The 62429-nt window shown below is 39.6% G+C and overlaps 5 protein-coding genes across 7 annotated transcripts; all 5 read right to left on the bottom strand.

Moving 5' to 3' along the window:
* Positions 1-1710: 1710 nt before the first annotated feature.
* Positions 1711-5588, bottom strand: LOC117305888. Its single transcript, XM_033790772.1, has 3 exons — positions 3510-5588; positions 2610-2802; positions 1711-1864 (listed from the first exon to the last, which is right to left on the bottom strand). Exons 1-3 carry the CDS (start codon positions 3643-3645, stop codon positions 1711-1713), a joined length of 483 nt encoding a protein of 160 aa, XP_033646663.1. The 5' UTR covers positions 3646-5588.
* A 2331-nt stretch (positions 5589-7919) lies between these two features.
* On the bottom strand, positions 7920-14290 carry LOC117305895. Of its 2 annotated transcripts, none has more exons than XM_033790783.1 (4): positions 13651-14290; positions 11400-11510; positions 9347-9512; positions 7920-8518 (listed from the first exon to the last, which is right to left on the bottom strand). In XM_033790783.1, exons 1-4 carry the CDS (start codon positions 13784-13786, stop codon positions 8110-8112), a joined length of 822 nt encoding a protein of 273 aa, XP_033646674.1. In that variant the 5' UTR covers positions 13787-14290; the 3' UTR covers positions 7920-8109. The 2 variants fall into 2 exon arrangements, with proteins under 2 accessions (XP_033646674.1, XP_033646675.1); XM_033790784.1 differs by having other exon boundaries at positions 9347-9456; positions 11455-11510.
* A 1685-nt stretch (positions 14291-15975) lies between these two features.
* Positions 15976-22883, bottom strand: LOC117305891 (retinol dehydrogenase 8-like). The gene is made up of 5 exons (XM_033790777.1): positions 22731-22883; positions 20544-20712; positions 19777-19956; positions 17009-17105; positions 15976-16482 (listed from the first exon to the last, which is right to left on the bottom strand). The coding sequence occupies exons 1-5, from the start codon at positions 22824-22826 to the stop codon at positions 16158-16160; spliced, it is 867 nt and encodes a 288-aa protein (XP_033646668.1). The 5' UTR covers positions 22827-22883; the 3' UTR covers positions 15976-16157.
* Positions 22884-36450: 13567 nt separating this feature from the next.
* LOC117305896 lies at positions 36451-40507 on the bottom strand. The gene is made up of 3 exons (XM_033790785.1): positions 40241-40507; positions 37671-37899; positions 36451-37269 (listed from the first exon to the last, which is right to left on the bottom strand). Exons 1-3 carry the CDS (start codon positions 40356-40358, stop codon positions 37032-37034), a joined length of 585 nt encoding a protein of 194 aa, XP_033646676.1. The 5' UTR covers positions 40359-40507; the 3' UTR covers positions 36451-37031.
* A 4505-nt stretch (positions 40508-45012) lies between these two features.
* On the bottom strand, positions 45013-54199 carry LOC117305897. Of its 2 annotated transcripts, none has more exons than XM_033790786.1 (4): positions 54047-54199; positions 50701-51062; positions 49593-49659; positions 45013-45257 (listed from the first exon to the last, which is right to left on the bottom strand). In XM_033790786.1, the coding sequence occupies exons 2-4, from the start codon at positions 50846-50848 to the stop codon at positions 45083-45085; spliced, it is 390 nt and encodes a 129-aa protein (XP_033646677.1). In that variant the 5' UTR covers positions 50849-51062; positions 54047-54199; the 3' UTR covers positions 45013-45082. The 2 variants fall into 2 exon arrangements, with proteins under 2 accessions (XP_033646677.1, XP_033646678.1); XM_033790787.1 differs by lacking the exon at positions 45013-45257 and adding an exon at positions 47247-47952.
* Positions 54200-62429: the final 8230 nt, after the last annotated feature.

Genomic DNA, 62429 nt, shown 5'->3' with positions numbered 1-62429 from the left:
CACTGGCTCCCCATTCCCCGTCGCACCCAGTTCAAAGTTCTTCCTCCTCACCTACAAGATATTGCGTAACCATGAACCATCATACTAGCTGAACTTTTGTCTTCCAGAACACGCCCCTCAATCAACCTTAGATCTTCATCATCATCCCAGTTTGCACCAGGTCCCCGTACCAACACACGATACGGCGATAGAGCCTTCTCAGTATGTGCCCCCACATTATGGAACAGTCTCCCCTCCTACATCCAGAATGCTCAGACAATTGGCAGTTTCAAAACACAATTAAAAACCCATCTTTTCAATGGTTTCCATCAGTGCCAATGAGATTACAATAATTTTTCACATAGTCTAATGATATTTGTCTCTTCTAAATAGCCTGTTATATATTGTATATTTCGTGTACCTTTTGTATTATTATTGTATATTTCTAGCTTTAATTTTCCCGTTAGCTTACTTAATCGTTTATATTTACTTTGTGAAGCGCTTAGAAACTTATTTTTAGTATGAAGCGCTATATAAATGTAATCATTATTATTATTATTATTATTAGACTAACTATAGTTGTTACTATTGAGAAATCCAAACCATTGAAACTGTTAGTCAATGGTGGAAATAGTTTAAGTCAGAGAATAGACTCTAAAGTGTAGATTCGTGACTACAATGTACTCACCTTCGGCTGGTACATTCTATTCACGAATCTACACTTTCTCGTCCATTCTCCCTAATAACATATTGCCCTGCGGCGCGTCAGGTTATTGTTTGCGTCCCGTGTATATGAACCGGGCTAATTATAAAAGAATTTCAACCTCGGATTTAAACTTGGGGATTATCCGATGGGTAGACCCACACCCCCTCACTAAAAACGATCCACACAAAGTGAATTCAATGCAGAAAACAGTATACATTTCTATACACGACGCTCGTCATTATTAGTTTATATAAGTAGAAGCATTTAAGTGCCGTACGTAGCTCTTTGCGCAGTTTAGTTTATGGCGTTACTGATGCTGCTCTACTTGTGCTGCATTTATATAGTGATCCCCCTCGACTCATAACCATTGTTCAACGTCAGGGTCAACATACAACGTCAGGATCAGCATGTAGGCCTACAGCAGGGGGTTGCCCTATACACGTTACCAGAACTTGACTCATAGCAATTTAGATTATGGCTCTACTGCATTACTGAATCACTCGTAAACATTTGGGGTCGTTTCCACGTCAGTTGAACGTGCATGGTATAGTTGAACATCAGGGTCAACATGTAGTTCAACGTCTTGAGAGTCAACATGTAGTCCAACACGAGGTTGCCCTAAACGTTACCAAAACTTGACTCGTATAGCGGCTTAGATTCTGGCTCTACTGTATTACCGATTCCCTCGTTGGCAACAAGTTGTGTGTCGATCCAACGTCAGTTGAACGTGCATATAATTCAACGTTGAGTCAAAATATTGTTCAACGTCAGGGTCAGCGTGAGGCCTACAGCACGGGGTTGCCCTACACGTTACCAAAACTTGATTCGTAGAGCAGCTTAGATTCTGGCTCTCTGGTGCTGCATTACTGATTCCCTCGTAAACGTTGGGGTTAATTGTGTCCACGTCAGTTGAACGTGCATGTATAGTTCAACGTCGGGGTCAACATGTAGTTCAACGTCATGAGAGTAGTTCACACGAGGTTGCCCTAAACGTTACCAAAGACTTCGCTCGTAGAACAGTTTAGTTATTGGACTGCTGGATTTCCGATCTCCTGTGACATTGTTGCGTCGTTTTCAACGTCAGTTGCATGCAACTCAACGTCAGCATCAGGTGGACCATCGGTACCAGACCTTGACTCGTTGTCATGAGAATTGATCCAGAAAATGTCTTTGAAATACCTGCAAAACAAAAAGTTGCGATAATTTGGGGTTAAATGATGAAGAACATGCAGTAACGAAAAAGGAGAAGACTTTGACTTTTACGATGACATCTTTATTTCAAAATGATTGAAGTCACAAATTTACAGGGTAATTACGTTGAGAACACAGTACATTGTGGGAGCAGTAAGACAAAATAAATTGCAGGGTAAACAAATATTATGGCACATATATTTTGGTAATACTTGGGAAGATATTTCTATCATTACTTTTATTAAATTTATTATTTTTGAAAAAAAAAGAAATGATTATACAGGTGTCATACTCGCCACTCTCTGATATGGCTCGAAATCTTTACTTTCAATTGGATAAATTAGTAAAATAAAATTCAATTATTAAGACTGCTCTTTCTCGTTTTATTTTGTGTTTTTCAGCTATGCAATGGTAACACAGTACCGTAATTAAAAAAACAAACAAACAAGGGTCAGAACTGACAGGATGATTCCGTGTCCCAGGACTGACCCGGAATCGAGAACAAAATAAGCTGTTGACTCGGATTCTACGTCAGTGTGATCTGACCCGGGTCATTGTGACACACATTTTGGGTCATATTGACCCATAATGGGTCATACCCCAACGGGGACCCGGAATGTGGGTCAATCACTGACCCGTTTTTTTTTAAAGTGAGTTCACAACGGCACGAATTATGTATAACGTGCGAGTTAAACTATTTGATCACACCATTATAAGGCTCTCGGCGTCTTACCTTTTTTTCCAGAAATAAACTAGAGCCGAAGCTGCTGCAAATGAACTAATAATGGCAATTATTGCCAGAATAATCCAGCAGATTGTATTGCATGTATCTGCAGGTGGCATTGGAGTGGTACCGCAACCAGGTGGCATTGGAGCGATGGTACCGCAACCGGGCCAAGGTGTCGGGCATGTTGGTGATGGGTCGACTGTTATAGTACAACAGAAAATTTCAATTCAATTTCAGTTTCAATTCATTTTATTATTTACGATGGGAAATTCTTTCGGCCTGTATACATCAAATTTGCAAAACAATAACATAACATTATATTATTTTGTTACCATAAAACAGTACACAAAACACTACAAGCCACAAGCAGGATATTTTAATGAATTTAGAACTAATAACAGTGCCTGTATTTGGGTTTCATCCCTCAATAACCATTAGGTTTGACCCCAACATGCTGCGATGTCAAAATCACCATAGATGACCAGCTTGATTTTTGATGGTTTGTAGTTACACAGTCCTTATTATGCAATGAACTGATAAGTGAATGCTTAAAACTATGACTTAAAATGCTATTGCTATAATATTAAAATAAAAAATAAAAAAATGGGTAGAGCACATCAATTGCTATGGGATAGTAAGATGTTTGATGGTTTTATTGTGTCATTGAGTTAAAAGCACATTCTGCTGCATATTGGACATTGTAATCAATGAACTGAACGAATCGGTGCCTATTACCAGTTGGTATGATAATAAAAGGCAATGTATTTACAAAAATGAGCACTGGTAAAATTTAAAGGAAAACATTATACCATGGCATTTGCAATTTGAACATAATTTAAACAACTTTACATTAATTTTTGTTAATTTTGTTTAAATAAATGCACAATAAATACAATTGAAATTTACCGTTACAGTCAATTGGTATTGGCGGAAGTAATGGCAGCTCACGTATCATTCTGCTGAAGGAAACGTTGTGACAAACTGTCTCACTGGTCCCCAGAGGTTGGCAAAAGCTGACGACGTTGGCAATTTCACTAGCCATGATTGGTCTTGTTGCACTCCTCAGTGGTCGATAAACAAAACAATAACAACAACAAACTAGAACAATGTGTACAGGACGATGATGTAGATGCGTTATATACACTGTAATCCTGTCATGCAACACTGTTGCTGGCAATCATCTGATGTGAGCAGCAAATGATATTTCCTGGTGAACCACAACAACAACTATTCTTACATAAACAATTATGCCTTTCTTAAGCCTATGACTTATGGCATTCAGGCAGTGTTCTGCACCAGTTATCTGGATAACAAAAAGAACACCCCGTGTACGTGACATGGCTGTGCACAGCCATGTCATGCACTCGGGGTTTTTGTGGGGTCCCTCGAAATGCTAATAATGTAAGGTTACCAAGCGGATATCTTTACGAAAGTGGGCAGAGGTATGAGTTCTATACTTAAGTTCCAGTTTGGGCGTCACTTTAGCCTAAACGCAAAGGTCGAGTTATAGAAATGAAAACTGTACATTTATTTGTTTTGATTGACCCCTTGGCTTTATAAAAATGTCATCTTAATAAAAAGGGAATAAAAAAGACAGTTGTTTCGATTCTTTTCAAATTAATACCAGCAAACACAAACCACTTAAAATTACAACATTTTCAAGCAAGTTGTTTACACAAAGACATGTTCGTCTCGTCAAAAATGTTCAACGTGACTTCTCCGCGGCTACATTGGATGATGAGAAAGTACTTGGCCTACTAGATAAACAATGAGTGTTTGAATCGTGTCTTTTTAATTTTGAGTTGATAAATGAAACTTAAAAAATGAACACTCTTGTAATCTGCTGATTAATAGACAAAAGACGATCAGCATGTAATTTTACATCTGGGCTTAGGGAATTCCCCTCTGCAATCCCGTCACATGGGGAGCCCTTTGATAGTCTTTCTCCCCGTCTGGGGCCTGTTGTAGCCTTAAGTCAATGCGCTCGCGGCTTCCCGTACGACCCGAGTACAACACAAACCGCGCGAGCACCCATAGACATAAAGAACCTATAGACGGACAGCACATATGGAAATCAACGTCTGGATACCGTTATTTTGACAGCAACCGACTATACCCCAAACCGTGGGCAAATTCCGCAAATCGCAAGCAAAACAACGCGTAAAGCAATGGGCGAATGAGGAGGTGATGATAACAAGTTTGTGTTTTAAGGGTGAAAAATTCACCAACAATTTTTAAAATAAGGTTCTTTATGTCTGTGCGAGCACCAGTGTTGGCGTTGTTCGTGGTTTTTTTTTTAATCCAGGAAGCCGCGAGCGCCTCGAAAACAAAGATAGAGATATACCGCTATTAATAAGGTCATGAGTCGACTCGTTTAATACAAAGAAACAGGGTCAAGAAAAAAGTCTCACCTCTTGTAGCCAGCCTTGCTATGAAAGGAATGTTAAAGTGTATACATTTTATGCGCCAACCCACTCAATGTTTACCATATGAATCTGGTTAATTTCTGGCAGAGTAAGTTTATGCAGTTTTTCTACGTACTTTTACAGAAGAGAAAAGAAAAGGAATAACACATTGTTCAAGTCATATTAAAAAAAAAAAAATTATTGACAAATTTACTTTACTTCCACATAATAACGACAAACTAGTTTCAAAACAATATGACTATAGCAAATAAACTACGTGAGACCAAAGAAATAGAATAAAATTGTAGAAAATGATCGAATCGCGCACACCTGAAACTTTGTCGGTTGCGTAGTGTTTGAAGGGAATGTATCGTTTGGAATTCGCTTAAACTAAGGCACACACAAAAATATGTTATGTTGGCGTAACGGGCCCCCAAAAATAGGATAGGTAAGTAGGGATGTTTTTTTTTTCTCCCTCCCAGTAACGAAAATGACATGTTTTCCTATTGTTTAAGCCGGTCGTATACACGATAAAAAAAAAAAAAAAAAAAAAAAAAAAAAAAACAAGGCTACACACAACAGATAGTAAATATTTTTAAACTCTTGATGACCTGTCTTTAAAGCCATTATACACTTTCGGTACTCAGTATTGTCCAAGTCCCACACTTAGTGTATCACAACTTATATATAAAATAACAAACTTAAATCTTTTTTTTTAGGCTCAGACGGTCATCGGAGTCAGGAGAAAATAACGGGAAAACCCACTCTTGTTTCCGTGCGTTTCGCCATGCCATGACATGTGTTATAAATAAATCCGTAATTCTCGCTATCAAGAATTGATATTGTTTAAATGTTTTCTCAAAAGGTAAAGCATTTCATGGAACAAAATTTCAAGAGAAGTCTTTCGCCATTACCTTCTGTAAACCCTGTAAATTATTTGTAAATCTGTGAACTTTTTTTTTCTGTACTGAAAGTGTATAATGGCTTTAATAGATTTTAATCTTTGAATTTCTTTCCTAAAAAAAAAAATTAAAATCCCGAAAGATCGTATTTTTAGGGTAGGTCGGGTTACGCCAACATAACATTTTTATGCCTAATAGCAACACATACTTTTGGAACTATTCCTTTAGATTTCGATAGCATATAAAGCATTTCAAGAAACATTTCACTTCGAAGTATGTAAACAGATATCAGTTGTTAAGCCTCCAAAAAGCTTGATTTAGAAATGAAGTCACAGTTGAAATAGAACCAACTTTGATACCGGAAGTTCCTATTTATATACGTGCAAAACTTGCACACTCTCGGTCACACTTCAGCAGACGCGACGGTGTATGCAGTGTCGTTTTAGAGGTGATCTGACAGGGTCGTTTTCTTTTTTTCGAAATTAAATGCCATTTTCTTTCCAAACTTCGAAGCGATTTCAGGCGGAATTTTTTCTTCTGAAAAGGGTTACTAGTAGGAATGTCTACACGATCCTTACAAAATTCTGTTGGCGCAAATGCCTCGTATAAATGGAACCATCCAGATTTCACCTCGTGATTATATTATGCGAAAGTGCATTCCCACAGTGCATCAACTATTGGTATTACTACACAAATGTTAAAAAAAAATCAAAGTCTTCATCGACTGTTTTTATAAAGTGAGCTCATTGTTAAATAATGCAACCACCAATAACTCCACAAAACCATGTTGATTGAGTTTTTTCGGTGATGTAGATAATTCATTGCTTAGGGAAACTTGACCATATGTTTTGTTAATTTGGCCATCGAGCCTTTTGTGATGTCCGAACTATCGTGTGGATTTGTAGCACACCCCCTCATCTACCACAAACTTCCTCAATGATGATTAAGAAAATGTTTCATTCTGTAGGACTTCAATGATATATAGACTTGACTCTATGTGTTTTGTTGATTTGGCCATCGAGCCTTTTGTGGTGTCCAAACTATCTTTGTGGGATTCATAGCACACCTCTTCTACCACAAACTTTTTGGATGGGTTTACGGCGTCTTTTTCGAAGTGAATAGGGCGACTGCCTTGAGCAAGGCTAAAGGCCCGGCCTACGGAAGCTTAAATTGCCATCATGTTACTTGAATTCCGTGTTTCCAAGATCCCTTATCATTGAACTCCGTGTTTCCAAGATACCTTATCATTGAATTCCGAGTTTCCAAGATAACATATCATTGAATTCGGTGTTTCCAAGAAAATATTCCGTGTTTCTGAGATAAATTATCTCGGTAACTGAGTAACATGATGGCAATTTAAGCTTCCGTACCCGGCCACACAGGCCTCGATAAACAGAACGACAACGATAATGTTAAAGGCAGTGGACACCATTGGTAATTACTCAAAATAATTATTAGCATAAAACTTTTCTTGGTGACGAGTAATGGGGAGAGGTCGATGGTATAAAACATTGTGATAAACAGTTCCCTCTGAAGTGCCATAGTTTTCAAGAAAGAAGTAATTTTCCACGAGTTTGATTTCGAGACCTCAGATTTAGAACTTGAGATCTTGAAATCAACCATCTAAATGCACACAACTTCGTGTGACAGGGGTGTTTTTTCTTTCATTATTATCTCGCAAGTTCGATGACCGATTGAACTTAAATTTTCACAGGTTTGTTATTTTATGCATATGATGAGATACACCAACTGTGAAGGCTAGTCTTTGACAATTACCAATAGTGTCCACTGCGTTTAACAACGCGTGTTAATTCTGCGTGGATGGTTTTTCATCCGATTTCCAAAACAGTGACTCATAGAGCAGGGCTAAGCATGAAATTTTTGCCTTCATAAAAACAGGATTTCCAACCAAATTTCCATGTGGTTTTCAGGATAAGCCAGCAACAGCTGAATACCAGTAACAGGCAATATCCATCAAATGGAAATTTTGTTGGTAATCCTGTTTGTATCAAGAAAGAAATTTCATGCTAAACAAATTTTAGTGCTTAGCAGCTCAATGAAATTGGGCCCTGCTTAGTTTCTGACTCTGCTTGTGCTGCATTTCCTCGTAACAATGTGGTGTTGTTTCCGCGTCAATTGAACGTGCATTCAACGTCAGGGTCAACATGTCAGGGTGAGCATGTACAGCACGGGGTTGTCCTAAACGTTACCAAAACTTGACTCGTAGAACAGTTTAGCTTCTGGCTCTACTGTTGCTGCATTACTGATTCCCTCGTAAACATTGGGGGTTGTTTCCACGTCAGTTGAACGTTCTTCAACGCGTGCATGGTCAGCATGTAGTTCCACGTCATGGTCAACATGTACACCACGAAGTTGCCCTTCATTACCAAAACTTGTCTCGTAGAGCAGCTCAGATTCTGGCTGTACTGGTGCTGCATTTCCAATCTCCTCGTAACGATGTGGCGGCGGTTCCACGTCAGTTGAACGTGCATGCAACTCAATAACGCCAGGCTCAACAAGCTCGACAGGCTCAACAAAAAGTCCAATGTCAGGTGGAACTTCGTCACGAGGTTTTGAAGAACAGAGGCAGTTAATTCCCCTGAAAGACCTGCATAGCAAAAAGGTGATAATTATTATGAATGTGGAGATGAAGAGGAAGAAGTAAATGAAGACTTTGACTTTTTCGATGACATCTTTATTTCAAAACGATGGAAGTCACAAAATTAAAGGGAATTACGTAGAGAACACAATAAACTGTGGGAGCAGTACGAAAAATTACTTGAATGCACTGGACACGTATGGTAAAGTCCAGTATTTTCACTTGGTGTATCCCAACATAACTGCATAACATAACAAACAAAGGTTTAATGCTAAAAATCATTTTGAGTAATTACCCAGTGCCCAGTGCCTTTACAGGGTAAAAAATATGACTCACTATTTGTGATAGTGAATGTTTCTATACTACCAGTACTTAGTGATATGAATTTACTCTGATAAAAATGACAAGTATACAGGGTTTATATATTCGCCACCCGCCACTTACTCTACTTTCACTCGGAAGTAGAGTAACAACTGCGCTCAGAGGAACGAAGGAATAACAATGTACAGGCTATACGACGAATTGAAACTTGAGATAGTGGTGGCTTATTTGATGTGTAGATGGAGATCGTTCGATAAATGAGGTACAGCAATCCGAAAACATTGAAAAAAGCCAATTGAATTAAAATTTTAATGACTGTGAAATTCTGAGTCGGCTTCTGTGTCAGTGTGATCTAACCCGGGTCTCATTTTGACACACGTTCTTGGGTCATGTTGACACCGCTGGGTCAATCACTGACCCAGGATTGTTGGTCGTGAGTCGTAAAGGCATGTATTAGGCAGTGGTGATTTTAACCCTTTGATGATCTTACAACCATACAAATTATCGGTTTCTCACCTTCGCTTCCAGATCAATAGAATTATTAGCAGTAGGCCTACTGCTGCTATTATAAGAACAATCCACCAACACACTGCATTATCTGATGGTGGAGAAGTCGTGGTGGACACCTCTGTCATACCGCCACTAGGTGTCGTAGTGTCCATAGGCGTCGTAGTCGTCGTCACTGTTAATAAACAATTAATTAAGAGAGAGTTAAATTAGATGAAATTCGATTTATTTAAGCTGTGTTCGCATTGGACTTAAAGTAACTGGACACTATTGGTAGTTTTCAAAGACCAGCCTTCGCACTTGGTATAATTATCTCAACATATGCATAAAGCAACAAACCTGTGCAAATTTGAGCTACGTTTGTCGTCGAAGTTGCAAGATAATAATGAAAGAAAAAAAGCTTTCAGATGCTTGATTTCGAGATCTCAAAATCTAATTCTGAGGTCTTGAAATCAAATTGGTGGAGAATTACTTCTTCTCGAAAACTACGTTACTGCTGCAGAGGGAGCGAGCGAGGGAGCCGTTTCTCACAATGTTGTATACTATCAACAGCTCTCCATTACTCAATACCAAGTACGTTTTTATGCTAACAACGTTTTTGAGTAATACCAAAAGTGTCCAACTTTAAAATGGTAAACTTGACGAGCCGGTAGTTTACCCGACCCAATAGTCCAATGCAAACGCGGCGTTAGTCATGATTATAGAGCTTACACATAAAAAGTGTTTTCCCGGTCATAAAACACTCATCGAAATACAGACAATCGAAACAATAATACAAATGTATCAAGATTAAAACATTCAAAATTCAAAGCAGGTGAAAAGTAACAGATTCAAATTGTTCCTCCCGTCTCGATGACCATTGTTTGACCCCCAAATGCTGCTATGTCAAATCACCATAGGTGACCAGCTTGATCTTGGTATAGTTTGTACTCTGTGGTTTGTAGTATACAGTTCTTATCATGCAATGGACTGATTGAAGTGATAAATTATGTTGCTATTGACCCCTTGCACGCGTATCACACGCGGCGACCAATGCCACGCTCACCATGTTGGTGGGCAGCTAGTACGGTGGCCTACAACTGTCACGGCAAAACAAAAAGCGCCACGGCAAAACAAAAAGCGCCACAGCAAAACAAAAAGCGCTACGGCAAAACAAAAAGCGCCACGGCAAAACGAAAAGCGCCACGGCAAAACGAAAAGCGCCACGGCAAAACAAAAAGCGCCACGGCAAAACAAAAAGCGCCACGGCAAAACGAAAAGCATGCGGGTTAAAGGTCCAAAGGAGTCAAGGTGATTCGGGATAGGTTATAATGTTCAGCACGCGCAGTGTGCAGTTGATCTTTAGGCCCACGTAACGTGTACACACGTTCAGAGGTCCCACATTCACCAGGCATCACGGCACATGTAGCATATGCATAATTATGGGTACCGGTCAACTCGGTCCCAAGCCAACTCGGTCCAAGTCAACTCGGTCCTAAGTCAACTCGGTCCCAGAGGTCAACTCGGTCCCAAGTCAACTCGGTCCCAAGTACAAGTCAACTCGGTCCTTCGACCAACCTTCATGTTTTTTAAATTATTGTATTGTACTGTTTCGTGTAAGTTAACTTGATAATATTATTATGTTCGTGTAAGTTTACTTACTTTTTGTTTTCAACCAACCTTAATGAGTTTTTTATTTTTTATTTTTGTTATTACGTGTAAGTTATTTGGAAAGTTTTGTTTATTATTATTTTTAACAAACATTAATTTTCTCATTTGTTCACTGCATACCGCGCACCATAAAGTTAATATAAAAACGCACAGTGAAATTGCCCACCAGTATGGCGCATTCAAGATTTTTCTGCTGATGACGTCAGATGAAATGGGTCAATAGAGCACATCATTTGCTATTGGATAACACGACGTTTGATGGTTTCATTGTGTCATTGAGTAAAATGCACATTCTGGTTGCACCTTGAACAAATGAATTGAACGAATCGGTACCAGTGATCGGTACCTTGTCAGTTGGTATGATAAATGTACAATATATATTATCTGAAATCATCACAACGTGTTTATTTACCGTTAGGCGGCAGGCATGGTGGGTACGGAATTGTACCAGAAATCGTGGTGGACACCTCTGTCATACCGCCACTAGGTGTCGTAGTGTCCATAGGCGTCGTAGTCGTCGTCACTGTTAATAAACAATTAATTAAGAGAGAGTTAAATTAGATGAAATTCGATTTATTTAAGCCGTGTTCGCATTGGACTTAAAGTAACTGGACACTATTGGTAGTTTTCAAAGACCAGCCTTCGCACTTGGTATAATTATCTCAACATATGCATAAAGCAACAAACCTGTGCAAATTTGAGCTACGTTTGTCGTCGAAGTTGCAAGATAATAATGAAAGAAAAAAAGCTTTCAGATGCTTGATTTCGAGATCTCAACATCTAATTCTGAGGTCTTGAAATCAAATTGGTGGAGAATTACTTCTTCTCGAAAACTACGTTACTGCTGCAGAGGGAGCGAGCGAGGGAGCCGTTTCTCACAATGTTGTATACTATCAACAGCTCTCCATTACTCAATACCAAGTACGTTTTTATGCTAACAACGTTTTTGAGTAATACCAAAAGTGTCCAACTTTAAAATGGTAAACTTGACGAGCCGGTAGTTTACCAGACCCAATCGTCCAATGCAAACGCGGCGTTAGTCATGATTATAGAGCTTACACATAAAAAGGGTTTTCCCGGTCATAAAACACTCATCGAAATACAGACAATCGAAACAATAATACAAATGTATCAAGATTAAAACATTCAAAATTCAAAGCAGGTGAAAAGTAACAGATTCAAATTGTTCCTCCCGTCTCGATGACCATTGTTTGACCCCCAAATGCTGCTATGTCAAATCACCATAGGTGACCAGCTTGATCTTGGTATAGTTTGTAGTATACAGTTCTTATCATGCAATGGACTGATTGAAGTGATAAATTATGTTGCTATTGACCCCTTGCACGCGTATCACACGCGGCGACCAATGCCACGCTCACCATGTTGGTGGGCAGTTAGTACGGTGGCCTACAACTGTCACGGCAAAACAAAAAGCGCCACGGCAAAACAAAAAGCGCCACGGCAAAACAAAAAGCGCTACGGCAAAACAAAAAGCGCCACGGCAAAACGAAAAGCGCCACGGCAAAACGAAAAGCGCCACGGCAAAACGAAAAGCGCCACGGCAAAACGAAAAGCGCCACGGCAAAACGAAAAGCGCCACGGCAAAACGAAAAGCGCCACGGCAAAACGAAAAGCGCCACGGCAAAACGAAAAGCGCCACGGCAAAACGAAAAGTATGCGGGTTAAAGGTCCAAAGGAGTCAAGGTGATTCGGGATAGGTTATAATGTTCAGCACGCGCAGTGTGCAGTTGATCTTTAGGCCCACGTAACGTGTACACACGTTCAGAGGTCCCACATTCACCAGGCATCACGGCACATGTAGCATATGCATAATTATGGGTACCGGTCAACTCGGTCCCAAGCCAACTCGGTCCAAGTCAACTCGGTCCTAAGTCAACTCGGTCCCAGGTCAACTCGGTCCCAAGTCAACTCGGTCCCAAGTACAAGTCAACTCGGTCCTTCGACCAACCTTCATGTTTTTTAAATTATTGTATTGTACTGTTTCGTGTAAGTTAACTTGATAATATTATTATGTTCGTGTAAGTTTACTTACTTTTTGTTTTCAACCAACCTTAATGTGTTTTTTATTTTTTATTTTTGTTATTACGTGTAAGTTAACTGGAAAGTTTTGTTTATTATTATTTTTAACAAACATTAATTTTCTCATTTTTTCACTGCATACCGCGCACCATAAAGTTAATATAAAAACGCACAGTGAAATTGCCCACCAGTATGGCGCATTCAAGATTTTTCTGCTGATGACGTCAGGTGAAATGGGTCAATAGAGCACATCATTTGCTATTGGATAACACGACGTTTGATGGTTTCATTGTGTCATTGAGTAAAATGCACATTCTGGTTGCACCTTGAACAAATGAATTGAACGAATCGGTACCAGTGATCGGTACCTTGTCAGTTGGTATGATAAATGTACAATATATATGATCTGAAATCATCACAACGTGTTAATTTACCGTTAGGCGGCAGGCATGGTGGGTACGGAATTGGTGGCGGCCTTCTGCAGCAGGGATTGTTGTGACAAGGAACAAAATTATACCATGGCATTTGTAATGTGAACATAATTTAAACAACTTTACATTTTGTTAATAATTTTGTTTATGTACAATAAATATAATTGAAATCATCACAACGTGTACATTTACCGTTACAGTCAATTGGTATTGGCGGAAGTAATGGCAGCTCACGTATCATTCTGCTGCAGGGAATGTTGTGACAAACTGTCTCACTGGTCCCCAGAGGTTGGAAAAAGCTGACGACGTTGGCAATTTCACTAGCCATGATTGGTCTTGTTGGACTCCTCAGTGGTCGATAAACAAAACAATAACAATAACAACAACAAACTATATATATATACACTGTATTCCTGTCATGCAATCGGCAACACTATTGCTGGCAATCATCTGATGTGAGCAGCAAATGATATTTCCTGGTGAACCACAACAACAACTATACATCAACAATTATGCCCTTCATACATCACTGCCCTCTGACTTTTGCATCCGGGCAGTATTCTGCACCAGCAGACTTAATATCTGGATGACAAAAAGAACACCCGTGTGTCTGCCATGGCTGTGGGGTCCCTCGAAATGCTAATAATGTAATGTACCAAGCGGATGCACGATGTATAATTATATACTTAAGTTCTAGTTTGGGCGTCACTTTAGCCTAAAGCAAAGGTCGGAGTCTTAGCAAATAAAACTTTACATGTATTTGTTTTGATGGGCCCAGTGGCGATAGGGAATTCCCCTCTGCAATAATACAGCACAATCCGGGCGAGCACCAGTGTTGGTGCTGTTCGTTTTTTTTTTTTGTTTTTTTAATTATCTAGAAAGCCGCGAGCGCCTTGAAACCAAGGCTAGAGATTTACCGCTACAATAAAGGTCATGAGTCGAATCGTTCAATACAAATACCCACTCAATGTGAAAACCCGCTCAATGTTTTACCATGATTCTGATTAATTTCTGGTAGAGTAAGTTTATGCGTTTTTTAATACTTTTACAGAAGAAAGAATGAAAAAGGAATAACACCTTTTTTTCAAGTCATATTGACAAATTTACTTTACTTCGACATAATAACGGCAAACTAGTTTCCCAACAATATGATTACAGCAAATAAACTACGTTAAACCACAAGGGAGTTTAAGAGATAGAATAAAGTAATTGAAGAAACAGAATCGCGCACATGAAACTTTATCAGTTGTGTAATGCAACGTTAGGGGAGGTATCGTTTGGTAATCGCTAAAACTAATGGCAATGCAGACTTTTGGAAGAAGTCTATAACTGAACAGCAGATTTCGATAGTATATTAATTTTTTAGGAAACATTTCACTTCGGAGTATGTAAACAAGATATTAGTTGTTAAGCCCCAAAATGGAACCAACTGGTCCCGGAAATTCGTAAATTTGCGCGAAATTTGGGGAACACTTTAGTCACGTCACACGTCCATGGAGAGGAAACCCGTACAATTTATCTGGTAGAAATTTCATGCTAAGCAATTTTGTTGTGCTTTAAAGCAGCTCTATTGGGCCCAGGGTACAATTTCATAAAGCTGCATTTAAGCACAAAAAGTGGCTAAGCACAAAATTATGCTTACCAGAATATGGGGGTAAAACTATACCGTGTGACGTGCAATTTGTGACCGGTGTAATGGTAATTTCAGCTTTCATAGCAGAAAGCTGTTAAGCAATATTTTCTGCTTAAGCAGCTCTCTGAAATTGGGCCAGTGAATAAATCAACTGCTAAAATTAAAGTCACCTGGAAGTGGTATTTTGTCAAAATAAAGCTTTTGTCACTAAAATATGTGTTTTGATTAGTGGAATATGAATAAACAATAACTAAGGTTTAAAAAAATTAGTGTCCATGTTATTTACAAATTTGAAAAAAAAACCCGACCCGAGAGGGCGCTGTTCGTGACGTCAATCGAGGCGCGATGAATCGCATGCAGTGCCAAAACATGCCCTCAAAGTTGAAACAATACGTGATTTTTTTTCACGTTAGGCAAATGCTCCGTTAGGTATACCTTCTTCGACTTCCCCACTAGCTGGACAAATTATTTGGGTGGCGTCATGTTTTAGAAAAGAACTTTTCTGTTCATGTCAAAATGTGTAGTGTATTCCGGATTCTCGAAGCACGACGGCTCGGATGAAGTGTTTGCTGCACAGCGCTGGAAAAGACGTCGGACCGGACAACAATTACTTGGCAAACTGACACCATCTTTAGTTGTTTTGCTGCATCCAGCAGCAATACACCTGGTCGACATTGCCGGAAAAATCCAAGAAAAAAAACTTTTTCAAAACGTACAAACTAACGGCTAGGACTTGAATGTACTTGCCCGTACGTGTGTTCGATGTTCGATCGAGGCAAAGTATTCCTCGATTGACGTCACAAAAGGGGTAGGCGGAGTCACCCCTCACACAACTTTATTTAACTTTTTAAACTTATAAATCGTTAAAAACAATATTACTCAAAAAATTATTTTATTGTTCAGGAATATATACTCTAATGTTACAAAACAAAAATTATATTTCCAGGTGCCTTTAATTGTTTTCCCCTAGTACGTAGTAGGCCCAACTTGTTCTTCCTTCGGTGGCAAAACACTTTATGTACTAAGCATTATTTTAGATAAAAATAAAGTCTGAATCTGACCTATTTTATTGCTTTGGATCTATTATACCCCGCTTCAATTCATTGAGGACATCATCTGTACTTGTATCCTTGAACTTGGCTGCGGCGATTTCCTTCACGTACTCACTACTCTGGTACCGCATATGCGGATTTTCGCTAAGTATTATCTCTCGATGCAACTGTGCTATTTCCTCAGACGTCTGTAAGACGTGAGACATACTCTTCAGGTACTTGCGGCGAATGAAAAAAACTTTCTCCATGTCGGCTTCGGAGCCATCGAAAGTTGGCTTGTCATTAGCCTGTATCACTGCAAGCGGTGTCGCCACTGGTCCTGGCTCCACGATGGAAACTCTTAAGAAAATAATAAACAAAATTCATAATAAACTTCCACCGCTTCAACCCTGGTTCGAATTTCACTATAGGGGCACCATGTGGACCTGCCTTTTCCAGTCACTACCTGATTGCATGGGTTTTCTTGTGAATAACTCTCTGGAGTTTTCCCGCCCACATCTAAAACTCAAGCTTGGCTATAGTGCGACAAAGTTCGCTTTTCTGCGAAAACCCATAGCCTCCGACCGAATCATAATATAATCGGATTTTTTTTTTAAATAAAGAGTAATCTTGAGGGTACAACCACGTGTAGATCTCTTTATAGAGAGTGATGGCTATGACAAGAACCGGTGTGGGTCTCGACGTTTTGAACTGTCTGCTCGTCTTCGGGAGAATGCTGGACTACTGCTGGTGGTTGAGCTTAAGTTTAAGCTTGAACAAAATGAACAAGGTTTTACCCATAAGTTTGCATTTATTTTATAGTTCCTTTCTATTTATCCACAGCATGCAAAGATTCAAACATTACGATCATAATAGTTGAGTTTACCTGATGTTGTATGCGTCACGCAATACTGAAGCAATGGATTCGGAGAAGCCCTCAACGGCAAACTTTGAAGATGTATAGGTGGCAAAGAAAGGAAAACCTGAAACCAATAAAAAAAAAAAAAAAAAAAAAAAAAAAAAAAAAATGATTTTGTCAAGTCCAGCGATTAAACTGTCTAAGAATTTGTCAAAAAATGTTTATTGAGTATATATTTTCGGAATAGCAATCACAGGTGTTACCAATTGAACGTTATTGTATTGCAAAACCAAAACACTGCATTTTTTTATATTTTTGTTTTGTTTTACGGCGTTTGATGTATATAGGGGGCTCCGTGCACTTTGTCAGGAAAACTTTTAACAGCTTTTTTTGACTCATGCCTTAATGTGGTTGCTAAACAGAAGAAGTTATGTTATATTGGGCCAATGGGAGACTTAAATAATATTAAATTGCTCAACTGTTCTGACCATCAACCCTTGCAGATGACTTTGTGGATTACATTTATTCCTATATGGTTTTCGTTCCCTGATTGACCAATATACACGAATGTCACAGGTAGCATTCGTTCACATGGGTCCGAATGAGCCAAGATACGGGCCCCACATGGGTTAATCCATATGGGCCCCTGCTGATCCTGAACTGATTAATATATAGGGGCACATGGGTAGGTCCCACATGGGCCAAATGCGACAAAATGTGGGTCCCATTATGGGCTAACATGTGGGGTAACCCATAAGGGCACCATTTGATCCCGCATGAAAAGATTGATATGGGCCCAATATGGGTTGGCCCAAATAAACTAAGGGATACATAATGGGCCCATCTGGAAAAAAACAACCTTGGTTATCCCATATGGGCATTTATACATGGGATTCGTATGAGCAATCTGAATATGGGTGGCGCACATCATGGGGATCATATGGGCCAGCCAAGAGAGTGTTATAACTAATTCAAGTAACTATTTAATGTTATTTTAATAGAGGTCTAATGATTCTAACAATTACATTACATTACAGTACACTACATCACCTGTTTACTAAAGAACAAACTAATTAGTCAGTTATAATAATTATACCTCTCCCTAGGCATGTACAATACAGAAACTGAAGACTTATACAGCCGTGGTTTAACAATTTTGTAGTCAATAATAAATATTTAAATTACCAAAACAATTTTACAGAGCTCAATTTTCGCTAAATTATTCTATCTTCTTGTGGCTTTGACCACACCAAGACATAAACACAAGGGACAAGATCAAAGGTGTGGAGAGGGAGACGAAGTACTTAATATTGGTCAATGAGGCCAGGCTACAAAGGAGGATACCTGTGTGGAAATACATTATACACGAATTTCATGTACCGTTGTCAGATGCAAATGTGCCCGCCATGCAATACTGTCCGCTCCGGACACATTTGCATATGCAATCGTGTCCGGGGCTATGCAAAAACCGTCCGGCGGACATGTACATGACTGTACACATGTGCGCGCTTAAAGCGAGCGTGCATGCACTGAACCTACGTATATATGCAGCATAAATATTCACGTATGTTATGATTGCAGCGAAAACCCAACGGTCGAACTTTTCCCATGTCATTCATGACATGCACTTAGCTTGTACAAAATGGCGAACGTGTTCCGTCGTTTAATTTACTGCAAGGACGGCTCAGTCTTGCACGGGCGCGGACACAACTGCATATGCAAATGTGTCCGGGCGGACACAATTGCATTATGCAGTAGTTCAGGGCGGACACAATTGCATATGCAGAACCGTCCGGCGTGCAATAATGTCGTCCGGATAGTATTGCATAGAGGACATTTGCATGCGACACCGGTACCACCAATTGAGTTGAATGGACCGTAGTCGCCTTATCCACAGCTAGCTCTTCTCCCACTCAAAATAAACAGTATATCTGTTAATATCAATAGTAAAAGTACGTTGTCCTTGAAGTACATGTATGTACCGGTACCATCATGTATTCACCACCCGTGTACGATATAAAGTTTAGTGTCCGGGATATTCAAGAATATTTGAAACCACAAGCACGTGTACCAGCATGTCTTAACTATTCGTGTATACGGTATAAAGTTCTATTGTGATATTGATTCCAAGGTAACGTTTTGGTTGAGCAAATATCTGCTAGTTGATGTCATTTAAACAAGCCTTTAAAAAAACGTGACAGCAATGCAAGGTCAAGATAATAGACCGATTTTGCTACCAATGTTCGCATGTGATCACGTGACTTGAGATTGGTATAGAAAAAGACTCGTACCGATGGACCACAATCGGCTGTAATTTTCGACAATACAAAAACACCTTTAACTCAAACAAAGCCCTTTTAATAAAGTTGACTGTTGTGACATTGATTTAAATCACATTTGCTGTTTGATAAATCCAATAAAGGGGGTTTCTTTTGAGAATGTGGTTAGACTATTTTGTTTGACCTCGAAAACTGAGTTCATGCAGGTGACAACATTTGGCATCTCGTCAAAGCCCATATTCGTGCCACTCGTTGACGGTTGATTAATGCAGCCGAGTAGGATTAATTAATCTTATCTCAAATAAGGACGTCGAGTAACTCGTCCTAATTTAGAATGGGCTCAATGCGTCCTTTGGATACGGAACTTAACTTGTCCTAAGTCCTAAGGTTAATCCTACGTTAGAAAGAGTTTCGGTGAAGCCGACAGCATGGCTATTAAATGCTGGGTAGTTGGTCTCATCTTTACTGAAAGGTCTGAAAATCGACAATCCTACTCCTTGCCGATTATAAACATACCTTGGAATCCAGCAAGGCTAGTTACATTGAGAATGCGACCCGACTTCTGTTTCTTCATCGCTGGCAGCACAGCTCTTACAGTTCGAACCACTCCCCAGTAGTTGACATCCATCACAGACTGGCAAATGTCCAACGACTTTCTGTCAATCATATCTATAGTGTAGCAGCCAGCATTATTAACTGGAGACAAAACAAAATAACTAAAAGGTTCAAATAATCATTATTGACCTGTATCACGCTGTCACCATCTTGGAGTATTCCTCGTACAAAAAGGAACCAGACTATTTGTTTTCCTTCTAGCCTCGGATTGGTTATACTTTGTTGAATTGGAGAAAATAAAGACAACTGGAGCATTAATGTATATTACACAAGTGGTACCAGACTATTATTTCGTCCGGTCAAAGTTTGGTTACGATGAGTTGGAAAGGTCTGGAGTAAAATCAAAATGGCTGCACCGTGATAAAGGTCTATTGTAATGATTGGTACGAATACATTTATGTATGGTGGCCCTTAACAGACATCAAACATATTTACGTAAATATTCACGGTTTTTCCCCAAAGTCGGGGTCACGTAAATATGTGTGACTAAAGCACAACTCTTTAATATGCGTTCGATATTCACAATTTGTAACCTTGTCGTGGAATGGTCAAAAACCTAAATCAACCCCAATTTACTCGATGTTCCAACATTTTAGATGGATACCGCTGGATTAGCCTTTCAGTTCACAAACTAGAAAGTTTCTGGCAGAGAAAGAACAACTACCAACCAAGGATGTCCATAGACCCATTGTCTCGCAAAATCTCGTCAACCACTGTCGTGATGGTTGTCTCTTTGGTGACGTCAAGTTCCCGGATATATAGAGTCTTATTCAGAGTGTCCCCTGCAGCATTCTCCAAGTTGGCTTTGGACTTCAGGTTTCGCATCGTTGCGTACACCTGTAACAATCAGCGGGACATTGAATAACTGGTTTGGTAATCACTGGTGTCTGTCAGAACCAATCATGGCTCTTTCAACCATTGGCGTAAAACTTTGCATGTAATTGATGGTTTTAAAGACAGGGTTGACCAAGTCCTGCATTTTCTCCTTTGAGAGGGCAAGGCACTTCCATTGCAAGTTCTTAAACTCTATGGAACTTTTTTGAAGGGGCACCAAGGCCGAGACCGGGGCAACATAAGACATGGCATCTGCGGCCTCCTCGTAAATCCAGGCCTGGTATATTTGTGATAGTTGTCAAAGACTCTCAGTTGGCGATATGCTGAGACTAAGATTGTGCTGTGACTTGTTTTACTCATTTCTCGGGAGCTGTAGCGCCTCAGTGGGTGGTGTTTGGGGGAGGCTTTCTGCTATCATGGTCCTCGGGCCCTGTGGGTTTTGTGTGAATCTGTGCGGTTGCTCTCTGTGCCATTTTTTTTTTTTTTTTTTTGATGGTTTTTAGTCCATTCTTTGGTTATTATTTTTATATTGTTGTCCCTTCCTCTTATTGTTACGGTGTTTTGTTGTGGGTGCAGTTTTGTTTCTCCAATAGTCTGGTTTTGCTTGTGTTTTATTGTTTTCTTTTGTGTGATTTTTAAATGTTTCAGTGCAATCACTTTTTTATATTGTATAATTATACTTTTATCGTTGGCAGGGGTCTGGTTTTACACATCTTTTTGTGAAAGTTTTTATACTTTTGTTTTAACCTTGGCAGCCCATGTACAACTTGTAACTATTGTGTATGTCTCAAGATTTAAATTAAAAATAAAAATAATACGCAGACTGAAAATAACGAATATGTGCATTGGGCTTAATTTGTAATGGTCGCCGAAGCTGCAAGAATATTTGTGTAGGTGAGACGTTCTCAATTCAAATGGGTCGTTTCTAACAATGTTCTAATATCAACAGCTCTCCAAAAAAGTCTTGTTGTCATAATTTGCCTTGAATTGCGAACCAACACATCGCCTGCACGAAATTCATTGGATGTTGATCTACCCGCAAAAACACATTGGACCTATACTGAGTGTGCACAATTTTATCATTAATATTTCAACTGTGGCTGATTCAATATGAGAAGCACTAGCTCATGGGTCATAGCTTTTGCAAAGATACGTTCAAATTAAACAGTAACAAATAACACAAACTGCTTACGACGTTCTACAAGAATGCTTCGTAAAATTATAGCTACATATCAAATCTGAGCAACAACAAATCTGGGTATGTTAACAGAAGTCACATAAAGATGACGGGCCTGCGATGTTTCCCACTGAAAGTGTTTTTTTTTCCCCGCCAAAGGCATAATATTGTTTACACAGTGTACAGTATAGTGAAAGGCACAGGACACCTTTGGTAATTGTCAAAGACAATAACAGTGATTTCTGGGTGGGTAAACTCAAGAGGTTGAAAAAAAGTGTTGGACGGCAAACTAAGTCTTATGGACCCATTATGTTGTTCACAAACAAAATATTATGTGAGCACAAAAACTCAATCTTTTGAATTCAATCAATCAAACTTGTTAGTTTTCCAATTCAACATTATCAAAATCACAACCAAAATCAAAACAAAGGCAATTTAAATTGGATGTTTAGAAAATAAATAGTTGTTTTGATAAGACAACTAAATATATAATACGCATGGACATTCGTGAGACTGTGGAGGGACCCATAAAGAAGCAACGGAAATTGTAGTGCACCTCGAAAGTGATACATTAACCAGTGTGAACATTTTTCGAATGCTTCAACCTTTAGTGTGTGGGCCCAGGGAACATCTGTCTTTCAGACAATAAAACAATAAGAAGTGTCTCTACCTTTCATACATTCGAGTTTCGATACTGGACTTAATTTCCCGTACGTTGTACATCGATATTGGATATGACTTTCTTAATTTTGAATGAGTGTTAGAAAAACAACCCATAGCCCACATCCAAAACGCGGACAGGCACAACATACTTACAAGTGTCCAATTAAATTGAAAAGTTTACCTTAAACTCATGCTGCGACTCCTTTGCTAAGAGTACCGCCGTAGCTAAACCAATTCCAGATGAGCATCCAGTTATTAATACAGTTCTGGGCGCCATTTCTTTTGATGTAAAATTACTGTAAGTTGGTCTACGACTTTCAAAGCTTCGTTCCGCTGGGAAACCTTAACTATGAAGTGACTAAACCAAGTACAGTCTCCCTTTTATATATCGCTTGAGAGAGGTTTAAAGTCACCTGGAAGTGGATTTTTTCAAAATAAAGCTTTTGTCACTAATACATGTGTTTTGATGAGTGGAATGTGAATAAACAGTTAACTAAGGTTTTAAAAAATCAGTTCTTATGTTATTTACAAATTTAAGAGTAGACCCCGACCCGAGAGGGCGCTGTTCGTGACGTCAATCGAGGCAGACTTTGCCTGTAATGCGTAGAGTAAACACAATTGCAAAGTACATGTACGGACCAAGTCGTGAGTTTGTACGATTCAAAAAAAATGTAACAACTCACGACTTGGACGTACATGTACTTTGCACGTGTGTTTACTATACGCATTGCAGGCAAAGTCTGCCTCGATTGACGTCACAAAAGGGGTAGGCGGAGTCAGCCCAAAACAACTTCATATATTTTTTAAACATATAAATCGTGACAAATAATTACTAAAAAAATTGTTTTATTGTTCGTTAGCATATACTCTTATGTTTGAAAGAAAAAATTATATTTCCAGGTGACTTTAATGGTAAATGCTATGATAAGGCCCTACCCGCCAAAAAAAGAAGAATTGCAATAAAACACATTTTTAAACTTTTTTGAATACGTTTTTATGAGCGGATGTGCATCCATCCCTGAAAACTCGAGATTGACTAATAAAAGTTAGTCATGCACACTGTCTTATTTTACTCATTTAAAGATAGCCATGTATGGTTTTGACTAACAATAATCAGTCATGAAAAAATTCTTGTTTGCCTAACTTATAAACTAATTAGTAGCGCACGAAAATTAATTGGTTATGCCAGAAAATTAGTTAGATATAGGCCTATTGCACAAAAATGGTAACAATCAACGGAACATTGAATGAGTATGGGAAGATAAGGTTCAGGTACATGCAGCCTATTTCACGAAACGCTATGGATTAATCCTATTTAGAGTTAGGATGAGTAACTCGTCCTAACTTAGGATGGGTTCAATGCGTCCTAACAACGCTTTGGATATAAAACTCTCACCCTAAGTCCTAAGATTAATCCTAAGTTAAAAAGAGTTTCGGTGAAGTCGACAGCATGGCTATTAAATGCTGGGTAGATAGTCTCATCTTTACTGAAAGGTCTGAAAATCGACAATCCTACTCCTTGCCGATTATAAACATACTTTGGAATCCAGCAAGGCTGGTAACATTGAGAATGCGACCCGACTTCTGTTTCTTCATCACAGACTGGCAAATGTCCAAAGACTTTCTGTCAATCATATCCATAATGCAGCAGCCAGCATTATTAACTGGAGACAAAAAAAAAATAACTAAAAGGTTATAATCATTATTGACCTTTACCACAATGCCGCCATCTTGGTCAGTATTTCTCGTACAAAAAGGAACCAGGCTATTTTGTTTTTTTCCTTCTAGCATCGAATTTGTTACACTTGAGAATGCGTTGAATTGGAGGAATCAAAGCAATAGGAAACTTTAGACTATCTGCCAATCACCAAGAGAGGGCGCTCTTCACCAGGTAATGTCAACAACTTAGGAATAGGAGACGCATGAGTGACGGTCATTGACAGCAAATACCTTGTGTTTTGCGTGTTTTTGATTTTGTATTTTAGATTTAGCCAAACTGTATTTTGTTTTTCATAACACATTGCCAGCATAAACCAAACTGTTCTGGAACAGGACGTACTGGACACGAGTTCCCCAAGGATAACAAGCGGTGTGCTTGAGTTTTTGGGAGTGTTTCTTCTAGGGTAATTAGCAAAAATCCAAAATGCTGACCTACCAAAAATTGAGAAGAAATCTAAAGTTTAGTTGTATGACATGTATCTGATTTAATTTTCAAGAGGCTGAGAGACTTCTAAATATTTTTTGAGTATTTTTAAATTTTTAGCATTTACCATTGTTTGCTATAGGAGTTGTGCACCCTTACCTGGTAGGTCTGCTGCCCTCTAGTGGCAGAGCTTTCAAAAAGTCTCCCATTAGGTCTATTACACTTACAAATAAGTTACAGAAACTTGTTTAAACCGAGTTTAAAAAAATCTGATCATGGGTGACTTTTTAATTGTAAATGATTGGTGAGAATACATTTCTGTATGATGGCCCTTAAGAGATATCAAACATCCAATATGTACGTGAATTATTTACGTAAATATTGACGGGTTTTGCCCCAAATCGAAAATATTCACGTAAATATTTGTGACTGAAGCACAACTCTTGAATATTTACGTAAATTTTCACGATTTGTAACCTTGTCTTGAGGTGGATCAAAATCAACCTATTACGGTTTTCTTGTGTTTTTACACATTTTGGTTTAATAAAACAACAACATCTATATCGTATAATGTTTCTCAAAATGCATTATACAGAAGCATCTGTTATTGTCTTTTCATTCCTTGTTATCGTCCAAAACGAGCCTTTTGTGGAGTCCGATCTATCTATAGATGCGTGGCACACCCCCTGATTAACCACCAACTTCCTCCATGATTGTGAAAATAATATGCTTCATTTTGTATAGAGATTCCAGTGAATAAGAAACTTGATTCTGCGTTTTGTTGCTTACCATCCAGTCTTCTGTCGAAATGGGTTTTTTTTTTGTGTCTTGGTTATGGTTCTAGGTTAATTCGATACTTCCCCATCCTATTCCGGCTAACTTCTTTTATGCTAAATGCATACAATATTATACTTCCTTCCCCAATCCAGTGTATAAACAAGTGTGGGCAATTACTGTGCACAATACGAACATAAATTTTTAATGCATTCATATTTTGCAATGTAGCAAGAAAGAAAGGGGGAATGAGAAGTTCCCCAAATTCTGCCTAAGTGTTCTGGTTTCAAAACTGTGTGGTCGTGGGCATGTCTACTATTGATAACCGAGGACTTAAACAAAAGGGATCCGGGAAAAAGTCACACCGGGGACAGTCCTCGGTAGATTTTGTGTACAAAACCAATGGGGACGTCTGAAAAATAAACGATATCCAAACAATGGGAGAACAAAGAGAAGTCCTCGGTCTGCACCATTAACACAGCTGTGTGTTTTTGTGTGGTGTGTACCTGATTGCCTGTACCCTGAAATAGCACCATCATGTGGATTATCCCTCACCCCCCGCTCAGTGAATCTGAGAGTTTGAGTTAAAGCGCGTGATAGCCAATCTACGCGAGTGGAGGGTGGGGAGGGGCTAGCCCATCTTGTTGAGCTGTTCATGGCTCCGCTTTTAACATCGGTCTCATCACTGTCACCATTACAGCCCACCTTCGATACATGTCTTAAACGCTAAGTTTTCAAAGGTCGCAAAATGCGTGGTAGTTTGATTGCAAATTTCTCCCAGTTAAAAAAGTCCAATACTACTCCAACATACCTCATTTTCTTCCTTACATTTGTGGAATTAACAATCATCACATGGCTTACTAAAATTAATGATGACTTTGTCCAGATGTGATGATTTGAAAATTGGTCCAAAAAAACTTGTACAAAAATTACATTTAACGTGACATGTTATTGGGCGCCGCCATGTTTTAATGATTAAAATACACTGGAATGGTAATTGTAAGGGTTTGGGATCATCTTGACCTCTAAATCCAATATGGCCGCCGGACGCCATCTTGAAAAACATAAATTGTAATAACTCTGGCACCAGATGACCTAGACGGACAAAAGAGATGTCCTTTTCCACTATATCTGGCATGACAAATACACTGGAGTGTCAATTGTAAAGTTTGGGGACCATCTTGACCTTTTAATCCAATATAGCCGCCGTCGCCATCTTGAAAATTATGAGTTGTAACAGCTTTAGGCATCAAAAGAAATATAATGAAATGTAGGATGTCGATTTCCACTTTTCATGGCATTTCAATTCCACTGGAATGGTAATTGTAGAGTTTGGGATCATCTGACCTCCAAATTTAAGATAGCCGTCGTCGCCATCTTGAAATATGAAATGTGAAAGCTCTGGCGCAAGGGAGCTTTAAGAACAAATAGGGTGTCATTTTCCACTAATTCTGGCATTACAAACTAATTTTAAAGTTTTCATAGTTCTGGAACCATCCTTACCTCTTAAACCAAGATTCACATGTCAGTTTCACTATCACCAGCTGAATCACTGTATGAACTGTGGCTTACAGACTCACTTTCAGAACGGAGCACAATGTAGATGGTGAACATGGCCATGTCTGCCTCTGCATGGGCACAATTAAGCTCTGGCATCAGACTGCGTGTAGAAAGATTCTTGGTAGTCCTGCCTACTACAGTAGATGGTCTCAATAATGGTTGATTCTGCTGTTCCCAGGAATGCTTCTTGAAGGAAAACTTGTTCTCAGCTTTGCTCAGGAGAGCATGGAAGTATTTACATGAAGGAGATTTATCTTCTGATTTCATGAAAACATTGCTGATTGGCAGTTTGTTTTGGCGCAATCTGCGCTCGCTGTCTTTGATCGTATGAATCATTGACGCAAATAATTCGCTGAGCATGCTTGTGTCTTGCTAGAACAGAGTGCACCAGCTTTTCTGCATAATCACCCCCAAGTGAACTCTGTCTTCAGTGATAGGAGTGGTCAAGCGCCATATGAGGCCCATATCGACAAAACAAAATGTAGATGTGTATGCATCAGGCTCTGGAATGATAGTCAAAGTAAGATTTTGCTGGAGCTTGCTTTTCTGTGTCTTAAGCATGGTTCCATTGACGTTGAAGATTGCAAGGCACTCAGTAACACGATGATGCAGGGTGTCTTCTAGATTTAGGGCACCACTCGTTTCGACCAGCCAAAGAACATAGTCCAAAGCTTTACACTCCATTTCCTTTATCCTCTCTTCAATTCTTGATTTGAAAAGTTCTGATGCTTGCTATGAGGAATTCGGTCACTTAAAGACTTGTTTTTTGAGTACAATCTCTCATTCAAGAACTTATTCACTCTGCTTTTGCCATCCTCCTCTGCCGATAACAAGCCGGCAACAAGAACTTCAGAGGCTGGGAGATTCTTGACTGCAGGAATCGAAGTGCTCCCACACGATTCGTTATTCACATTCTGAAAGGAGTTGCTTTTCAGTGTTCGGAGTTGCCAGCCATCCAGACTTTAGCTTAGAGCCCTTATTCACTGTTGGCTCTATCAAAATGTCAAGGGCGACACATGATTATGGTTTTCCAATCATTGATTGGGCAAACATACCGCTTTCCTTGATTGCAGCCTGGTCTGAGGAAGGGTATCAAGTATTGCCGTAAAATCGGGAGGATGCCGACCATACGTGTCATTGTCATAGATTCACATCCATGGAAGCATGAGGTTGAGTTAGACTTGAACTCTGTCCAGTTGCTCGTTCTGATGACTTGGGTATTTTGAGTCAGAATCTGCACCATTTCCATGAAGGAAATCCAGTATTCTGCTTGTTAGGAACCCTCAAAGTACTTGAAGAGAGTGTGTCAACTAGGTCATTTAGATCAGCAATGTACTTCGTTCATCATGTGAATCTGAAAGTTCTTTAGCACTGTTTGAAAGTCAGAGCTAAGTCTCATAGAAGAGTCACAGGCATCAAATCCTGCGCTCAAAATGTTTCCAACGAAGGGCCTGATCAACAGAACCATCTGCAATGACACCCGCTGCTACCAAACATCTAAGATGCCAGATCCCTTAAACCTCTAGAATAATATAGTGTAGATGACATCTTGATGTGGAAAGGTCCCATGAAAGGTACAATTTTGTGGAAAGTTTTGCAATCCTACTTTTCAACTCTATGTGAAGCACGTACACAGGATGGACACCATCAATCAATCAATCAATTGACCGCAGAGACAGCAAGGGTCCGTCGTGCCGATCTCCTGTGTCCACGTCCTACAACCTCACGCCACATGTGGTCGATTTTGCTCGGCCGACCAAGTTGTTGGGCCCAGGATGATCGAGGGCGGCCTCTGGGTCTTTCCAGCCAGGAGCTGGTGCTAGGCCTCTCCTGGAGTTGATGGCGATACTAAAGAGCTCTTTTAGCAGGGATGATGTCAGCTAGGAGAGCGACATGACTGACGGGAGAGCGGCGGCGCCGAATTAGTTGTTTGATGGGGGGCAGACATGTTCTTTGGGTGACCTCGTTGTTGTTGACGAAGTGGAACCACTGGATGCCGAGAATTGATCGTTGTTACCGCATGTGGATTGATTCTAGTCGATTGAGGTCGGATTTGAGGAGGGTCCATGTTTTTGAGCCATACAACAAAACAGGAATGACGCAAGTCCTGCATGTGGCCAGTTTAGTAGTAAGTTTTAAGCTCTTCAGGTTCTGCGCAGGTTGTTCATAGCAGATGAGGCAAGTCCAAGTCGTCTGAGGACATCGGGTTCGCAGCGTCGGGAGCTGGAGATTTTACTTCCGAGGTATACGAAGTCCTCCACAACGTCGGCAGACTGCCCGTTTACCATGAAGTGAGAGGGAGTGCCATTGCCAGTGTGGTTCAGAACTTGGATTTTTGTTTTCTGCCAGGAGATATTGAGGCCCAGATTTATAGCCTCGTTTTGAAAGATCTGGAGTACGTTGCTCAGATCCTCGGCATTATTGCTGACCAGGGCGACGTCATCTGGGTAGTCCATGTCTGGGAACCTTGACTTGCCTTTGGTGATCCCTGTGTCTGTGTACGCTCTGTCAAGGATCCAGTCCGTGGCGTAACTTGGCAGAGGTATTGGTGTGAAGATCCTTAAAGCGGGTGAGGAGAGGAGACGGTCGGGAACCCATATATGCCTTGGAGAGCTTTCCAGAGGGCGGTTCTATCTACAGAGTCGAAAGCAGCCTTCAGGTCGACGTAGGCCACGGACACCAACAATTATTGCGAAAGGCATATGTTTCTCTTCGATTGACTTTACAAGTTTGCTCATCACATCAAATAAATCATCTTACTTGGAGGGTTTGAGTATGTCATATTATGATATATTGCTCGACTCTCCTCGTAAGCTTTTGACATGTTGGCGTAAAACCCTGAGCACCCTGGCACAGTCTGTTCTTCTGGGTTTAGTCTCACTTGGTCATCTTTGGCCTGGCCAATGCGTGGATTACACTTCCAGTTCTTTGAGCGTATGTATCGAGACTGCTCGAATCAGTTATAATCAGTTGTAATGCCAGAGATAGTGGAAAATGACACAGCTCTTTTGTGCCTAAGCTATTACAATTCAAAATTTCAAGATGTGACGGCGGCCATCTTGGCTTTTGGGTTTAAAATGATCCCCACACACCATTCCAGTAGATCTGTAATGCCAAATTTATTGAGAAATGATATCTCTTTTGTCTGTCTAGGTCATCTGGTGCCAGAGCTAATGAAAGTTATGTCTTCCAAGATGGTGAAGGTGGCCATATTGGATTTAGAGGTCAAGATGGTCCCCAAACCTTACAATTACCACTCCAGTGTATTTGTCATGCCAGATATAGTGGAAAAGGACATCTCATTTGTCCGTCTAGGTCATCTGGTGCCAGAGCTATTACAATTCATGTTTTTCAAGATGGCGTCCGGCGGCCATATTGGATTTAGAGGTCAAGATGGTCCCCAAACCTTACTATTACCACTCCAGTGCATTTTTTATGCCAGATATAGTGGAAAAGGACATCTCATTTGTCCGTCTAGGTTATCTGGTGCCAGAGCTGTTACAAGTTATGTTTTTCAAGATGGCGTCGGCGGCCATATTGGATTTAGAGGTCAAGATGGTCCCAAAACCTTACAATTACCTCTCCAGTGTATTTGTCATGCCAGATATAGTGGAAAAGGACATCTCATTTGTCCGTCTAGGTCATCTGGTGCCAGAGCTATTACATTTTATGTTTTTCAAGATGGCGTCGGCGGCCATTTTGAATATAGCGCTATAAAAAAAGTTCCTATCAAATTTCAGAGGTTCATAGGAGCTAATTTTTCCTTTAAATGGTTCCTGAAGTCAAATCCATCGAGAAAAAAAGGTAGCAAAAAAATGGTCACGGAATCCAAAGATATGACCCTACTAATAATGTCCACTGGATGATGCTTTCTGAAATTTGAAAAAGTGTCTTTTGTAAAAACATTTTGTTCAGTAGTATAGTTTCTGAAACCATCAGCAATGCCATGGTAACCCGCTTCTTATAGCTGAATGTTATTCTCAAACATGAAGTTCATAAGAATGGTTGTAATTTACATTGCAGGCCTACTTTGAATAGTTCATAGTTATGTATACATCTTAAAGTGGATGGGATGTTGTGCATATAAACGCTCATCACTTATCACTTCTGGTTTTTTTCTTCTAAAATTACACTCGAACCCCATGGCTGCTTTCAGATTTAATTGAATTTAATTGAATTGAGTTGAATTTAAATTGTTTCATGGTTGTTTCATGGTTGGCTGTTTTGTTTTTGTTTTTCACCACAGAACATGTTTTCAACACATGCTGAAACTACGCACACAAATTATTAATAGCAAAGTTTACAGTGTGCGATAACGTACCACGTGCCTAAATGCATAATGTACATGTTTATCTCTAGAGATAATAAACAAATAAGCTATACCACATTTTTATCAAATATTGTTTGCCACACAGGAGGTTGCTGATAATATTAACATGTGAACATCGGGGAAATGACATTTGGACCCTGACGTATGCTTATTAGGACTACGCCTGGGTTTCCGTGCATACGATGTATTGTAACCGTCTGGCAAAAATGTATAGGGGCCAAATAGGGGGCGGGTGTATGTATGGGGGGGGGGTTGGTAAATGTGCATGATACCAGCATGGAATTTAACACAGTCAGAATGTGAGGAAGATATGTGGCTCGGCCATTGCAGAACGAAATGTTAAAAAAAAATAGGTGGAAAATAATAAGCTTGTACAACAAATCAACATCTTTCTCGTCGGTGTGTTGTCATGAAAAAAAAATATATATATATTGGGCTTAAATGGGTCATCGCAAATTGAAATTCTGAAAAAATGGTAGAATTAAAAATATTTTCCAAAAACCTAAAAATGGCCGACATTGCTTGTTAAACTATAATAATAAACATACTGTATGTTTTTTTGAAAAAGAAAAAGTCAGGAACAGCTCTTGGCCTACTTCCAATTCTTTCTCATAAGATGTTCTTACTCTCTCTTACGATCATCGTATAATTATATGATGTGCCAAATTCCATGCTTGATACCATCAACAAAAAAGCACGTACAATTTGAGTTTGTTTCAAACCGAACAGAACTACCACCGATAATAAAGTTCAATACATCTTTTATTTCCATGATCTGTTGAAACATTGCCAATCACTTAAGCTGCCAAAGATGGTTCATGCAAGTGCACAAAACCATAAACAACTCACTGGCAAACATGAAACTGTCTTGTTTGCAAGCACGACACATTACATTTTAATGAAATATTATTGTATCAATATAAACCACAAGGGAAAACTGACTGAAGTATTATTGTGTACATGTAATGCTGGTAGGTTTGAAAAGTTGATGACGGAGATTGATTTACATTATTAGTAATGATCGTTTTTCACTTTCCCTTAAACCATCACATTTCTGCGTATGAGTCATAAACTATACATGTTGGGTGTGGTTCTGATCTTGGACCCTTAGGATTTATTCATGATAGATCCATAGACTTGCGGACAAGTCGTTCAAAATGTTTGTCGCAGTGCATGCTCTCATGCAATAGTCTCGCGAGAGCCGTCCCGCGATAACTTTAAAATTGTATTAATCCTTACTTTTACATAGAACATGCAATCCCTATGCTGAAGACTTGTTCGAATGTTATAAAATAGAAATTTTAAATTATATGAATGAAGAAAATATTATTGGAATTCTATGAGAACATTGTACAAGTCGAAGAAGTGCCTGCTGCCTGGATTTTGAACCCCCCTCCCTTCTCTCTAAATGCAAAAGAGTGAAAAATCACTATCTTATTCGAGTGGTCGGTCTTCACGTTTTTAGGTTGAAGTTTGCATCTTTTTGAGTGATATTTTTCTCTCTGTCTTGGAGTGAAACCCCTCTGAAAAGGGTGAAATACCACTCTTTTTAAAGAGCTATATGAGGGTCAACTCGAAATGTAAAGAGTGGTGTTTTTCACTCGTTTACATTTACAGAGTTCTGTTTGGTCAAAAGAAATGATATGACCCCCAGATTTGATGTCTCATGACTTGTGTCCGGGGCTTCTACGGGGATGTCCCTTTGGACTTTATTTGAATAACAATACGGGATTTATTGTACTGGACACGTGTGGTAGTTGTCAAAGACCATGGGTGGATTTCACAACGGTAGTCCCAACTTTGGACTAGTCCTGGGCAATGCTAAGAGATCCGACCAGTCCTAAGTTAGGATGAGTTATGGTCCTAACTTAGGACTGGTCCTATCTCTTAGCATTGCCTAGGACTAGTGCTGAGTTATGACTACCTTTGCGAAACCCACCCCAGTATTTCCAGTGGTAGTTGTCAAAGACCAGTATTCTCACTTGGTGTCGGTCCAACACAAATAAGCATACAAATATGCATATGCTATCAATATTGGTCATCAAAGTTGCAAGAGAAATGAAAGAAAAAAAACCATTTGCCGCACAAAGCCTGAAGACTTTCTCAGATTCAGATATTTTAGTGAGAAATTATCTCTCTCTTAAAAGCTACTTAAATTACATCACAGAAGGAATCGCTCTTTATACAAAGTCAGTTTGAATGGTCAACCGACCCTTAAAGTGTACACTGCCTTTAAATGTGTTGTATGATCGGCATGTCATGACGTAAGAAGGAGTGCAACCCCTCTGAAGTATTGTTACACATGTTCTTAAAACGAATGTTATTAGATGTAATTTTAACGACTTGTCCACAAGTCTAGTAGTAGTAGATCTAAATGACAGATAGTCCAATCATACACCCTAAATAAAAGGTTGCGATCTGCTTTATGGAAAGATATAGCTTTAATCTTTGGACTCTACCATGGTACCACCATGTACTCTTTTGGGTGTTTACGTCTCCCTTTTCTTTATGTGAAGATAAACATTATATTTGTTTTAATGTACTGCAACTATCACTGTACTCAAAGAAATTGGACACTATTGGTAATTGTCTACTATCAGACCAGTCTTCTTATAAAATAACAAACCTGTGAAAAATTGAGCTCGATTGAACGTTGGAGTTGCGAGATAACTATGAAAGAAGAAAAACACCATTTTCACACGAAGTTCTGCGTGCTTTCAGATGTTTGATTTCGAGACCTCAAATTCTACACTTGATGATTCGAAATCAAATTCGTAACTACCTCAAACAAAATCAACATCATTAGATTGATGATAAGGTGTCGACTCATTGTATGGCAAATTGTTTCGCGTCTTACTAAAAATGTTTTAAAGAATCTATTTTTACACATAAACGAGAAGGTTCGGCTGGAATGTGGTCGATGGGGGAAAGGTTAAACAGGTAACAGCCACAGTGCGTTCACCCGTGTTACTATGTGAGCATGATGTGAGCTGCACACGTTTCTGACCAAAAATGTTGAGGTTAAATTTGTTACCATGTGTGTTTTCACATGTTCCACACAAAATACAAATTAACAACATAGGGCGTAAACAAGCACTAGCGTCTGCAACATTGGTTTAATTTGAGCACTTTGGGGTTCGATGTATATTTTGGTAAAACTCCATAATGGACATATCTATTGGGGCCGATCGATGTGTCTTCTGAGGTTGAACTCGTCTTGATAAGTTGTCAATGTTCTAAACTTATTTATCTTTGGTCTATGAACGGTTATTTCAAGTCAAGCGCCGATTTACTTGATGTAGGGTTGTTATACTTTACACACTTCATCAGGAAATAAAAGCAAAACCAAAATGCTATTTATAAAATGGTAAATTGCGAGTTTGAAAGGCAATATCCATGTTTATTTACTGTAGGCCTTACTGTTTGAAACATGAACTGCGGATGGGAATATTTTCTTACGTGAAACACAACGATTGTTAACTCTGGTGAACAAACAAGTTAAAACAGTTTCAATATTGAAAGCCAACATTGTTTTTTGTAACTCATGAACTTTTCTGACATGTCCCGGGACTATCTGTATTTGAACGACTGCCAAATGCGATAACAAAAATCAATGTTCGTTGTGGCTTATCGGACACTGGACACTATTGGTAATTGTCAAAGACCAGTCTTCTCACTTGGTGTATCTCAACTATGCATAAAATAACAAACCTGTGAAAACTTGAGCTCAATGGTTGTCGAAGTTGCGAGATAATAATGATTTTGTGTCATTATTCTGTTGCAACTTCAATGACCAATTTGAGCAAATGTTTTCCCAGGTTTGTAATTGTGTGCATATAACTTGGGATACATCAAGTTAGAATACTGTTGATCATTGCCAAACGTTCCGGTGCCTTTGGCACCAATCACTGTGCACCAACACTGACAAAACAACTTGCGGCCAATGACCCAAATACTTGTTCAATGCCTCAAATAAATTAATCAGAGGGTTAGTATTAAATTTGTGGGCTTACTGTGCCGTTTTTATCTTTCAAAGATTCCACATGCACATTATATCACCACACAGTATTTGATGTATCCTTTTCACCACATTGCAAACCCTTACTGCCCCATCACATTTGGGGCATTGTCACAGGAGGTAAATTTTACAGGCAACTTGGGGGCAACCAACTGCAGTGCATGCTACAGAACCACATTGGTATAGCACATGAGTATTTTTTTTCAAACAATGTATAATAACTGAACATTAAAATGTGAACACCCTTCTTCTTGAAGATTGACGGGAACTGGTTGATGTCCCCGTCTGAGACTAAATCATTGCAAGTCTATCACATGCATGCATTAAGGTTACGGGATCAAGTTGAACCATTTACAAAGTTATACGTGTGCGCAATGCTTTAGTATTTTAAGGCTACATTTTGTTGGGAAAGTAAAATTAAAATAAGTCTTATACAGGCATAATACTTTTATCTGAAGAAAAGTTGTTAATACATAATTATTTAATGTAATAATCAAGCACACATGTTTTGAATAAAATAGTTTGATCCATACACAGCAAAGCAAAAACATAAAGATAACATAATAAATAACATGATCATTTCCAGGGGGGATAAAATCACTATTATTTACAGTTTAGATACATATTTATTATTATCAAAAGGCATCTTCGTGTTTTTGTAGCACAACTTACGGTACAATAACTTTATTTTTGATATAATATTCTGCATGCTTCCAAAAGAAAATAGAATTAATGTTTCAAACTGCTTACCAACAAAAAGGACGGTATAAATGTAAAACATAAGTCATGGCTTGATGGTTCGTCCCTCCCATAGAAAGGTCTTTCTCGTAGACTAAAATCGGGCTAAAATGTTGGCGTTCAAAAGAGACTTTTTAAATTTGTATAGATAAACATAGTCTTTGTTCTTGTTTCTCTCTTTATTTTCACAGTCAATAAAAAAACACAATATCGGTTTTGTCTTTTACATCGTACCTGACAGAGTGACCATGCAGATAAACGAGGCTAAGCAACTTTCACCGGATACAAGCTGCTATAGCCTTTGTAATTTAAGGTTTTTATTTGAGTACTTATTTTACATTGAAAATAATTTGATTCATTATAGAGCATAACAATATATGATAAAAATATATAAATCACTATTATTTACATCTTTCTAACCATATGCATTTTATAACAAACGGTTTCAAAAGCTTCTCATGGGCTAACTCAACCGAACCAAGTGTCCCATAAATGCTTTTTGAGCAAAACTTTCACTTTTCACAGTTTATATGGAAAACAACTATTTATAAATTACAAAAATTTGAATCTGACAAGTGGTTGCATGTCATTCAATAAACGTTTTAAATTCATTGCCATCTTGAAAGCTTCCTACACCCGGTTGTCATCACCCTGCACTTCATGCAGCCCACCACGAACAATCTGGGCCCAATTTCATTGCTCTGCTGACCATAAGCACAGAATCGGCGCTTTACGGAAGCAGAGAATTCTGTGCTATCGGCAAGCGTATGTCACGGGTTAGCGCGTAATCCACGTTACAGGCATTTCACGCTTTCAAGGATAGGGCACACATTTAGGGCTTGCACTGTAAGCGGAGAGTGGAGATCGTAAGCACAAAAATCGGCGGTAAGCAGTGCCATGAAATTGGGCTCTGGTTCCTTCAAAGGTAGACACTCATTTCTGGAGTTGTTCCCGGTTCTGGGTCTTTCATTCCTACCACTGTTGTTGCATTATGTAAACCATTGTTATCCTTGTTTGAAGAATCCCGATGGCTCTCCAGCATTTCAACGCGCTGGTGATTGTGCTGCTCTTGAGAGAGAATTTGTTCAGCAGAATTTGACCGGTCAAATTCTCTCGAACATTCATATTTGCTAGGGGCCTTTCGATTCTTGAATAGCCTGCAAATAAAAGTAGTAATTTTGGGGTTAAATGAAGAAGAAGGGGGTTAAATGACGAAGAAGAAGAAAATAGAAAGAGGATCTTGATCATCGAATCGAAAGTACAGCAACATGTGGTGGATGACTGCAACTCTTTGTTCAGAAGTGATATTTATGGCATGATGGACCCTTCCCATGAAGTATGCTAGCTGTATTCACGCATGCGTACATACCCTATTGGTTGGCAAATGCCGTAGATTTTTGCACTAAGCAGACGCGCAATCGCGTCTGCGTCACACACCCAATAGCCATGTACAAAACAGTGAGGTATTCCCTCATTTTGCCAACCAAAATGTAAGTGTGCACGCGCTGCGTGCATTTTACATATTTCATGGGAAGGGTCTATTAAGTCAAGTTCTTACCCTGTCTTCTTGCAGTACATGTGCAGTAGTACTGCTAGTGCTATTAATACTATCAGTAGGCCTGATAGGCATAGTATTACAACAATACATGTTTCATCACATGTACTTCCACCACTACCAGGACCAGACGGAGTAGAACTGCTCATAGTAGTCTCGTATGTCATATTAGCAGTAGCTACACTTATTGTAGGCACAGTGGTGGGACGGACACATGATGGCAGATCTGTATCTGTTGGATCAATAAGAATACAAGAGAGGGGTTGGAACCAAGGAGGCATATTGACCAGTCAGTTGCACATGTGTAGGCCCATCTTGTCAATCCAATAATCATCTGCTGAGAACTATTTAGGTCATAAATTCATATTAATAAATACCTTGGACGGTTTCAAGTCTCTGATTGGTCAAAACCTGGTCACGTGTGGGAGTGTTAACGGTGGTATAAAGACCGGCTTTGGAAAAATACAGAATAAGTGGCCACTAAATCAGCATACATTGTGTGAACCTTGCGCGTTGCACTGTATCGCACGCTTATTTATATCCCTGTTAGTTTCATTGCAACTTCGCGCACTTATGCGTACGCGCGCTGAAAATGTATCAATTTTGAGGGCGCGCATGTTACATGTGCACGCGTATAAACTGACGCCGAGCTCATGTGCGCGTTTACACGCACAAGGAACAGCTATCGTCCAATCATTTGCCTCCTTTGACCCCAGTGAAGGCGCTGAACAGATCATTATTTAAAAGAGTCACTGGTCTCGAAGATAATAATAATAACTTTCGATTTATATAGCGCCTAATAACTAACACTTAATTCTCTAAGCGCTTAACATTAGTGCCCTGGTCATAGGGCCAATAACATCCCTTTTTAATGTTTCTCAGCTCCCTTGGGAGAATACAACCTGGGCAACAGTTTATATCGCTCCAAAGGCTTTTTCATTCACAATATCAACCTCTACCCTCGCAGGTACCCATTTATTCCCCTGGGTGAAGAGAAGCAATTATAGTAAAGTATCTTGCTCAAGGACACAAGTGTCACGACCGGGATTCGAACCCACACTCCGGTGAAAACACACCAGAACTTGAATTCGATGCTCTTAACCACTCGGCCATGACACTCTACAGTAATGTGATTAACGCACGAAAGAGATGGGAACCATCAAAAGCTCAAATATGGCCCCTGAACATTTCTGGAAGTACCGCAGAGAGAAAAATCACAAAATTGCGACAATTTTAGCCGTTTAATTCGCTAAAAAAGGTATTTATTAATGGGAATAACAGTGTTCGTACCCAGTCTTCACTGCGTGGTAATGACCTTGGTTGGTGGCTGGTGCTGTTAACGGACCTTATTACCTCGCAGTGAAGACCAGGTACTCGCACTGTTATTCCCTAATTAATAATTACCTTGGACAGTTTCAAGTCTCTGATTGGTCAAGACCCGATCACGTGGGCATGTATTAACGGATGATAAAGGACCGGCTTTGGAAAACAGCGAATAAATGACCCCTAAACCAGCATACATTGTGTAAAACTAGTTTGCGCTTTGCACTGTATGGCATGCCTATGCGCACATGCGCATTCACACTGAAAATGTATTAAAAAAATGTAAAAAAGGTGCGCGCGTATAAACTCATTTGTTCACATATGGTCTTGTTTACAGCGACATGCTACATGGACACCGAGCTCATGTGCGCATTTTAATGCACAAAAAACAGCTATCGATCCCAGTAAGGGTGCTTAACACTAACAGTGAGTCACTGGTCTCGAAATAGACTAGACTCTCAGTAATGCGATTAACGCACAAAAAAGATGAGAACCATCAAAAGCTAAAATATGGCCCCTGAACATATCTACTGGAAGTATCGTCGAAAGAAAAGTCACAACATTTTTCAAAATTTTAGCTGTTTATTTCATTAAAAAGGTATTTATTAATGGGAACAGTGTTCGGACCCGGCCATCACTGCGTGGTAATGACCTTGGTTGGTGGTTGGCGCTGTCATGATTTATGAAATCCATACAAATATTCCTTTTTTTTTCACCGTGGTCAAGTGGTAAAACTGCAGGACTTGCAAACACAAGGTTGTGGGTTCGAATCCTCTAGCTAACATTGATTTCACAATGACTAAATTAAATATTGTTGTCTAGTTACTGTATCACAATTTCTTGATTTGTGTAAATCATAATCATAGACATTCCACCAATGTTTGTATGAGAGAGATTGGCAGTTGCCAGCTTGGTGTCACCATGGAGGTAGCTACCTCCATGGTGTCACAGAGGTAGAATTCTACCTCAATGGTGTTTCCTTTGCGGGAGTTTGCCGAACTCCTTTGATGAACATTCAAACACACACTGTCCTACACCACTGCACTGTTAACAATAATAATACTATAATAGTGTTAGTCATTGAATGTTTAGTGCAGATGTACTTTGTGCCTCACATCCATCATCTAATCACATCAGCATGTACTGTGACAGCTGAGTAATACGGCTTATGAATATTTTGTAATTCAACAATCTGTCGAACTTGTTTATCAAATGTTATAATAAAATGAGAAGTAAAATCAAACACCTACAGTTACTGCAGCTGAATAGTGGTGGAAGTTCAGGCGGCGGTAATGACATGCAGGACACATTGTGGCAAACTGTTTCATTCATGGCTAGCATGGGGCTGCAGAAGTTGACGGTGGCCATGATGTGCGACAGTCCAGTTAAGTGGGTCCAGTGATCAATTCACATGTAGCATGTCCCGAGGGATTCCTGCACTTCCTGATGAAGAACACTGGACCAAACTGCAGTCTACACGTCGCGTAGCGGTGGAGCCTACACTGATAAAATGCCTGATCTAGTAGCGCGCTGCGACATCTATCGGAGTTAGTACTTATAAACAAAAAAGAACGCCCTCTGGAGGTTGCATTTGCCTTTTGTCTAAGCGATCGTGGCTTGGAGTAGAGCCGCGATCCCAAGCGACTGGAACAGGAGACCACGAAGTGGGGAGCGCGTGGTCTCTCGTTCCAGTCGCTCCTACAACACGAAGGCCTTGACAAAAGGCTAGAGGGTGCACTGCTTTTCTATAGACCTCATCTAGATGCTGAACAGGCTTAGATAAGAACCCACAAATGTAGACCTTCATTTGTTGATAAAAACTGGCTAAGAAAAATGAGTTTGCATTTTTGTGGATGGTTTCCAACTCAACTTTTGTTCAGCAATGACATTTTTATGAAATTGTTATAGTTGTCATTTACATGGTCGGCCAAATGTTAGCAAAACATTTAATTGTGTTAACAGATTCTAGAAATGAATTCACTGAACATTTTCTGCAAACTGTAGGCCCTGCCTCCCAGGATTTGTTGCTTTGTTAATTCAACACTATTTTTGAATAGTGATAATCCCAACAAACTGTGGTCATGTGTTTTGTTTGCATTTATTTATGACTTTCCATAGTTCACCAACCTAGGTGCCACACTACATCTAAAACACATTAACAATGACAATTCAAAACAAACAACACAGTGCATTTACTTTCTAGTATGCTTCAGTTTATTTAGAACATCCAAAAGAAAAGCAAATGTAATTGAACTTTTATGTAATATTAATACAGATTAAAACAAAAGTTTTACTTCCATTGCATGCTTCAGAGCCGAAAGATGTAGAACAGTAAAATCATGGATTTACCAGTTGTTTATGTAAACGAAAAAATGTTAAAACAAAAAGTTCCAAAACCACAACCAGACAAGCAGTACTGCCTAAAACTAACATAACTTTGCTGCAGCCTATAATTTTGTCTATGCAACTATGAGCTGAAACGTTGCATGGGTGTACCTTGGCTTCCTTCAAACAAAACATGAAGGTGAAATATTTCACATTGGTTTGACCAGCTTTCATACCTGGAATTACAGTGAGGCAACAGCCTTTGTGGCCCCTAGTCCTCGCCTTGGTGCCCCCACCCTTCAAACGGGCATCACGAGGATGGAGGTAGTCCACCTTGTTGGATAGGGCTCACTTTTATCATCGGTGTTTCTATCAAATGGCGACTACGATAAGAGTAAAGACTGACGGTAAAAGAGAGCCAACAGCCCAACAAGGTGGGCTAGATGAATGGGTTTTGATTATCGCAATTTGCAACACTCGGCTTAGGTTTTGTCGCACTAATATGCATCCCTACTAAAACAAAGCTGCCGGTACGGTAGTCAATATCACACACCAGTGAAATACACAAACTCTTTAACACATTGATTTAACGATTATAAACAACATGATTCCTGTTAAATAAATCTTTATATTTAATATGGAGTTCTAAAAAGCACGCACTGATGCCTCTGAGCACTTAAAGTCTTACATTCTTCATGTAAAATAACTTGTTACATTTCAGACAATATTTACAAAATTCCCTGGAATGGAACTTGGAACCTGACTTGATCTTTGCCCCCCCCCCCCTCAAAAAAGCAAAGCAAACAAACATCCATTGTGCAAAAGAGTATTTTCAGTCATGTATAATACTATGTAAAGCTTTAAATATTAATTAAAGTAAAACAAATTTTGTCTTACCATTGGAAATAGTCTAAAAGGCACGGTTCACTTTTTAAAATTGTCAAAGACCAGTATTCTCACTTGGTGTGTCCCAACATAATGCATAAAATAACAAACACAAATTTGACTCAATTTGACATCAAAGTTGAGAGAGAATAATTAATGAAAAACGCCCTTGTTGCACAAACTTGTGTGCTTTAGATGCATGATAAAAGGCTTGAAGTATTTTAATATTTGAGGGAGAAATGACCTCTTTCTCAAAAACTAAGTTGCTGCAGCCGTTTCTCACAATATTTTATATTATTAACAGCTCTCTGTTGTAAGTGACCAGTGTTATATGATGGGTCAGTGCAAATGCTTCTTGTCAGGCCGTCAAGAGTCACATGATTTTATACGCCCTCTAGTTCAACACATGAGTCAGTCAAAACCATGACGTAACGTACCATGTTTCTATTTTATGTCCACTTCCTTCCTCCATGGTTATTATAATGTGCAGACAATTATGTAGGCACTATACTGTCCCATGTGAATAGGAGACTTTCCAACGCTAGATGGCAGCAGACATACCGGGTAAATTTCCATTGTTTACGTAGTTCTGAACATGCGCATAATTCTGAGAACAATGGATTTACCCGGTAAGTCTGCTGCCCTCTATCGTCCCAGAAAGTCTCCCATTAAGTCTTACTTTCTTTGTGTAAAAGTTACAACAATTATCGTGCTGAATACAATTAAATAAATTCACAAGCTGAGTCACACCTGAACCTATTATATAGACCTTTATCGTGATGTCTCAATCTTGGTCATGTTCCTTGTATCGAATAACAACAAATGAATGCTAAAAATAAATGTGCAAATAGGAGCCAGACTATTTTGTTCTAGCCTCAATTTGGTTACATTGATGTCAATGGGAAAAGTTCAAGACGGCTACACCATGATAAAGGTCTATAGTGCCATTTGCACTGGGACAAATGTACTGTATAATATGAATAAGTACCAGTGTGTTCCAAAATCTAGTCTTTAATAATACATTAGTGTAGGGACCTATCACTTAAAATCTTAGCATTCACAACGCAGCATAAAAAACCAAGAGTAGCCACATAGTACACTTAAAATACTCTCAAAGACTCTGGACACTATTGGTAATTGTCAAAGACCAGTCTTTTCACTTGGTGTATCTCAACATATGCATAAAATAACAAACCTCATCGAAGTTGCAAGATAATAATGATAGAAAAAACACTCTTCCTTGTCAGACTAAGATGTGTGCTTTCAAGACCTCAAAATCTAATTCTGAGGTCTCGAAATCAAATTTGAGGAAAATTACTTCTTTCTTGAAAACTACGTCACTTCAGAGGGAGCCGTTTCTCACAATGTTTTATACTATCAACAGCTCTCCATTACATGTTACCAAGAAAGTTTTTGTATGCTAACAATTATTTGTAATAGTTACCAATGAGTGTCCACTGCCTTTAAAATTGATGGCAATAAAAAGTTACTTGGTTAAAAGTCTACAGCAGCTTTCGTTAGTATAAAGCATTTTGAGAATCATTTCACTTTGATGTAATGTGGTAAAGAGGGAAAGCAAGCTGTAATCCCCAAACATTTGAATGTGAGAAGCATTACTGGCAGTAACATCTCTCACATTCCGATTCCTATTAGGGATTATTCTTTGTGCATGGACATTGCTCCAGAATTTTGAGGTCATCTCAAAAAAACATGAGCACCTTTTGAAATGAAATTTTCTCAGGTTAGTTTTATTGTATATATAAAAAATCTTTATTTAAAAGTATACTTTCGTTTTAAAGGTGTACACAGACACAGTTTCACTGTAAGGTTATCTCAAAATAGTGTTGTTTTACAACAGGAAATAAAGGGGGTCAGAAATATACATTGCATTTTTAAATGTACACAAATTATTTTTAATTCTTTTGAAGAATCAACTACAATACTAACACTAGTTTCAGACAGGTGCGCCAGAGTCGCGCCAACCAAATAGATTAGGAGCGACTCTACGTCAACCCAAATAAATGTTTGTGTCTGCCAGGCTAACTTAACAAAATTTACATTGGATCAGCTCATGACAAGATCGACGTCTAACCCTAGACACTCCAGAGTCGTTCTTAAAGACTACAACAGTCGATCTTTCGAATTCTACTAGCGCGTCCAGTCGCCCACTCACTGTTTCAGCTGTCAAACTTTTTCATGTACTTTGAGTGAAAGCTAATAAGAGTGAGTCTCCTTGGTGATGAGACATATAACTGACAGTTTGACCATCACTGAATTATTATCACTGGTTTTTACCCCATAGTTACAATGTGTAGACAGTAAAACCCTGTCTACATGATTGAATTTTATACTAATTTTCTGTCATAGTAATTTTAACACCTCTGAATTTATGCGACTTAAAAAGAAAAATCATGTTTAAAAAATATATAAAGTTGTTTGGGGGGGCTGACTCCGCCTACCCCTTTTGTGACGTCCATCGAGGCAGACTTTGCCTGCAATGCGTATAGTAAACACACGTGCAAAGTACATGTACTTCCAAGTCGTGAGTTGGTACGTTTGCATTCAGCAGCAATACACCTGGTCGGCATTGCCGGAAAAAAACAAAACAAATGACTTGTACGTACAAATGACGTACAAACTCATGACTTGGTCCGTACATGTACTTTGCAATTGTGTTTACTCTACGCATTACAGGCAAAGTCTGCCTCGATTGACGTCACGAACAGCGCCCTCTCGGGTCGGGGTCTACTCTTAAATTTGTAAATAACATAAGAACTGATTTTTTAAAACCTTAGTTAACTGTTTATTCACATTCCACTCATCAAAACACATAAATTAGTGACAAAAGCTTTATTTTGAAAAAATACCACTTCCAGGTGACTTTAATTCCTTATGTGTACTGCCTCATCGCCACACTCCCCGCTATTGCCTGCCTGTGTGCTGCCTGCTGGAGCACTGTCCAATTGTGAAGAATCTGGGTGGTCTGTTAACTCAATACTTTCCATATCACATGAAGACCCACCAAGTTCCTCAATAAAAGGGAATACATGCCATTTCCTGGTGAAAAGAAAACGGAAGCCATCGATATTTTGATGTCCGGTTTTAAGTGGTAAATGTACGGTATCTTAGCTGGTGGGCTATTTCTTGCTTAGTAAGAGTTTTCTGTGCTTAGCAAGATTTTGTGCTTGTGTATGCTTTATGAAATAGTGCCTTGATGATCATTTGGCAAGGTTTGCGGTTCCACCAGGCTTGTATGCTTCGTTTTTGATGGAGGCAATCACCTTTGTTGCCTCTGTGAAGCATCAGGCCTGCACCATAAGCACTTGGATAGCAAGCAGTAGGCCCCCTACAGTTCCATATTGATTTTACATTCAGGACGGACACATAATAAGTGTCTATACAAACTTTAAAAAAATGCAATCTTGAATAAATACAGTACCAGGATCTTACAAACCTTTTAACAATAATAAAATATACAATCTTGATAAACATATTAATTTTGTTTTGTTTACCCATTAACCAATGTGTGTTAGCACTGTACACTCAGCACTTTCCCGAGTCCCTGGAAAAAATATCACAGGCATGTTACTCGGGTGGGATTCAAACCCACGACCCTTGCAATTCTAGAGCAGTGTCTTACCAACTAGACTACCGAGGTTGCCCGGCAGCTAGTGGCAGTTCGAATCCTATGTTTTGGCAGCGGGTATCACATCGATAAATAATAGATGTTTAATTTTGATAAATATAGTTCTTACACACAAAGAAGAAAACCATACATTTTATGAATTATATTTTACAGTGGAGGTAATCTAAGAACGAGTGATGAAGTGCTTGTTAGAAAAAACTGTGTTATAAATTGGATGGCAAATAGGAAAACAAAATTACAAAAATAAAAGGCGAATAAATATGTTTAAAGACACTGGACACTATTGGTAATTGTCAAAGACCAGTCCTCTCACTTGGACCTTGGTGTATCTCAACATATGCATAAAATAACAAACCTGTGAAAATTTGAGCTCAATCGGTCGTCGAAGTTGCGAGATAATAATGACAAAAAAAACACCCTTGTCACACGAAGTTGTGTGCTTTCAGATGCTTGATTTCGAGACCTCAAATTCTAAATCCGAGGTCTCAAAATCAAATTACTTCTTTCTACGTTACTTCAGAGGGAGCCGTTTCTCACAATGTTTTTTACCATCAACCTCTACCCATTACTCTTTACCAAGTAAGGTTTAATGCTAATAATTATGTCGAGTAATTACCAAAAGTGTCCACTGCCTTTAAAAAATGTTGTTTCTCTCTCTATAGACCGTATCGAATAACCCCTTTGTTGATGAAAGTGGTAATATTGTAGGGCAGGCCGAATGCATGTCAAAACCCGTACATCAATGAACACGCAGCACGCAGCGTTCCCAGTTTGATTTCTATGGAACATGCACGCACACCTACACGCACGCGCTTACTGACACCATGTAATAGGGCAGATGTTTGAATTAGTGACGTCATAAAATACGGTCTATACAGCATGAAAAATGAAACAATATTTAGTATTAATTAACTTCAAAATCAAACAGCAACCCAACCTTTGGTTTAAAAACACAAAAATATCGCAAAAAAAATGCTTGCAAGTTGTAAATAACCACTAAATGTACATGGAGAGGGGAAAATATAAACACCACGGTGATAAGTGAAAGAAACGCACACTCGGAATGAAATAACTTTTAAAGGATTTGGGTACTTTTTGTAACACAAAACACAATGTCCACAGATTTACATTAAATTTACACTGTTTGAAGATAATGATAGTAGAAAGCGTATACCTTAAAGTATTAGTTGCTGAGGTGCTGTAGTTTTTGAGAAATGAGTAAAACAATGTCATGAAAGTACGTTTTTACATTCTAAAATTTTTGTCTCATGATCACTGGGACGAAAATTATTTCCATGACAACATTGTTTTACTCATTTCTCAAAAAATACAGCACCTCAGCAAGTAATAGTTTCAGTGAAGCTTTCTACCATCATTATCTTCAAACTGTGTATGTTTAATGTAAATCTGTGGACGTTGTGTTTTTTGTCCTACAAAAAGTACATAGACCCTTTAAACAAAATACACACAACTGATAGGTCTAACTTACAAACTTCTGAAAACCTTCCCACACCTAAAGCAACATTACAGAATTGGTTTTCGTTGACAAAACAGTTGTTTGTAGTGTGAGCACTTTAGGTACCTCATGTACATAAACTGACAAACCTATAGTAGTACAGGGATTGAATGGCCGTCTGGGTCACGACAAATAGATACCCATTCAATTTGTTAAATTTTAATAAAACGCTCACTGAGCCGATTACCTTTTGCTATACCATTTGGCTATGCCCCAGGCACATTGTGCATGATCTCAATACCCAAGAGGTAGACAAAGATTTGATGATGCAAAAGCAGGAAAAAAAAAATTGATTTCCATGTTGTTGTTGGTTTTTTTTTTTTTTTTTGGGGGGGGGGGGCGCAAAGTGAACCGAACCGAAATAATCAAAAATAAGATGAGTGACAGATCCAACATGAGCATGAAGGAGGGTCATGAACGTGGTGTGTGTATGAAGCCCTTGGGTTCGGGGGTGTCTCAGGGCTTGGCTGTAGTAGACATGCCGGCTTTACTGTGCATCTAATGGAATGTTGCGGTTGGACGTTGGTTGAGCGGCAGATGCATCATTTACTACACCATGCCTATTATCTCTCACTCGGTAGCATTTCCTCCTGTGGTTATGTGTTAAGAGAAATTAACAAAATCAAGTACAAAGAAAAAGAAGGGTGCAAGCTCTTCATAATTAAAGCCACCGTACACCATTGGGCTGGACTACCACTTGGGTAGGAAAAAATAATCTGGCCAGTCATTTCAAAACAGTGCAGTTAAGCCCCAAATGACAGGGGCCCAGAGGTCAAAGGCGGGGAAAGAGATCACTCAGCCAACTTCATCTTCCTTAAAAAAGTGTAGGCCTTTATAAGCATTATACTTTTTAAAAGCAACAATAGAAAACCACTGCTTGCTGATTTCTCTAAATTAGTGTGTGCATATTTGTCAATGCAAACAACAAACATCAACCATCACCAATTAATTTCACAGCATGAAAAGGAGAGGTACATGTAAGCATGGTAAGGAGAGACAAAACTCTTCCCAGAACCCATGGTGTGCAAAAGCTTTTAAAGAAGACAGGGTTAATGTGCAAAGTGTTCAGAACAAATATCTTACAAAGAGTTGATAATTAGGAATAACTTCAGGAAGGGGGACAGTGACACATTGTTTTTAAAACACAAGAACCGTTCTTTCTCTCTGTTGACCATGGCCTTATAGTGTACTTACACGTGCCTATCATGGTCTGCCTTTTTGAGAGTCAAAACGTAACAATAGCCTTCTGAAATGTTTGTGAACAATGGCTGATAATGGAGTGCGTACAGTGTTCACTTGAATTGCAGGCAACAGGTACATACTACATGTTATGCGAATGTTTTGAATTGAATATGAAGTATTTTTAAAATAAAATGAATGTGGACAAGTCGTTAAATGTCTGTCCCGGTGATAGCGTTCCCAATCTCCCCGCCATTCCTACGGTATTCTTGCGAGACTGCTGGCCCCGCGAGACTACTGCTCTCACGACTACGGTCCCATTTAATGGGGAGTAGAAGTCGTCAACCAGCAGTTCGCGCGAGAGCAGTGATATCGCAAGAGCACCGCCACACCTCGACTTTCTCACCACGGCAGACATTAACGACTTGTCCACAAGTCTACTCAAGGCGCAGAGAAGGAAGCAGGAACAATGTAAACAAAACAGGATATATCCGTAATAAGACAAATTAGGAAAACAAAATAATTAACAATGGAACGCAACAAAACTATGAATTAAAGAAATACATCTTGAAAGGGTGAGTTTTTTTGAAAGTAACTTTGCAAGTCTGAACATTAGAAATATAACAAATATCTTAAGCAAGTTCACTCCAGAGAAAAGATCCAGCATTTACGAATAAACTGGCCTGCGACAATCAAATGTCATTGGTCATATACACCAAATTCTCTCATTGCAATTAAAACATCAGGAAGGTGTGGAGTAGTCTTCCTTACCACTGCAAATACGACATATTCTTTTAAAACTGCCCTCAAAGCTCACCTCTTTGAAGAAGTGTTGACCAGCGACTCTCAACATACTTTTTCTGTTCCTTTCTTTTGAACTGTTTATTTGTATCATTAGCGAGCGCAATGAGGCCCTTTTTTTTGTGGCGGATACCGGCGCCTAAGACTCCCTTTGTATTATTATTATTAGAAAGTAAACACAAATTAACAGATTGTCAGTAAACGTATAAAGCTTTTCTAGAATATCCAATTTAATGTAGTGAATACTCACAAGTAACACGCCAGGCAACAACTTATGGGAATTAACAGCAGCAACATCAATAACCACCATGAGCAACCTGGAAGAAGAAAAAGGAGTTAGAATTGGAATTTCAGAGGACGCCTAATTTCAGAGGGGTGTCATCAACCAAATTAACTAACGATAGGGAGGATCACCCAGCCACATCAACGCAAATTTAATGTAATTTTGGCTGGTAACCTGATTCTGCTAAGCAATACTACTCTGTGCTTAGCAAAGTTTTTTGCTTACAGGCATTTATCAAATTGGGCCCAAGGCTTCATGAATTTAGTCTACTGTTAAACAGGTCCCAATGTTTGCATCCGCTAGAGACTTGCACATTTATGGAGTCTGTTCCAAAGTGATGGGCCAGATCTGGAAGACAATGGACATCCCCGAGAAAAATAAAAGAGTTTTTACATGGGATTAATGTGCCTTAGTAATTTGTTGTACTCGCTTTGAAAATCCTCAAGCAAAATTGTAGTTGGGCTTGTTCGATGGATTACAGTACTCATTCTCATGACAGAGCTTTCTCTAACATTGCATCTTTGGAACTCACTGCCGCTTGACCACAGAACACAGAGCAGTCCTTCAATCTTCAAACAACAGCTCGAAACTCACCTCTTCAATTCAAACAAGCATTTTAAATCCTGGACTTTTGATTTTGACTTTGCAAACTGGCGCCCTTGAATGACATTTTTGGGGGTCAGATACTTTGCTCTTAATAAGTGCTGTGTTTATCATGGAGTCTTTTTCAAATGACTGTCAGTGTAACATCTGCTGAGTCCCCAGCCGTGACAGTGTGTCTATAAGTAAAAAACTTAACCATTGCTTTGTCCTTTGGATGGGACGTAAAGATGTTGGTCCCATGTGCTGTGTAACGCATGTTAAAGAACCCAGTGCACTTATTGAAAAAAGAAGGGGTTCGCCCCGGTGTTACTGGCTGTGGCTGCTTAATGCACCCTTATGAGGTGCTACATAGTTGGGTCTCAGAATTCATCACTGCAATGACCTATCTTTCTGGATATCTCAGCGCCTTGAGTACCTTGTTTGGTAGATACGTGCCCTATACAAGACATTGATATTATTAATATGTACTTACCGAAAGTACGGCAAGTACCGTAAGTACCGTCACATTCGATTGGGATGTCTGGTAACTTGGGGAAGTTTGCATATAGTTCATTACAAGCCTCGACAGTGAAGCAGGAGTTATCATCTGGACGACAATACATGTTTGCCATATCGTTCATGTTTGATAATAGTTTCACCCAAGGTGAATCACCAGTTAAAAAACCCACTGCAAGACTCGAGTTAACTTGTGCCTTTCGTTGAGCGGAAGACCCACTTGGTCGTCTAACCCGTTGATAAAGAAGAGATGAATCCAAAGTTTTATTCCACAATGAAACTTTTGTAACTCAAGCTCCTTGGAAAATTACCCAAAGCTACATGTGTCGTGTCACCATGCTGAAATGAGGAAATGAAACAAAACAATGTTAGCTTTCAAGGAAAACAAAGAAAAGCAAGTCCACTTCCCAACAAAGGCAAAAAATTACATCTGTGGTCACTGATTTAGCAAAATCTAATAAAAAAAACAATGAAAGTCCTGGTTAAAAGAAAACAAAAAACAAAACGAATGTGACGGACGACGTCATCCTTAACAATTGTGCGCAATAACTGTAATCAAAGGATCAGCGCATGGAAGCAGAGAAGGGTATTCCACAGATAAGCAGGGAGTTTTTGCTTGTGCGCATACTCTACATTACGAGGCATTCTTTGCTTAAATAGCTAGTAGCACAGAAATTCAGGGGTATTATACAATCAATCAATCAATCAATCAATGAAAATTTATTTTCATGTCGCCATAACAATTTAAGCATACACTAGAAAACACGTATTTAGTGATGAGTATCATAATGAAGGACGGATGCATTGTATAGAAATTTGAAGATAATAACTACAGAAATTAACGTACTAGTTAACATGCAGGGAATAGGTTAAGCAACTATTTAGAATGACAGGAAGGCATATAAATAATTTAGAAATAGAATGACAAGAAACACTCACAGTCAAACACACACACACACACGACACAAAATTAAGTAAATAAATAAACAAAGCCGCACCAACTGGAAAGAACAGCCATGTTTCCTGGTTTGTATGGACTACTTAGAGACATTCATTCCTGTTATTTGATGACAGCATTTCCTTATATTTTGTTTTAGTTAGTTAGAGTTAGAGTAAAACTTCAATGCACACGTTGCAATTGGGCGATTGTTGAGTTGGGATGGAACACAGTCATGGAGTATGTACTGTATGATGTTGCTAGCTAAGCTACTCATGACTCATGATGATCATAATGTTTTTTTATAATTTCTAACATTTTTACAAATTAACAAATTGGAATTTTTTTATGGTAGACCCAGTGACTGGGGCGCTGTACTCCTTTTTTCGAATTCTTTTCGTATCGGTCATGGCATGCTAGTACGACCGATAATGACAACATTTCGAAAAAAGGAGTACCAGGGCCCCAAGTACTTACTACTGGGTCTAATTATGGTTAATTTAAATTAAAATCAGCAATGTTACCAATAGAATAGTACTATAAACAATTCATTCTCAGTCATTTTCTTTCACTCTCACTGAGTCATAATAGTCATTATAGCGCCTAGGCTAGTTGCGATAGCGTAACCGTCCTCCTACCTGACGGCCGCAAGTCCAAGTGGAGGAGGGTTACGTTATTGCAACTTCAGCGCCCTACCCCTATCCTAGTGTCATGAGTGTACAATGATGTAGCAGTAGTACAGTAGTGCTGTACTACTACTGAGTAGTTAGAATTAGATTAGGCATTAGAAGTTGGAACTATGAAGTTCGTTCCGCTATTGTAGAAGCCAAGTGTGTAACGTAGTGGAGACGATACCGACGAATAGTTCTAAGATTTAAGAGTAAGTATCGTAGCGTCATACGTTATCGACCCTCATATGTTTTCGAACCCCAACTTTGATTCCCGTTTACGGCGAGATTGTGCAAGCTGCACCGGTGACAGAAGCTATGCAGTTTACTCACGGTCTGTATTTTCATCTGGCTTAATCATGCTGAGAATAAAGTTTCCTGTCGTTGGTTATGCCCAAACATTATAAAATGATTGATTTTTGGTACAAATCACTAGTGCATTATTATGCCAACATTCAAATGAGTCAAAGAAACATCATCCAACCTCAAAAGTTCAAAACAAAATTACTATCTGCTAGATTGAGTTTTATTCTGCTTTAGTCACTAGATGGATCATGTGAGGTGGTTACTATTTGGGATTCTATGGTGTGCCAATATGGCGAAAAAAATAAAATATTTTAAGTGAAAATTACAAAAAACAGCATACTGTAACAAATTCCGATGAGCGTAATAAATATTAAGTCTATATTAAAGAGAAAACATCATAGATTGGTTTCTTATCTCCTGAAACCAAACGTTACTGGTCTGAAATGGGGGAAAACGGATTGTTATGAAGTGTGTGTGCTTCAAGGGCGGTGGGGTGTTTTACTTTCATGCCTTTGATATCTCTGGATTCTAATATACTCATAGTAGCCATATAAATGCCTTAGAACAAAAATGTAATTAAATTTTTTAAGTAGTAATTGACTAATATTTTTGATTTATTCTGCACGCCGGACACGGTCAATATTTCATTCGGATACTTATTGGTGTGTACCATTTTTTTACCAATAAACCCCAGACGTTTGAGAATAAGTGTCCACACGCCATACTAGCTTCTGAATATTCAATAAAATACCAACCAATGAAAGGTGTGAAAACATATGACGTTGCTCCAATGTCGTGCATGCATTTAAGCACTGTTAATGGCCGACTGTCTCTCGCAGCGTAAAACCAAAACTTTAAAAACTTCAACACACCATGTGAAGTGTAAGTGTTATTGTTAAAAAAATTGATAGATGATTTGAACAAAAAAACATTCAGATTTTAATTGTGAATTGTTTTCCTGTTATCCTACTGAAAACACATGACACCAGGATAACTAGGTAGGATAGGAGTAAACATTAAAATAACACAGCGCCTCAGTAAGTTTATGATCAGTTACTGGGCTGGGATGGGTCTAACTAATGATAATTTAATGGTCAATGATTCAATAATTGATAAAATGATAGAGAATAGCAAAATACGTCGTCATCTCGAAAACTAGCCCCACTTTTGTGGGCAAGGCTAGTGTAGCCACTCAGTAGTCATGGTACTTTTGGTAGTACTCGTACTACGTACATGTATGATGGGTGGGGTTAATAATACTCGAAAACCTGTCATCATATTCACTTTATTTGAGACGCCGCTGAACCTGAACCGAAGACCAGATCAGATGATTCAGCTGAGAGAGATAATGTATTCGAGAAATAGACAGGGAAAATGTGAAATGGTAATATTTAAAGAGCTAGCAAACATACCTTCTCAATATAACCTCAATCAATCAATTAATTCTCTTCTTATTTACAATATTAGTTTATTGTCGCACTAGGTCGGTTTCAGGATGTAGTATCTGAAAATACACAGCAGTACCAGCACACCGCACAAACGGTTCCCAGCCAACACACACAGACTGTGATTTGGAACGCGAGTGGCCTTTACCATGCTGGGGGAAAAAAATTCGCGAGCCGCGGCCTCCGACACCTTCCTTGACAGTAGAGCGCCACCAATCGCCTACTGAGGGGGAGCTAGCACAAGAACAAAACTCTGGAATACTGTTCTTTTGAATGCCGACCTCAAATCCCCCAAATTGCCCTTTTTTATGGCAAATTTCTGGATTTTGTTTTATTTCAAGTTCTTAATGGTGAAATTAACATTTGGAATTCCATGTCGCACAAGAAGTCACCTCAAGCATAGAGTGCCTCAAGCATCTCGATCTCGATCGGGGGGGGGGGGGGGGGTCCTGAGTCCCTTGTTGACATCGCAGAGTTGAACAAAGGAGATTTGCCGATTGCAGGTGTTTACACACTTCTACTGAAGCTTTGTATTGAAGAAAAAATACAAATTAATAATCTTGGCTACAATGATCATTGTGAATTAAACAATTATTCAGAAAAGTCGAAACGAAGACCCCCGGTCCCCTGAGTCAAGACTCGATCTCAGTTTATAGTTTGTTTGGTCTTTGTTTTTATAATTTGAGGAATTTTTTTGTGGTTTGATATAATTATAGCCAATGACAATCTTATAGCAAAATGACAGCTGTGTGATCTCAGGGTTGGAAGCCGTCTGGCTGGGCATGTATATGCGTAAATGAAGATGGCAACATTTTGTACAAAAAGGCTCGCAGCATTCTGGTTGAGTAGCGGAATGTTTTGTTCGCCCCCTTTTTTTTACAATTTGTTTGTTGATCCAAAACTGATGTGACGTATCAGTTTTAATTGCCATTTCAGATTCATTACACACAACGAATTTCGGAACCGTTTAAAGGCAGTAGACACTATTTTGGTAATTACTCAAAATAATTATTAGCATAAAACCATTCTTGATTACGAGTAGGCTAATGGGAAGAGGTTGATGGTGTAAAACATTGTGAGAAACGGCGGGCTCCCTCTGAAGTGACGCAGTTTTCGAGAAAGAAGTAATTTATATCGAATTTGATTTCGAGACCTTAGATTTAGATTCTGAAGTCTCGAAATCAAGCATCTGAAATCGCACAACTCCGCGTGACAAGGGTGTTTTTTCTTTCATTATTGTCTCCCAACCTTGATGACCGATCATCATGGAGCTCAAATTTTCACAGGCTTGTTATTTATGCCATAGAGCTATATATATTGACTAGAGCGCTAACACCCCGTTATACACACACACTAAGGTTTTGAAGCCGTGTCGGCGCATCGTACAAACAAATACAAAAGCTTGAAATTTTGTACGGCAATTGTACGGCTATTTGCATGATAGTGCGTTTGTTCTTTTCTATGTGTCATCGAACCAAAAAATGCAACAAATGTATACGCACAATCTGCTGATGAGCGTACAAAACTGCGAGCGTCATGCGCGTCATGTTTAAAAGGCGCGTATACTTTTTTTTAGTACGTCAATCACTGAAAGTCGAACTTACGGTTTCCGTAGCGCGGACGTGCGCGAGTGGGCAGTCGCATACGAAAACACACATGCCGATGTGTGTCGTTCCCATAGAGCTATATATATTGACTAGAGCGCTAACTTGCTCTGCGTTTTGAAGCCACCCTGGGCGCAGACATGTTTGATGTGTTGCGTGACTACGGAATGATTTTAATTTTGAAGAACACACATTGCCGCGATTTTTTTACATTCGGCGTGTGCGCTTACGTACGCGACTGCCCATTCGCGTACGTCCGCACTACAAAACCGTAAATTGACGTACTAAAAAAAGTAAACGCGCCTTTTAAACATGACGCGCATGACGCTCGCAGTTTGTACGCTCATCAGCCGATTGTGCGTTCACATTGATGCAATTTTGGGTTCGATGACACATAGAAAAGAACAAACGCACTATCATGCAAATAGCCAAACAATTGCCGTACAAAATTTCAAGCTTTTGTATTGGTTTGTACATAAACATGGATGCGCCCACACGGCTTCAAACCCTTAGTGCGTGTACATTGGGGTGTTAGCGCTCTAGTCAATATATATAGCTCTATGGTCGTTCCGTAGTCACGCAACACATCAAACATGTCTGCGCTCAGGGTGGCTTCAAAACGCGGAGCAAGTTAGCGCTCTAGTCAATATAGCTCATAGCCAGTCTGATTTGATAAACACAGGCTCCTTAGCAGCTTTGGCTACATCAGCCAGTTTGAAGTTAACACAGTATCCTTACCGACCGGCTATGGCTCTATGAACCGGCCAGTCTGAGTCTATTTACTGGACTTGATAAACACAGGCTCCTTATAGCAGCTTTGGCTACATCAGCCAGTTTGAAGCTCCATTAACACAGTATCCTTTCCGACCAGCTATGGCCCTATTAGCCAGTCTGAATCTCTTTACTGGACTGGATAAACACAGGCTCCTTAGCAGTTTTGGCTACATCAGCCAGTGTGAAGCTCCATTAACACAGTATCCTTTCCTACCGACTATGACTCTATTAGCCAGTCTGAATCTATTTACTGGACTTGATAAACTATTAGCCAGTCTGAGTCTATTTACTGGACTTGATAAACACAGGCTCCTTTGCAGCTTTGGCTACATCAGCCAGTTTGAAGCTCCATTAGCACAGTATCCTTTCTGACCGGCTGTGGCTCTATTAGCCAGTCTGAGTCTATTTACTGGACTTGATAAACACAGGCTCCTTAGCAGCTTTGGCTACATCAGCCAGTTTGAAGCTCCATTAACACAGTATCCTTTCCGACCGGCTATGGCTCTATTAGCCAGTCTGAATCTCTTTACTGGACTGGATAAACACAGGCTCCTTAGAAGCTCAATTAACACAGTATCCTTACCGACAGGCTATGGCTCTGTTAGCCAGTCTGAGTCTATTTCACTGGACTTGATAAACACAGGCTCCGTAGCAGCTTTGGCTACATCAGCCAGTTTGAAGCTCCATTAACACAGTATCCTTTCCGACCGGCTATGGCTCTATTAGCCAGTCTGAATCTGTTTACTGGACTTGATAAACACAGCAGCTTTGGCTACATCAGCCAGTTTGAAGCTCAATTAACACAGTATCCTTACCGACCGGCTATGGCTCTATTAACCAGACTGAGTCTATTTACTGGACTTGATGAACACAGGCTCCTTAGCAGCTTTGGCTACATCAGCCAGTTTGAAGCTCAATTAACACAGTATCCTTACCGTCCGGCTATGGCTCTATTAGCCAGTCTGAGTCTATCTACTGGACTTGATGAACACAGGCTCCTTGGCAGCTTTGGCTACATCAGCCAGTTTGAAGCTCCATTTACACAGTATCCTTTCCGACCAGCTATGGCTCTATTAGCCAGTCTGAATCTCTTTACTGGACTGGATAAACACAGGCTCCTTAGCAGCTTTGGCTGCATCAGCCAGTTTGAAGCTCAAAATAACACAGTATCCTTACCGACAGGCTATGGCTCTATTAGCCAGTCTGAGTCTTTTTACTGGACTTGATAAACACAGGCTCCTTAGCAGCTTTGGCTACATCAGCCAGTTTGAAGCTCCATTTACACAGTATCCTTTCCGACCGGCTATGGCTCTGTTAGCCAGTCTGAATCTCTTTACTGGACTGGATAAACACAGGCTCCTTAGCAGCTTTGGCTGCATCAGCCAGTTTGAAGCTCAAAATAACACAGTATCCTTACCGACAGGCTATGGCTCTATTAGCCAGTCTGAGTCTTTTTACTGGACTTGATAAACACAGGCTCCGTAGCAGCTTTGGCTACATCAGCCAGTTTGAAGCTCCATTAACACAGTATCCTTTCCGACCGGCTATGGCTCTATTAGCCAGTCTGAATCTGTTTACTGGACTTGATAAACACAGCAGCTTTGGCTACATCAGCCAGTTTGAAGCTCAATTAACACAGTATCCTTCCTGACCGGCTATGGCTCTATTAGCCAGTCTGAATCTATTTACTAGACTTGATGAACACAGGCTTCTTAGCAGCTTCGGCTACATCAGCCAGTTTAAAGCTCAATTAACACAGTATCCTTTCCGACCGGCTATGGCTCTATTAGCCAGTCTGAATCTATTTACTGGACTTGATAAACACAGCAGCTTTGGCTACATCAGCCAGTTTGAAGCTCCATTAACACAGTATCCTTTCCGACTAGCTATGGCCCTATTATAGCCAGTCTGAATCTCTTTACTGGACTGGATAAACACAGGCTCCTTAGCAGTTTTGGCTACATCAGCCAGTGTGAAGCTCCATTAACACAGTATCCTTTCCTACCGACTATGACTCTATTAGCCAGTCTGAATCTATTTACTGGACTTGATAAACTATTAGCCAGTCTGAGTCTATTTACTGGACTTGATAAACACAGGCTCCTTTGCAGCTTTGGCTACATCAGCCAGTTTGAAGCTCCATTAACACAGTATCCTTTCTGACCGGCTATGGCTCTATTAGCCAGTCTGAGTCTATTTACTGGACTTGATAAACACAGTATCCTTACCGACCGGCTATGGCCCTATTAACCAGTCTGAGTCTATTTACTTGACTTGATAAACACAGGCTCCTTAGCAGTTTTGGCTAAGTCAGCCAGTTTGAAGCTCCATTAACACAGTATCCTTTCCGACCGGCTATGGCTCTATTAGCCAGTCTGAATCTCTTTACTGGACTGGATAAACACAGGCTCCTTAGAAGCTCAATTAACACAGTATCCTTACCGACAGGCTATGGCTCTGTTAGCCAGTCTGAGTCTATTTCACTGGACTTGATAAACACAGGCTCCGTAGCAGCTTTGGCTACATCAGCCAGTTTGAAGCTCCATTAACACAGTATCCTTTCCGACCGGCTATGGCTCTATTAGCCAGTCTGAATCTGTTTACTGGACTTGATAAACACAGCAGCTTTGGCTCCTTAGCAGCTTTGGCTACATCAGCCAGTTTGAAGCTCCATTAACACAGTATCCTTTCCGACCGGCTATGGCTCTGTTAGCCAGTCTGAGTCTATTTCACTGGACCTGATAAACACAGGCTCCGTAGCAGCTTTGGCTGCATCAGCCAGTTTGAAGCTCCATTTACACAGTATCCTTTCTGACCGGCTATGGCTCTATTAACCAGTCTGAGTCTATTTACTGGACTTGATAAACACAGGCTCCTTAGCAGCTTTGGCTACATCAGCCAGTTTGAAGCTCCATTAACACAGTATCCTTTCCGACCGGCTATGGCTCTATTAGCCAGTCTGAATCTCGTTACTGGACTTGATAAACACAGGCTCCTTAGCAGCTTTGGCTACATCAGCCAGTTTGAAGCTCCATTAACACAGTATCCTTTCCGACCGGCTATGGCTCTGTTAGCCAGTCTGAGTCTATTTCACTGGACCTGATAAACACAGGCTCCGTAGCAGCTTTGGCTACATCAGCCAGTTTGAAGCTCCATTAACACAGTGTCCTTTCCGACCGGCTATGGCTCTATTAGCCAGTCTGAATCTGTTTACTGGACTTGATAAACACAGCAGCTTTGGCTACATCAGCCAGTTTGAAGCTCAATTAACACAGTATCCTTTCCGACTGGCTATGGCTCTATTAGCCAGTCTGAATCTATTTACTGGACTGGATAAACACAGGCTCCTTTACAGCTTTGGCTACATCAGCCAGTGTGAAGCTCAATTAACACAGTATCCTTTCCTACCGACTATGACTCTATTAGCCAGTCTGAATCTATTTACTGGACTTGACAAACACTGGCTCCTTAGCAGCTTTGGCTACATCAGCCAGTTTGAAGTTAACACAGTATCCTTACCGACCGGCTATGGCTCTATGAACCGGCCAGTCTGAGTCTATTTACTGGACTTGATAAACACAGGCTCCTTATAGCAGCTTTGGCTACATCAGCCAGTTTGAAGCTCCATTAACACAGTATCCTTTCCGACCAGCTATGGCCCTATTAGCCAGTCTGAATCTCTTTACTGGACTGGATAAACACAGGCTCCTTAGCAGTTTTGGCTACATCAGCCAGTGTGAAGCTCCATTAACACAGTATCCTTTCCTACCGACTATGACTCTATTAGCCAGTCTGAATCTATTTACTGGACTTGATAAACTATTAGCCAGTCTGAGTCTATTTACTGGACTTGATAAACACAGGCTCCTTTGCAGCTTTGGCTACATCAGCCAGTTTGAAGCTCCATTAACACAGTATCCTTTCCGACCGGCTATGGCTCTATTAGCCAGTCTGAATCTGTTTACTGGACTTGATAAACACAGCAGCTTTGGCTACATCAGCCAGTTTGAAGCTCAATTAACACAGTATCCTTACCGACCGGCTATGGCTCTATTAACCAGACTGAGTCTATTTACTGGACTTGATGAACACAGGCTCCTTAGCAGCTTTGTTTGAAGCTCAATTAACACAGTATCCTTACCGACCGGCTATGGCTCTTTTAGCCAGTCTGAGTCTATTTACTGGACTTGATAAACACAGGCTCCTTGGCAGCTTTGGCTACATCAGCCAGTTTGAAGCTCCATTTACACAGTATCCTTTCTGACCGGCTATGGCTCTATTAACCAGTCTGAGTCTATTTACTGGACTTGATAAACACAGGCTCCTTAGCAGCTTTGGCTACATCAGCCAGTTTGAAGCTCCATCAACACAGTATCCTTTCCGACCAGCTATCCTTATTAGCCAGTCTGAATCTCTTTACTGGACTGGCTAAACACAGGCTCCTTAGCAGCTTTGGCTACATCAGCCAGTTTGAAGCTCCATTAACACAGTATCCTTTCCGACCGGCTATGACTCTATTAGCCAGTCTGAATCTATTTACTGGACTTGATAAACACAGGCTCCTTTGCAGCTTTGGCTACATCAGCCAGTTTGAAGCTCCATTAACACAGTATCCTTTCTGACCGGCTATGGCTCTATTAGCCAGTCTGAATCTGTTTACTGGACTTGATAAACACAGCAGCTTTGGCTACATCAGCCAGTTTGAAGCTCAATTAACACAGTATCCTTTCCGACTGGCTATGGCTCTATTAGCCAGTCTGAATCTATTTACTGGACTGGATAAACACAGGCTCCTTTACAGCTTTGGCTACATCAGCCAGTGTGAAGCTCAATTAACACAGTATCCTTTCCTACCGACTATGACTCTATTAGCCAGTCTGAAACTATTTACTGGACTTGACAAACACTGGCTCCTTAGCAGCTTTGGCTACATCAGCCAGTTTGAAGCTCAATTAAAACAGTATCCTTCCTGACCGGCTATGGCTCTATTAGCCAGTCTGAATCTATTTACTAGACTTGATAAACACAGGCTTCTTAGCAGCTTCAGCTACATCAGCCAGTTTAAAGCTCAATTAACACAGTTTCCTTTCTGACCGGCTATGGCTCTGTTAGCCAGTCTGAATCTGTTTACTGGACTTGATAAACATAGGCTCCTTATCAGCTTTGGCTAAATGCCAGTTTGAAGCTTTATGTTCTTACCGCCTATCTGCCCAGATAACATTCATCACTGGGCCGACGTTGGTGTTTAATCGGCACTGTTGGCGTTTGCCCCATGTTGGCACTACGTCGCCACAATCGGCATTGGCACTATGTTTGGTTCTGACATTGGGCCAACGTTGACTGTAGGTCAGCAGAATCACCTTCGTTTTACACTGGCGATCAATGTTGAGCCAACTTTGTTTTTTAGTAATTAAACAATATTCGGCATTGTGTTGGTATCAGACGTAGAACCAATATTGGCAGGGGACACTATTGGCAATTACTCAAAATAATTGAAGTCGAGTAGTTTTCGAGAAAGAAGTAATTTTCCACAAATTTGATTTCGAGACCTCAGATTTGGAAATTTTCACAGGTTTGTTATTTTATGCAATGTTGAGCTACACCAAGTGAGAAGACTTATAATTATATAATTAAACTTCCGTTGAATTTGATTATCAGTTATTCCAAATTATTACATTATTGCAATCAAGATTTATTAATATCTACAATTTTGGGGGTATTTTATAGCAAAAAAAAACCCATCAAGTTACATTACTTTGTCAGTTTTTAATTGTTTTCACAATCTTTTAAAGCCATCTTGTGGCACAATTTGACACCCTGCCTTGAAAATTGCATATTATGACCAATGTCAGTTTAATGTTGGCCCAATGGTGCGCCGTTACAAAATCAGTAGGCCTATTGGCACAGAACAGTTTTTTATACCATTATTTGCTAAAATGGCATGCCACTTCGAAACCAGTGTTGGCCCGAAA

This window comes from Asterias rubens, unplaced genomic scaffold (assembly GCF_902459465.1).
Source record: "Asterias rubens unplaced genomic scaffold, eAstRub1.3, whole genome shotgun sequence".
NCBI lineage: Eukaryota > Metazoa > Echinodermata > Asteroidea > Forcipulatida > Asteriidae > Asterias > Asterias rubens.
This window is presented reverse-complemented; position numbering and strand designations above follow the sequence as displayed.

Excerpts from the sequence above, each read along its gene's own strand:
- LOC117305888 (XM_033790772.1), bottom strand. The coding sequence starts at position 3,645 with ATGGCTAGTGAAATTGCCAACGTCGTCAGCTTTTGCCAACCTCTGGGG. Across the intron at positions 2,803-3,509 it reads AATACCAATTGACTGTAACG|TCGACCCATCACCAACATGC; the intron begins GTAAATTTCAAT and ends GTACTATAACAG. Across the intron at positions 1,865-2,609 it reads GTTTATTTCTGGAAAAAAAG|GTATTTCAAAGACATTTTCT; the intron begins GTAAGACGCCGA and ends TTTGTTTTGCAG.
- LOC117305895 (XM_033790783.1), bottom strand. The coding sequence starts at position 13,786 with ATGGCTAGTGAAATTGCCAACGTCGTCAGCTTTTTCCAACCTCTGGGG. Across the intron at positions 11,511-13,650 it reads AATACCAATTGACTGTAACG|TGACGACGACTACGACGCCT; the intron begins GTAAATGTACAC and ends GTTTATTAACAG. Across the intron at positions 9,513-11,399 it reads ACCATGCCTGCCGCCTAACG|TGACGACGACTACGACGCCT; the intron begins GTAAATAAACAC and ends GTTTATTAACAG.
- LOC117305891 (XM_033790777.1), bottom strand. The coding sequence starts at position 22,826 with ATGGCGCCCAGAACTGTATTAATAACTGGATGCTCATCTGGAATTGGT. Across the intron at positions 17,106-19,776 it reads TAGCCTTGCTGGATTCCAAG|GTTTTCCTTTCTTTGCCACC; the intron begins GTATGTTTATAA and ends TATTGGTTTCAG. Across the intron at positions 16,483-17,008 it reads CGTGACGCATACAACATCAG|AGTTTCCATCGTGGAGCCAG; the intron begins GTAAACTCAACT and ends TATTTTCTTAAG.
- LOC117305896 (XM_033790785.1), bottom strand. The coding sequence starts at position 40,358 with ATGGCCACCGTCAACTTCTGCAGCCCCATGCTAGCCATGAATGAAACA. Across the intron at positions 37,900-40,240 it reads ACTATTCAGCTGCAGTAACT|ATACAGATCTGCCATCATGT; the intron begins GTAGGTGTTTGA and ends TTGATCCAACAG. Across the intron at positions 37,270-37,670 it reads ATGTACTGCAAGAAGACAGG|GCTATTCAAGAATCGAAAGG; the intron begins GTAAGAACTTGA and ends TTTTATTTGCAG.
- LOC117305897 (XM_033790786.1), bottom strand. The coding sequence starts at position 50,848 with ATGAACGATATGGCAAACATGTATTGTCGTCCAGATGATAACTCCTGC. Across the intron at positions 49,660-50,700 it reads CGGTACTTGCCGTACTTTCG|GTTGCTCATGGTGGTTATTG; the intron begins GTAAGTACATAT and ends TTCTTCTTCCAG. Across the intron at positions 45,258-49,592 it reads TGTTGCCTGGCGTGTTACTT|GAAATGGCATGTATTCCCTT; the intron begins GTGAGTATTCAC and ends TCTTTTCACCAG.